Source organism: Sceloporus undulatus, chromosome 6, assembly GCF_019175285.1.
Source record: "Sceloporus undulatus isolate JIND9_A2432 ecotype Alabama chromosome 6, SceUnd_v1.1, whole genome shotgun sequence".
NCBI classification, from domain to species: Eukaryota; Metazoa; Chordata; class Lepidosauria; order Squamata; family Phrynosomatidae; genus Sceloporus; species Sceloporus undulatus.
In genome coordinates this window covers 96,327,522-96,388,469 of record NC_056527.1, presented here as the reverse complement: position 1 = coordinate 96,388,469, position 60,948 = coordinate 96,327,522, and the positions used below count along the sequence as shown (strand labels likewise).

At 41.7% G+C, this 60,948-nt stretch overlaps 2 protein-coding genes across 2 annotated transcripts; both read left to right on the top strand.

Annotated features, from left to right (window-relative positions):
* The first annotated feature begins 1,942 nt into the window (after positions 1-1,942).
* Positions 1,943-15,087, top strand: CEL (carboxyl ester lipase). Its single transcript, XM_042475945.1, has 10 exons — positions 1,943-2,033; positions 3,061-3,183; positions 5,126-5,323; positions 6,009-6,139; positions 7,059-7,166; positions 8,226-8,343; positions 9,259-9,445; positions 10,919-11,122; positions 12,358-12,555; positions 14,855-15,087. The coding sequence occupies exons 2-10, from the start codon at positions 3,096-3,098 to the stop codon at positions 15,048-15,050; spliced, it is 1,428 nt and encodes a 475-aa protein (XP_042331879.1). The 5' UTR covers positions 1,943-2,033; positions 3,061-3,095; the 3' UTR covers positions 15,051-15,087.
* Positions 15,088-18,771: 3,684 nt separating this feature from the next.
* TMEM101 (transmembrane protein 101) lies at positions 18,772-24,024 on the top strand. The gene is made up of 4 exons (XM_042471065.1): positions 18,772-18,941; positions 19,973-20,153; positions 21,485-21,631; positions 23,009-24,024. Exons 1-4 carry the CDS (start codon positions 18,790-18,792, stop codon positions 23,315-23,317), a joined length of 789 nt encoding a protein of 262 aa, XP_042326999.1. The 5' UTR covers positions 18,772-18,789; the 3' UTR covers positions 23,318-24,024.
* Positions 24,025-60,948: the final 36,924 nt, after the last annotated feature.

Below are 60,948 nucleotides of genomic sequence, written 5' to 3'. Positions count from 1 at the left end.
TTCAGGTTCCAGGCTTGTCTTGCCAGGGGATGTGGTGTGATGCGGCAGTTAAAGAGGTCAAAGCGATTTTAGGCTGCATCAATAGAAGTATAGTGTTTAGTTCAAGGGAAGTAATAGTGCCACTCTATTCTGCTTTGGTCAGACCCCACCTGGAACACTGTGTCCAGTTCTGGGCACTACAGTTCAAAAAGGATGTTGACAAATTGGAGCGTGTCCATAGCATGGCGACCAAAACAGTGAAGGGGCGGGAAACCGTGCCTTATGAGGAAAGACGTAGGGAGCTGGGTATGTTTAGCCTGGAAAAGATCATAGCCCTGTTTAAGTATTTGAAGGGGTTTCACATTGAAGATGGAGCAAGCTTGTTTTCTGCTGCTCCAGAGACTAGAACACAGAACAATGGATGCAAGCTATAGGAAAAGCGATTCCACCTCAACACTAGGAGAAACTTCCTGACAGTAAGAGCTGTTCAACAGTGGAACACACTCCCTCAGAGTGTGGTGGAGTCTCCTTCTTTAGAGGTCTTTAAGCAGAGTCTGGATGGTCATCTGTCACTTTGATTGTGATTTCCTGCATGGCAAGGGTTGGACTGGATGGCCCTCTGGTCTCCTCCAACTCTATGATTCTATGAGTGCCTGCATTGCATTGTCCTCATGCAGATCCATAGACCAGTGATCCAGCAAGCTCAGTATTACCAGATAGTGGAGAAACTGTGGCTGGACAGATGTTTCTACACTACAGCTTCCATCCAAGGCCACTGGTCATGCTGATGGAATCTGGAGGGGTTGGAGGTTCGCTACCCAAAGTCTCTACTGACTGACTGGAAGCCCATTTCGAGACCTTCAGGGAAAAGTCTTTCCTATATAATCCACCCTGTACATTCAGGTCCTCTGGGGGACATTTAATTTAATTGGCCAGAACTATACTGGCAATTTTCATCCAGAGGACATTTTCATTGACATTTTCATTGGCCTCCCCTAGACTGTGGAATGACCTGCTGGGAGAGATTCAACAGCTAAACATACTGTTGGGATTTGGATTTAAAGTATTAAAGACCCACTTCTTCTGGCCAATTGATTATATCCTGTTGATTTTAAACTATGCGATTGCTCTTTTGCACTTTTATTTGAATTTATCCTTATTGCAGTGTAAATGCAGTTACAGTATTTTAAACTGCTAGTTGGCAAGCCTTTATCTCCCCATTTTTAAAACCAGTGTAGCTTGTTATATGTGTTATTTTATTTTATGTGTCATTTTATTTTTTATTTCCTGGTCTTTGACTGTAATAAAATTATTGAATTGGATTTTACACTATGAATTTTAAACTGGTATATTTTAAGTTTTATGTTGAATGCTTTTCATGTGTCCTATGTTTATGTGTTTTAACTTAATGCATTAAAATGGTTTGATGTGTTTTCTTCTATGCTATATCCTACCTCGAACCTTGGTAGGTATGAAAACAATTTATTATTATCATTATCATTATTCACAGCCTTTTCAAAGATGCTTCCAAACATGCAATGCATGTAGATCACTGCTAAGCTGCAGCCTTCCTAGCTGCCCAGAGACTTAGAGGTGGACTGCTTCTGAATGGCCCAGTATGGCAAAGCTTAGGCATGTAGTGACAATAGAGGGGGCCTGGTTTCTCAAGAGGGTTAATGATGCCCCTTCCTTCTTCTTTCTCTCTACACAGCACTGTGGAAAACCTGCTGGATGACATAAAATCCTGCTGATACTTTTTAGTAGTGTGGAGTAAGCTTGTCAAAGTGTTTATTTGCTTCTTTTGTTGACCCCTCTAAAATCTGGTTGCAACAGTAAGATTTTTTTTTTTTTTTGCAAAGAAGATAACAGACACTTTTTTTTCCTTTTTGTGACATGAATGTAGCTGGGAATTGTAAACACGGAAGGAGGCTTTGTGGAAGGCGTCAACAAAAAGTTGGGCCTTTTTGGAGACTATGTGGATATCTTCAAAGGAATCCCTTTTGCAGCACCTACAAAGACCCTAGAAGACCCCCAGCCACATCCTGGCTGGCCAGGTAAAAGAGCTTTTATTTTCTCAGCAAAACAGAAGGTTTAGGGCATTGTTTGGGATAGTCCTGATTAATCTTCTGTGTTCCAACGTGTTCAGCTGCTTTTAAAATACAGTTGGCCCTTCTTATACACGGATTTTTAATACACAGATTCAAGCATCCTTGGTTTGAAAATGTTCAAAAAAAGTATAAATTTCAAATATCAAACCTTGATTTTCCATTTTTTATAAGGGACACCATTTTGCTATGTCTTTATATTTAATGGGACTTGAGCATCCACGGATTTTGTTATACACGGGGGATCTTGTAACCAAACCCCAGCATATAACAAGGGTCCACTGTATCCCACTTTCTTTCTCTTCCCACTGTCTTCTTCTGTCTTCAGCTTACTTCAGAATCCTCACAATAACCCTATGAGGTTGCCCTATTGTTGATGTTTACCCTGTTGCAGTGGGGTGAAGGTAAAATTGAGCAATAATGACTATAGCTCAGGGGCAGAATACAGTCAGACCTCCGTATCTGCGGGCTTGCCATCCGTGGATATGAGCATCCGTGGATGGCAAGCCCCATTGTCCCCAATGGCCACATGTGCTCACAGCTGCGCTAGCACATCAAGCCGTCATTAAGGTGAACATTCTGTCTTTCCATCCAAAAACAATCAACCAAACTAACAACCTCTTGTAAATACAATGTTTTTCAGATGTCCGGGTGATTCTGTTCTTAAATTATCCTTTACTCACTGATGAGGCAAAGTGTTAAGTTTTATTCCTTAACCTGTAAATGTGTGCTTCATGCATGCTATACTAGCATCTCCGTGAATATTTTATATGAATATGTATATGCACTTTTCTAAGGCTACATCTGCGCTGCAGAAATAATGTAGTTTGACATCACTTTAACTGCTATGGTTCAATGCTGTGGAATCTTGAGTATTGTAGTTTTGTGTGATATTTTGCCTTCTTTGTCAGACAGCTCTTGTGCCACAACAAAGTACGACGATCCTTTGTGTTACCCTCATGGTTTTATCTCTCAGGCACACTGCAGGCAAAGGAGTATAAGAAACGTTGCATGCAGTCCACTCTCAGGCAGACAGATGTTCGTGGTAGTGAGGATTGCCTTTACCTGAACATTTGGGTTCCCCAAGAGAAGAAATCTGGTAAGCCAAGATGAATGTAGGACAATATGGGGCTCACCTAGATTTAACCAGTAGCGCTTCTGTCTTGTGTTTGTGAATATAGTGTGTGCTACATGCTGAGGAGTGTAATGGTGTGTGCGTGCAAAATGAGGCCATGCCCCTTAAACAAAAATTCTGTCTCTGAATAAAAATTTCTTTCTGTCTCCCAGTTATTAGCACTTAATACGTCACATAAAACTGAGAAAGAGATTTTATGCATTCAAAAAAAAGAGACAAAGGCTGAGTTACCAAGAGAATGTGAACACAGCAAATGTAAGAGCTTTAGGCGCATATGATTTTCAGTATCTCACTATAATGCTTAACATTTGAGGACTGAAGGGAAAATTCATCAGGAGTGCAGAATTGTTATTTGGGTGAGCAATGTCCTCTTTTTGCTTCCCTGCCGTAGTTACAACCCTGGAGATACTACGATTCACACTCGTTCTCCTGGGCACTGGGATAGCTTCAGGTGTTCCCTATTCATACTCACATCTGCTGTGTTTTTCTTGGAGTTGCTGTCACCCTGTGAACATATAGGAGCTATCTCTCTCTGCGTGTGTGTGTGCATGTCACACTTGCCTGTGGAGAGACATCATCTTTTAAAAGAGAAGCCCAATCACCACCAAGACCGTCCATGAGTTCTGAAGTGAGAACAGACTGTAGTGACAGGGAGAGGATAAATGAGGGCATTGCACGCCCCAAATAAGAAATATACCCTCTATTGAAATTATCCTTTAGTACCCAGATTTATAGCATTGCAACCGAGCATTTAGAAATACAGTTTAGCAACACAAAGAAAAGGATATGGGTATACACTATGATTGTGGAGACCAGGGTTCAAATCTTTGCTTGGTCATGGAAACCCACTATATGACCCAGGGCAAGTCATACACTCTCCCTCTGAACCAATTTTGCAAAATAAAATAAAATGAAATGAAAAAACAACCCAAGATAGGGTCACATTAGTGACTCGGTAACTACTTGAAGGTACAAAACAACAACAATCCTGCAAGACACCAAGAGTAACACTTCAACACTGTACATGTACAAGGAAGCCTTTCCCGGCATGGATGCTCTATAGGCTGCTGGGCTCACATTTAGTACATTTACTGCTGTGTGTAAAAATTCTTTCTCAGTCAGTATTGTGTATTTGGTTTGCACACTATTGTATGCTAAACTGTGCTTTTTTGGAAGCTTCACAACAGACTTTCTATTTAAAACTAGCTGTACCTGGCCATGCGTTGCTCTGGCTCAATCTGGTTAAATGGAAAAGAAAGAAAAGAGAAAACACACGTTTCTAAAATATTTAATTTCACACTGCTTGTGGGCATAAAATAGTTTTTGTTGTTCCATTGCCTGTGTAGATATAGAGATTGTCTGTTTGCTGATTCTACAACATGCAACATGTAATTGCCCATGTGAGAAGCAATCCGTGTCTAGATGTAAACTACACAAGTCTAAAGATTAGCCCTGAGTTTTGTTGATGGTGATTGCAAACGCCAATTGAATTGGGAATTACAATCTCTTAAATTGAAATGGCATATCCGTTGGGGTGTGTTGCTGTTACATCCAACAGATGGTGCTGTTTTTTAAAAAAACATATTTTACCTGTCACAGGTATATAAAAGGTATATATTAGGTATATAAAAACATGCGTGTATTCGAATGGAACATTGTGTCAAAGTTTCAAAGCAATCAATGAAGAACTTTCAGAGATTTAAAATTTTGAACAAACGAACATTTACATTTTTATTTATATAGATGTATCAATTGGAGGTTATTTTTGTCAGGAGCTGTGCAAACTGTTTTAGTCTTGCCACATTCTACAGTGAAAAGGATTTTTTTCTGCGCTTGGTCTTTTGCATCTGTTTGCTTTCTTCCTCATACATCTACTTTCTCCACTCCAAACTCTATTCTGGTCCAGTCTCCACCAACTTGCCAGTGATGATCTGGATTTATGGAGGAGCTTTCCTCTGGGGAGGTGGCCAGGGTGCCAACTTCTTTGAGAACTACCTCTATGACGGAGAGGAGATCGCTACCCGTGGGAAGGTCATCGTGGTCACCTTTAACTATCGTGTTGGACCCCTGGGTTTCCTCAGTACGGGAGATGCCAGTCTTCCAGGTAAAAAGGTGCCCATTGAAGGGCTCCCTTCCTATGATCAGCATTAAAAATGTACTATACAAGGGTATCTGCATCCTCCTCAGACATGGAACTGGTTGTATTTATAATTTTGTAATCACAGTGCATGCAGCAGATAACTGCCCACCAGATCATGTAATAATAATCTATTTCAACCCAAGGGCTGTTCAAGTTGATGTAGAAATCACCTATCATTCCTTTGGAGGGTGGGGAAGAAGATTTATATCAAATTCCAGCACCAACATTTCAATCTATGCATGTGATATTATATACATATAATTATATTTGACCTTGTATTTCTGGTACTAAGCCTTCCAGATAAGAAGCCTCATAAACACAGAGGTGTACAATGATTTTGGTAATGCATAAATTCATTTTAATCAGTTTGTAAATCAAAAGGCAAATGTTTTAATCAACTACAGATTTAATCAACTACAGATTGATTAAATGGTCTGTTTAATCAACAGATTTATCTGTTTAATCAACAGATATTTTATCTGTTAGTAGTTAATATATAGTTAATTTATTAAGTTGTTAATTCACTATTCATTAACTACTAATACATAGATTAACTATTTATCTGTTAGCACTGTTAATCTACAGACAGCCTTGGGACTTGCTTGTCTTAAATCAATCTCTTTCTTTCCCCACCCCATCCCTTCTCAAGGCAATTATGGTCTTAAAGACCAGCACATGGCCATTGCTTGGGTCAAGAGAAACATCAAAAACTTTGGAGGAGACCCTGACAACATCACAATCTTTGGAGAGTCTGCTGGGGCTGTTAGTGTCTCCTTACAGGTATGTGGCATTTTGATGGTTCCTTGGTAGGTTTAAGTTGGGCATTAGTGATGAGGGAATAGCCTCCCTTCAGCCGATGTGTTTGATCCAGTTGTGGATCAAACAAGACATTTTAAAAATTATTGGTACACCCTCCAAAAAAATAAAAACAAAAAACAACCCTCCTCTACATCCAAAGTTCATGTTATTAAAATTAACTTTTCCATTTTCCCTGCTGTTAATAGTGGAGATAGACAAAATATTTGAAGAATGGTAAACACACACACATAGAGACCCATGTTTTTCAAAGTTGAGAAACCCTGACAAAATCCTGGATTGATGAGAATCTTCACATTTCAGGACTTACTTTGCACAATATTTGCAAGTGGTTATTTTGCACAGAAAACAGCATTTTTCTGTGCAGAAAACATCTTTTTCTTCACACAAAATAATATTCCTTTGTGGAAATATTATTTTCTCCACAGAAAATTATGCTTTCTACACAAAACAATCACATGTGAATTGGGTGGAGAATGCGCTCCAAATTGTATCTCAGGTCTGAAAATAGCATGGCTTTCAAAGACATTTTTGCAATGGGGAAAAACTTAAAATTACTTGTTGCTTCTTTCCAGAAGAAAATTAGTGAAGAATTATATCTCTTGTAGATAGTGGTACGAATATTTGAAGTAGATGGCTATATTTCAGGGGTGATTTATTTGCAGATTGTCTACACTGGCAGCAGGTTGGACTACATAGACCTTGGGATCCCTTCAAACTCTACGATCCTAAAATGTGATCATTGGTAGTTTTGTATGACTGAACAGTGGTGGTGTTTTGAAATACTGTAGTGCACATCATTTTGACTCATATGATATCTCTGTGCTGAAGAAAAGTCAGTACATTTATCCTCTTGTGTTTCCCCATGTTTCTTGCCCTCTAGATACTATCACCATACAACAAAGGATTGATCAAACGGGCTATCAGTCAGAGCGGAGTTAGTCTCTGCCCATGGGCAGTTCAGAAAGATCCTCTCTTCTGGGCTACCAAGGTAAAAAGAGTTATCATAGTTGGCAGCAACATTAGAATTATATGTCCATCTCTACTGTTGATGTTTTGTGCCTTCAAATTCCTGATTTCTGGTGACCCTAAGGCAAACATATCATGGGGGCTTCTTGTCAGAGCAAGTTTGCCATTCCTTTGGGGCTGATAGAGTGTGACTTCCATGGCCAAGCAGGGATCCCACCCTTGCTCTTCCAGAGTCCTAGTCCAACACTCAGACCACTGCACCACACAGGCTCTCACCTGTCTCTGTATCATCCCCTTTATTTGTGACATTTATCTTATGTCCAGTACCAAACACAAGAGAGAGGTCTCAATAAACCTGGAGACTCACAAGGTTTACAGAAAGCAAGCATGCAAGCAAGCAAACTAATTTCAGGAAAAACTCTAAGGAAGGAGGACAGCTAAATGATATGAAGTCTGGCCCTAGAGTCCCCAGTCACAAGCCTTCCATCAAATTCAGTTACACTAGTGACAAAACAAGCCAAAGCAGCCCTTTCAATGAGACCTCAGACTTACAGAATTCTGTGGAAGGATTCATGTCAGGCTCCTTTGCTATTGCCTTTATCCTTCTTTTGGATAAAGAATGTAAACATATTAATCTTTAAACCAAGTTTTTCCTTTCCATTGTCTCCCCACAGAGTGCTTTCCTATGAAATGTATCAGATTTCATATTTTTAATTGTTTTTATGATCTTGATTAGGGCCTGTCTTGAAAGACCTATGTTGAAAGATGGTGCTTGCTCAGAATTGGCACTTGCATTGTTGTCATTCTGGCACTGAGTTAAAACATGGCTATTTACAAAATCCTTTGGGACCTAGCTGCTTTTATACGAATCCACATGTATGCCTGATTTTGAATTGTTTTAAATTACTGTAACTGTATTTATTCTGTCTTCTTTTAACCTGTTCAACTGTTTACTATGTTTGCAGCTTTTAAAAAATCATTGATTTTTATTGTACCACCCTGAGATACTTAGATAGCGGGTTGGGACAGAAATATTTTCGTACATAAATAAAAAATTAAATACACAAATGGTGTCTTACAGGTAGCACAGAATGTGGGCTGCCCCACAGACAACACCACCACCATGGCAAACTGCCTGAAGGTCACTGATCCTGCAGCTCTGACCCTCGGCTACCACCTCGATGTCATCAACCTCCGCTGTAAGAAGGGCATTGAGTCGGGAGAGTAAATGGGTGTGGGGTGAGGTCACAGAGGCCCACAGATCCCCAAGGAAGAATGGCCACACGTGTCCCTGTTTTTATCTGCTAAATGTCAGGGGAAGGGATATGGTGTTGGCACATGATTCCCAGTCAAGGGCAGCTGTTTACAACACAAAGCTTGCATAGGACCTACAAGGAGGTGGTGAGTCTATTAATGGTTTCAGTTTCAAAGAAAGCAGAATCTTTTCCTATTCCATATTGGCTTTATAATTTAAGAACAAAAACAAAGCATAAGTGTCGAATCCAAAAGGGAGGAGTAACTAATAAAATAGAAGTAAGGATCAAAATTCAAAATGACCTTACTAGATTAGAAAGCTGGGCCAAAACTAACAAAATGAATTTCAACAGGGAGAAGTGTAAAGTACTACACTTAGGCAGAACAAGTGAAATGCATAGATATAGGATGGGGGGGGGGGAACACCTGGCTTAATGAGACAACATGTGAAAGGGAACTAGGAGTCCTAGTAGACCACAAGTTGAACATGAGTCAACAGTGTGATGTGGCAGCTAAAAAGGCCAATGCAGCTATAGAAGTATAGTGTCTAGATCAAGGGGGTTGGACTGGATGGCCCTTGTGGTCTCTTCCACCTCTACAATTCTGATTCTGTGCTTCTGAAGGGTGTTCGAGTCTATGACTCTTGGAAGGTCTGCTTCTAAGAGGAAGACAGGTCCCTCAAACATGCAATTTCAATGTGGTCATTTTATTTAGAAAGCTGTTTTATATACACTGTACATTGGCCTCTATATATCATGAGGACTAGGAAATTCACTGTTGTAGTTTGCCACTTCCCTCTCATAAGATGCTCTCTCATTCTTGCCCTAAATGCTCTGATGGTTTCCTCTCATCCCCTGCAGATCCCCTTGTCCATTATCTTGCTTTCTCCCCTGTGGTGGATGGTGATTTCCTCCCAGATGTGCCAGAGAATCTCTTTGCCAATGCTGCCGACATCGACTACATTGCTGGGGTGAATAATATGGATGCACACTTCTTTGCCTCCCTCGACATGCCTGCTCTTAACCGTCCGCTTGTGAAGATCACAGCGTAAGTAGGGGTGCCAGGATTGATGAAGTGTGGGAGGGGAGGAAGGAAGAGAAGGGATAGTGGTCTCAGCCCAAAATGGTATCTATGCTTTCCAGTCCTGCTTCCTCTGAGACTAGGGTTGAACATGCTTGTTTTTCATTTCTATTAAATGGCTAGTGTATCAGTTTACAAGGTTTGTGTTGATGGGGTTGTTTATAGCAGGGATGTATTGACTGTGAAAGCCAGTGTGGTGTAGTGGTTTGTGCATTGGACTACAACCCTGGAGACTAGGATTTGAATCCCTGCTTGACCATGGAAATTCATTGAGTAACCTTGGGCAAGTCACACTCCCTCAGCCACAGAGGAAGGCAAAGGCACACCCCCTCTGAACAAATCTTGCCAAGAAAACCCTCTGATACTTTCACCTTAGGGTTGTCATAAGTCAGAAACATGAAGACACACAACAACAAAGTGACAGTGAGGGCAAATGAGAGGGTCTAGGGACCAAGGCCAGGATTCTCTGAGGTCCACACCAGGCCTTTAAGGAGAATCTGGAAGGAACTAAGAGGTCACTTACAGTTTGAAAAGACTAGTTTGCAACATTGGGAATTTATGTCATCATAAATTGATTTAGGATTGCATTAAGGTGAATGGCAGCACTATTCAAAGTTTGTATCCTCAGGAGAGGATTGGAGGCTTAGCTATGCCACTGGGACCAGCAAGCAGAGCAGCAGTGTAGCCATTTCATAAAGGTCCCAATGCATAGTTGTCCTGCTGTGCCATTGTCTTGTTGCAGAACAGGTCCCATTGCACAGTAGCTCCAGTTGTGCAATGGGATATCTTGCCAGAGGCCCCCAATGCTCATTGTCTCAGGTCACTAGACGAATTATGTATTATGTCAGTGACTTAGCTAAGTCATTGTAAAGTTATGCATCGTATTTGCTGACAAAGGATTTCAGCCTGTCTTGAGGAAAAACATATTTTTCTGTTAGAGCCAGCAGTGTGGGGCAGATATTTTTTATAGAAAAAGGGTAGGAATCATGCAGCCTCAAGATGGTGTTGGATTACAACTCCCAACGACCCTCAATATCAGCATAGCCAACTGTGAGGATTTCTGGGATCTTCAGTCCAAACAGTAGCTATAAGATCAGACTTTACCCACCCCTGTCTACAGGACAATTGCTGCTGCCCATAATATACTGCTGCCTTAGCATTGCCATAAGTCAGAAGTGATTTGAAGGCACACAACAACAAAATAAGGTTCAATGGGTAACTCTGGGTTTTACTCATGATCTTTCAGATAACTCATCCTGTACGGTTATTGTGAATATAAGGAAGGTAGTGTGAGCGGAACTAGAAGCCCCTTGGACAAATAGGAGATTTAAAAAACAAAACCTGGGCTACATGATTTTGTATTTAACACCAGCAGAAACTGACACTAGAAAAAAACAACCTCATCTGATTTTTTTTTTTTTTGTTCTTTCTCTTTTATAGGGAAGAAGTATATAATATTGTTCGGGGGCTGACTCTGGTAAAGGGGGAAGAGGGAGCAAAACAGACCTTCTCCCTGTATACTCAGATGTGGACAGACAATGTGAACCAAGAAGTCATGAAAAGAACTGTGATCGATCTGGAGACAGACTACGTCTTTCTGATTCCCACCCAGCAGACCCTTGCTTTACATTCCCTACATGCCAAGTGAGTTTTTAGGGGAGAGATCAGGTACAAAGAGCTGTTCGTCCTCCATAAACTTGATCTTCCAGAGAGGATTGTGACAGATCAATTGCAGACTTATATACCCTAAAGTCATATAAGGTTCCTTTTAATGTTTTGTTCTAGGACAAGAATGTGCAAATGTGGCCAAGACATTTTTGGCCTGCAACTCCCATTAGTTCTCACAATCTACTGGGTGATTATGGGAGATGAAGGGCCAAATGATTCTTATGCCTCTTCTAGAAATTTCCCATCTTCAAATTTGTTGCATGGGTCACATAAAACATCCTTCTCCCATTCACATGGTGACCAGCCCAGATGATGCAGGGACCAAATGATGGTTTTGGTGTGAACTATCCAGATGATGTGAAGTTGAAGGTTTTCACAGCCGGCATCCATAGTTTCTTGTCGGTTTTTGGGGCTATGAGGCTGTGTTCTAGAAGAGTTTATTCCTGATGTTTCACCAGCAACTGTGGTGGAACATCAGAAATAAACTCTTCTAGAACACAGCCTAGCCCCAAAAAGCCCACAAAAGACTATCCATTTGACTGCTTTAGTACTAAACCCAAAGTATAAAACTTTTTTTAAAAATCATCTTTTGCTCAGGATACTCCCAAAAGTTCCAGAGCCCTCCATTTCAACACTAGGCAGGTGTTTACAACACACACTGCTGATGCCAGCCACTACCACTGGTGCAAGTTGCTCACTCTTAGGTCAGAAGGTACGCAGCCATGCGATTGATGCTAGGGGCCTTGTTCTGACCTCAGACTCACGCCGGTGGTGGTGGAGCTAGTTGACATAGTGAGACACACGTGCAAAAATCTGCCATGTGTTGCAATGGAGTGTCCAAGATAATGAGGGGACATCAGGATAGCTCTGGGACCAGAATACTCCAAGCTACTTGTAGCCTGTGCAGACCTGGCCTAAGTGCTGCTTCCAGACTTTTCCATCTATTCTTACTACTTGAAAAGTATGAAAACAACAGTGGGATGAGGGGAATAAGATGACAATTAAGTGTTTAGCTACTGGGGTGGGGAGAGAGAAACAAAATGAGGGCATTGCCCATTTCAAATGCTCCCCCCTGTGAAATTTTCCTTCAGTCCCAAACTTTCTAGCATTTCTTACAGAATGGGATGAAGAAGAGGAATTGAGGGTAGGGTGTCTGTGTGGAGTTCTTGGGAGTTCTGCTCACATATAATCTTTGTCTCTTCTGGGTCCAGGAGTGGCAAGACCTACAGCTATGTGTTCTCCCAGCCATCTCGACTGTTGGCCTACCCCAGCTGGGTCGGGGCAGACCATGCTGATGACATTCAGTACGTCTTTGGGAAACCTTTTGCCACACCCTTGGGATACCGGCCCCAGGACAGAACTGTTTCCAAGGCCATGATTGCTTACTGGACAAACTTTGCCCGGACAGGGTAAGAAGCCTTCTGGATACTTATGGCAGTTATCTGCTGGCAGTAACCCTTCTATTTTGTTTAGGACTTGGGATGCTTGTTCCAGTCCCTCCAATGCTTTTTCTACTTAGGGGAAAAATAGATTCAAGGTTATGAACAAATGGGAGACCCATTCACACTACAGAATTAGAGTGCTATTATTCCATTTTATTCCATTATTCCATGGTTCTTGCCTATGGAATCCTTGTATTTGCAGCTTTTGCTGTTGTTGTGTGCCTTCAAGTTATTTCCGACTTATGGTGACTCTAAGGTAACCCTATCACAGCATTTTCTTGGCAAGTTTCTTCAGAAGGGGTTTACCATTGCCATCTTCTGAGGCTGAAAGGGACATTTAGGATTCTCAGCCAGTGTGCTGCAGTCCCTCATCAAAGTACAAACCCCAGGATTACATAGGATAAAGTCATGGCAGTTAAAGTGAAATAATAGTGTTATCACTATGCAGTGTGAATGCGCCATGAGTATTTCCTTGTTCTGTCAAGAATTAACGTTGAAGGGCGAATCTCTCCCTTGTGTCATTGGCACTCACATTTGGAAGGGCTGGTTTAAGCAGAGTCAGCCCTGATTATTACTTGGAATACTGGGTGCTGTAGGCTGTATTTTCGAGGAAGGAACTGGCAAAACCATCTCTGAGTATTTTTTGCCAGGAGAATGCTATGAAATAAATGAGATTGCCATTATCGACAGGTGATTTGAGGGCACATACTTTACACAGCATAAATTCAGTATGTCAAGGCACTAGATCCCATCTGATCTTGGAATGTAGGTCAGGCCTAGTTAGTACTTGGATTGGAGACCACCAGGGAATTCCAGACCAGATACTGTGAGCTATATCCAGAAGAAGGCAATGGCAAACCTCCCTTGAGCAACTCTATCATAGGATTACTGTAAATCAGAGTTGATTTGAAGGCACAGAACAACAAACAGCTCTCCCCAGTGTGTCTTTTCATCACCACCATGTTCTCTCAGTAGGATGCTGTGACATGAGCCATGAGGGAAAGATCTGTTGCCCTGTTTGAGTAGCACTTACATTAATTGAGAGCTGCAGGGGCTCACATCTACATTTGCAGTGGAAGCCCTTTTCCCTCCACTCTGATGTCTGTTTGGGGAGATTGCTGTGGTGAGAAAACAGAGACTTCTCTGTACCTTCTGAAGGCTGTTCTTACTGAGAAGAACATCTTGGAAGAAAAACGAGACCCCTCAGATGTGGTACTCAAAATCTCTGAAGCGGGAGGGAAGCTGCAAATAGCAATTTAATTCAGCTCCCTAAATCAAAGGGTGAGAGAACATTTCCCCCAATGATAAGCTATCTAGCCTCCTCTGAGAGACCTCCACCAAGGAGTTGGTTTCCCCAGGTAAAGGATTCTACTGTGAAAGTGCTCTTGCTATCAGTATGTCCAGCCCAATAAAACAGATAAACAAATAACCAACTTTCTGTAACTTCACTTTTTAGACCTACGACCTTATCGCAGCCTAACGGGACGCAGCATGGAGGCAGGGATTATCACATTGTAAATTGCCGCCAAACCACCAGGCACCAGCATCCCGTGTCCCAGCCATACTTCTCCATCCCGTTTTAAAATCTGGGGAGCTTTCATTTTCAAAAAGGGGCTGGTGGGGCATGACTGGAACATGGAATGCTGGAGCCCGGCATTTTGACGGCAATTTACAATGCGATAACCCCGCTTCCATGCTGTGTCCCGGCTGCAGCCTGTTAGGCTGCTGCCAAGTTAAAAGGTATTGTGATAAGGTCACTGGTCCTGCCTTTGGAGGTATAAATATTTCCCCCCCTCTTGTATGTGACAGGCCTGTTAAGAGAACTATTATGTCTCCTCCTGTGCTCATATCACTTTTTTATCCAGGCTTCTTGTTATGTGCCTTTAAGTCATTTCCAACTTATGGTGACCCTAAGGTGAACCATGGGGTTTTCTTGGCAACATTTGTTTAGAGGAGGTTGTCATTCCTTTCCCCTGAGGTTGAGAGCCTGTGAACTGCCCAAGGATTTCATGGCTTAGTTGGGAATCAAACAGCTGAAAACATGCAAAAAGAGCCACAGTCCAACATTAAAACCAGTATGCCATTCTGGCTGTCCTGGCCTAATTGCACCAGATTCTTTTCACCTTCCTTCTTTAGATTTACTTTCCATTATCAGCAGCAGAGCTTCACCCCCTGAACCTTTTCTGGTTTATATTTTCAGTGTTGTCTGAGGACATAGACAAGCATGAACTGATATTGAGTGTATATGCTTTTCTTCCTCTCCTAGTGACCCAAACAAAGGGGAATCATCAGTACCAATTGGCTGGGTTGCCTATGATACTCAGCAGGGCTACTACCTGGAGATCAACAAGGACATCAACTATGATTCAGTAAAACACGGCCTGCGCAGTCAATTCGTTCAGTTCTGGAGCACGTCTTACCTCAAGCTTCCAGATGTCGTCGTTACCATGGACCTAAAGTAGAAACAGTGTCCAGAAGTCAGACACTGAATAAACTGAAGTTGACTCTTGCATGTATACCGATACTGGTGGTTGTCTGTTTGTCCTCTTTTGCTTTTCTTGCATTAGCTTTTCACTTCAAACTTCTGGCAAGAGCACTCGTTTGCCATACAATGGCAATGCAAGGGTGCCCTCTGTCATGCTGTCTCCTCTCCCTTCTTTCTTATCACATGAGCCCTGTTCTCATCACAATCACCTTATCAATGAAATTGGAATTATACCAGTATTATAGCCATCACTGCATATCTTTGCAATTGTGCAACTGCCACCATTGTGCTTTCTTCCAGACGAGGGGGAAGGGAGACTGGGAGAGAAGAGGAGACGCTGGCACCACATGATTGCCAATAAATAAATAAATAAATAAAAATATTGCAACTGTCCCAGCAGCAACATTTTGCACCTGAGAACTAGTGTGATTGTGAGCTCACTGATGGGTTTCTCTTATCAGTGAAAAGGGGATGCCCTAACTATGCTTTGAGTACATAGCAGCTATGGGTCAGAAGCGATGTTGCGCAATGAGTATCGTCAAAGCTGCATTTTTCTTGGTCTAATCTTGGTTTAAAAGCTGTGTGTAGTAATCTCCCATGAATGACCTCCATACTAAATGTACTACATATGGGATGCTTATCCAACCATACAAACCAATATCAATACATTGTTATTTTAATTAAAAGGATAATCACATTGTTATATACTATGGATGCAGACAGTGCAGCCAACAGGCTGTATGCAGCACCCCTGGCTATTGCACACTCCCTCAACGTTTCATAGAATTGAGACATGTGTAGCCAAAGCAACATTGGAGTGTGGTCAAGTTATTAATGAAGAAGGAGACACACGTTAGGAGAGGCTGCCACAGTTTGCTTTTACTCGAGTCTACTGGGAAATGCAAAATTCCACTCTCTACTCTTTCACCTGCTGAGTGCAAGCGACCTTTGCACTGGAATTTGGTTTGCAAAAAGTGAAGTAAGAGGAGGACAAAGCTGGGAGGAGGAGAGAGAAATTAGGACATTTTAAAAGCAGTTGAAAAAGTGGAATGACAGAAAATTAATTGGGACTGTTCCTGCTGAATCAGGAAGGTTGGAGGATGTGACTGATGTCACTTCACTGCTGCTTCCAGGAACCAGTTGCAATTTTCACAGTTTGGGGAAATGATACAAGAAGGGCCCAGCTGCCATATTTTTGGTGCTCTAAATGGATTTTTAGTGTGTATTGTGGCTTATTACAATTTCCTTGGACACCCCAATCCAAGGAAGCGGTCTCTGTCCTAAACCTGTGTCTGATGGACTGGATGAAGGCAAACAAATTGTAACTTAATTCAAGCATTACAGAAGTCCTTCTGGTCAGTTAAAAGATAGACCAAGGAACAGGAATTCAGCCTGTATTAGATGGAGTTACACTCCCCCTGAAGATACAAGTTTGCAGTTAATTCTCGGACTCAGCTTTGAACCTAGAAGCCCAGGTTGCTCCAGTGGCCAGGAGTACTCTTGCACATTTAAAGCTTTTGTGCTAACTGTGCCAGTTCCCTGAGATGCCAAATCTGGTACTGGAGATATATGGTTTAGTGACATCCTCTTTGGACTACTGTAATGTGCCATTGCATCGTCATAAATCTGAAATGACTTGAAGGCGCACAACAGATGCAACATACTCTACTTGTGGCTGCTTTTGAAGACTGTTCTGAAACTTCAACTAATACAAAGAGCTGCAGCCAGAGTTACAGGCACCATGCTGCTCCACAGTTAAAACATCTACACTGACTTATGGAGTTTGTTTCCAAGCACAGTTGCTGGCTGTGACACATAAAGCCCTATATGGCTCAGATCTAGGGTCTCTGGCAGACTGTATCTCCTTATATGAGCCTGCCTGGCTCCTTTGATCATTAGGAGGACCCTTCTTGCAGTCCTACCACTGTCAGAAACACATTTGGTGGGGACATGGAAAAGGTCTCTCTTTATGGCTGCACTGAGACCCTGGAACTCCCTTCCCAGGGAGGCCAGAATGGCTCTTTCCCAGTTGCCCTTTTGTCAGCATGTAAAGTACTTTTTATTCCACCAGCCTTTTAAAACAGATGTTTTTAAATGAGCAGGCTATAGGTTCTGTATTGTTTAAAACTGAACTGTTTATAAATTGAATTTTTATATGTTACATTGCATTTTATCTTTTTAAGTATAGGTTACAATTGCTGTAATTACTGTGAATACTTTAATTCTCTTTTAATGTTTACTTTTTGCATATTTTCAGCTGTTTGTTGCTGTGTGCCTCCAAGTCATTTTGGACTTAAGGGTTTTCTTGGCAGGTTTCTTCAGAGGGGTTTTGCCATTGCCATCCTCAGGAGCTGAGAATGGGTGACTTGCCCAAGGCCACCCAGTGGGTTTTTATGCTCTAGCAGGGAATCCAATCCTGATTTACAGAGGCATAGTTGAATGCTGAAACCACCGCATTGTGCTGGCACTATTGTTCTTTCTTGAATTGTAAGCTGCCTTGAGTCACAAATTTGGTAGAAAGGTAGATGATGATGATACCCCTCCTATTAGTTACACCTTTCCTTTTCTGCCCCTTCTTAACCCTTTGCCATCAGATCCAGGATGGGAAGAGAGGACTTCCACATTCAGTGATCTTGAGATGCTGAGAAAGAGAAAGAGGGAAAGTGAGACATGGCTTCCAGAGGCAGGGCCTGGTATTGCATAACCTTAGGCCTCCACCCTCCCTTCTGTTTTGGCATTGAGCCTGACCATTGCTGAATGAAGCAGAAAGGAATTTCATTCACAAAATGGAGGCACAGGAACTAACTCCGTAGGTAGCGCAGAAGGAACAGAGGGAGGGTTCCAGGTTATAGAGCTTCCACTCTCTTCTCATAGGACAATTGACATCAGCACACGCAGGTTGGTAACCAGAGAGCCAAGCTTTGGCTCACAGCCCAGAGACATACTCTGCAGGAACCCTTAGAGAGGCTGCACGCAGGCTGCAAACAACATCATTCCCATCTAGGTTTGCCATATTCCAGTCCCTCATATCCAGGCATCTAATTTACTTATTAAGAAAATGGTCATCATTATGCATATTATTAATTAGTCTCCTGATTATGCAAGTTCTATACATCATCAATCATTGCACTTTTTCTACCATTATGTTTCAACCTCAGTACCAGTAACAAGCTAACAACTCCTTTTATTTTTTATTTTCTAATGTCTTATTTATTTATTAAATTATAAATTATTATTATATTATTATTGTAATTATTATAAATAATTATCTATTATCTCCTAATGTCTGCCTAATTCCCCAAATGTCTGGCCAAAACTCACTAAATCCCCCCCATATCTCACCAAATACTTATTTCAACTCTCAAAATTACCATTAAAACCAATCACCAAAATCCCACCAAAGGCTCTGAAAAGTCCCCGTTTTCGTGTGAAAGTCACCACATTGGCAACACTATCAATGCCTTCCCTTAAACTGCAAATCCCAGAATGCAACAGGAGGCAGTCAAAGTGGGACAGCAGCACTATAAGAATCTCCTCAGAAGCTGGGAATTAAGGAGAAGTGCGACAAGTAAAGCGGAACCTTGCATTGGCTGGAGTCTGTTTCTACCCGGAGTCTTTTCGGAGGAGGACCTCAAGGGGGAGTGACGCGGCGAAGGACTCCTGGCGTCTCTAATGGGGGATAGTGGGCCATGCCCTTACTTCCGCCCTAAAAGAAAATGGCGGCGGGCAGCACGGGTTCCGGGCGGCAGCGGCGGCGCGGTGCGCTGCGGCTGTTGATGCGGGTCGGGTCGGTGCTGCTCACCCGCTTCCCTTTCTGGCACTGCCTCAGCAGCCTCCTCCTCAACGCAGAGCGCGCCGAGGCCCGGAGGTGAGAGGGAGCAGAGCCTGCGATGGTGGCGGAGGGCGCCTCTGAGCATGTGCAGAAAGCTTCTCCCCAAACACTCCCACTCTGGTTCTTTTCAGGGGAAAGGAGCCAGTGTAGGGGAGTGGTTGGACTATGGGACTACTACGACGCCACACTGCGGAAATAATCTGGTTTGACACCGCTTTGACTGCCCTGGCTCAATGCTAGGGGATTCTGGGAACTGTAGTTTTGTGAGATACGTAGCCTCCTCTGCCAGAGAGCTCTAAGGCCACAATAAACTACAGTTCCCTGGATTCACTAGCACTGAGCCAGGGGCAGTTAAAGCGGTCTCAAAACGGATTATTTTCTGCAGTGTGTTTTGGGCTTGCATTCTTATATGCCACTTTTTCTGGTCTGGCCTCCTCCTGTTGCATTCTGGGGTTTGTAGTTCAGTGAGGCCTAAGAGCTCTCTGGCTGAGAATTCTGAATGCGCCTCTCTAAACTGCAAATCCCAGGATGACTGCAGGTGTTTTGTGTTACAACTCCCATCATGCCTGGCCTTTGGTCATGTTGGGTAGAGTTTTATGGTAGCTGAAAGGGAAAATGTCTGGAGCACCAAATGTTTTCCTCCTCTGCTCTGTGACTGTTTTCCCTTTCTGTGGTTTGATATTGGGTCTCCGGTGCTTTTAAAACGTTGAATTTGGAACTCAAGACAATACTTTTTCATCCCCTACAATTAAGAGTCCATACAGAAAGGCCAAAATAAAGCTACTTTGGAAATGTGCTGTTTAAATGATGCATGTGTCCTAAGAGACCAGAAGCCGTGCCAAAGCATCATTTAAACAGCATGCCTCCAAAGTGACCCGAAGCAGCTTTATTTTGGCCTTTCTGTAGGGGCCCTAACTCTGTATCCAGGCAGGATGACAGATTTTGAGAAGCAGGCGGAATAAAAAATGCAACACACGCCAAAAAAGCAAGCCCATCTCTTTTTATGCTGTGATCATTTTTCTGAGTATCCTTGTAGATTAACTTTTTGCATTTATTCCATTGCCCAGGAAACCAGATATCCAGGTCCCATTTCTCTACTTTGACATGGGTGCTGCAGTTCTGTGTGCCAGTTTCATGTCCTTTGGGGTGAAACGACGGTGGTTTGCCCTGGGGGCTGCCTTACAGTTGGCCATCAGCACATATGCGGCTTATATTGGAGGCTACGCTCACTACGGAGATTGGCTGAAGGTGAGAACATGCTGGCCTTACTGGTCCTCAAAGCCTGTCATAGGCCTGTACTAGAAAGGGAAGGAGTTGTAGCAGCGTGGCAGAACATACATGCCAAATGCCCCAGGTTTCATCCCCAGCATTTCAATTGTTTTAAAAAAGGAACTGGGAGCAGTTGATGGGAAAGACTTCTGCTTGAGACTGAACAGTTGCTGGCTGTCTGAGTAGGACTTCAGGCTTGTGGGATACCCTTTTCGTAACTAGAACATTTATATGCCCCAATGGCACAAAGTCTTAAAGCTCACAGTAAAAGAATTCTGATCACAGGAAATTGTCTTGAGTATTGGAACTGAATTCAATACATTCCTTCTACATGTAAATCTATGTCTGATATCCCCAAGCTCTGTTCATTTCAGCAATATAATCTAAAGCAGGAATTGGTTGGGTGTGAGTGTTGTCTGACTGCTGCTGCTGCTAAATGAAAGCCAAAAAATTCTTGCCAGTCAGATACTACTAATCCAGGTGATAGAGCCTTTCTTTGTCCTGGAGCACATCCCTGACCTCTCTCTAGATACCTTGATTTTACTAGTAGTCACATTTGCATCCTAGGTTCTGACTCGGTTTAACCTGACCCATTCTGGTAGTTGATCATGTCCAGACATACAGATCTGTTTCCTCAATAAGTTAAGACCTCCATTAACCTTGTGCTGCCTGTTCTAGCCTCACAGCACTACTTTCCTATTCCACATGTTAAGGTTAATTCAAGAAGTCTCCTGTCCCCATTGTGTCCAAATCATGGTTTAACATCTTGACCTATTCTGAATTTGGTGATCATAGTTTTACAATTCAGAGGTAATGGGAAACGATGGTTGATGGAAAACAGCAATTAATGAAAGAGTTCTTAGACTAATCTAAGTGCTGGGGAGAAAAGGAACAGTGTACAAATGGAGTGTTTGCACATAAGGCTTGTGCCAAATAAGTTGTGTTTTGTATGCCTGAACTGTGCCACTAGCTTTCATGTATTAAAAGCAGTGACAAAGTAGAATAGAGAAATGTTCTTTCTTCTTAGCAGCGATGTTGGTGTGAAAAATGAAGAATTGGTCACTGGAGAACATGGATGGGCTAGAAGCCAAGACTTTAATTGCATTTGCTAATCTGAATTGGAATAGATCCACTGAATCAATTTCATGTAAATCTTATTGGTTCAATGCATTCACACCACCTAGGAATTTAGATCCCAATGTTAACCATCCATATAATGCAAAATACCAGCTTTCCTGGGTTTAATGTATTCAATACAATTTGTTTACTTCTCATTATTTTTTTCTTTCTGTTTTGTGGCCCCCATACAGGTTAGGATGTATTCACGAACAATAGCCATAATTGGTGGTCTCTTGGTCTTGGCAAGTGGTGCTGGAGAGATCTACCGCCAGAAACCCCGAAACAGATCACTACAGTCCACTGGGCAGGTTTTCATTGGCATCTACCTCATTTGTGTGGTACGTTCTGTTAAGATTCCCAAATGGTCCTTGTTGTATTTCCACCAACAAGGCTGGCTGCTACTGGAGCTTTAACAAAACAGCACTGAGTCTGGTTGTGGGTATGCTGGTTTGATTGGAAGACCAGAAATCAACTGGATGAAACTCTCAAAGAAACATGCAAAGAAAATACACTGGTTCAAGGAAGAGGAGCCTGTGGCCCTCTGGATATTTTGGATTTCATCTTCCAGAAGTCCTAGCCAGGATAGTATTGGATGATGGGAATTGCAGTATGAAACATCAAGAAGGGCAAGGTTTTCTCTCCCCTTTGTATAATTTAAAACAGATTATTTTGTTCATCTATTGGGGTTCTGTGCCCTCTTCCTGGTCTTCAAGTTTACACGATTACTCATGAATGTACAGTTGGCCCTCCATATTCGCAGTCTTGAGATTTGCGGTTTTGATTATTCGCGATCTCATTGTGAGCCCCACCCACCTCCTTCCTTTTTTGGGACAGCTGTTCTCCCAGCTAGCGCGGCCTTGCTTCTGCTGAGGCAAGGGCTCGCCGGCATGAAAAAGGCCGTGCTGGCAGAGGCCTTGCCTCCATAAGGAAGGGAGGGAGGGAGGGAGGGGGAATACTCAAAGTTCCCATTGTCCCCAATGGGAGCACACCATTGGGGACAATGGAAACTTGAATATTCGCGAAATTTCAAATTTGCGGGGGTCCCCAGAACGGAAACCCCACAAATTCGGAGAGATGACTGTACTAATTGCAGACAGCTTCTTTTGCCATTGTATTTGCTTCTCTTCGATACCAGTAAGTTGTCCAGTTATAAAGAGCTTAGCTGTAGAGCAAAGGAACATCCCAGGTTTAGCAGCAGCATTCATTTTCTCCCTTTCTCCCCCTACTGTGTTGAGCAGAAGTCTTCACTTAACACTTCTTGATCCGAACAGGTTGTGGTACCTTCACTGGGATGACTTGGCTTTTAAAAATAAAGCTTGGCGCCAGTATCTGTATTCATTTGGTACTGGCTGGTCAGCTTGCTAGACCCTGTGATAGGACTGTCTTATGGTCTCCATAATTCAGAAATGACTTTAAAGCATGGGAGAACAACAACTTGGCTCTTCACTTACTGTGGCAGAAGGATCTTTTAATGCATTGTGTAGTCCTGTCTTTTTACTGTGTTTTAAACAATTGTAATTTAGTGGTTTTAATAGTACTGTTGATTTAATGCCCTTTTTAAAAGCCTTCTGTTTCAAACATGTATTAGCTGTAGTTTGTTTTTTAAATTTGATGTGAGTCATCTTGTGTTCCATACTGGGAGAAATGTGGGAAATCAGTGGAATAAGCTCCACTCTTTTGCATCTACCTTTTCATGTGTCTTCCTTTCTTTTCAGGCCTACTCTCTTCAGCACAGCAAGGAAGACCGCCAGGCCTATCTCAGCGGCATCCCTGGTGGGGAAATTGCCTTGCAGCTTCTCTTTGTGCTTTATGGTGTCCTTGCGCTCTCTTTCCTCTCTGGCTACTACATCACCACAGCTGCCCAGATCCTGTCAGTCATTCTCCCTCTTGTCATTCTCTTCATCGACGGCAACTTGGGTTATTGGCATGATTCCCGACGAGTGGAATTCTGGAACCAAATGAAGCTGATTGGACAGAACGTTGGGATCTTTGGGGCCTCCATAATTTTGGCCACAGATGGTTGAGAATAGAAACTGTGAGACTTGATTGATTTAGGGTTTTGGAAGAAGAGAATTTCAGGGAAGGAACTTGGATATATATATTTTTAAATGGCTTATTTATTTTTTCCTGGGGTTTTTTTTTTACCACTTAAAAATTCTTAGTCACTTCCCATTGGCAGCTAAATGAACTAGTGGGTTTCTTCAAAAACCTGTGTAACTCCAATATACTCATTCTCTCTTGCTCTCTTTTTTGTTTTTAAATTATCACAGGCAGTTCTGCCAGCCTCCTGCTTCTCAGCCACGTAGAGAGCAAATTGTTTAAAGGACTAGATTACATTGATAAAGGTTTAGGGCTTTGGCCTCCTGCAGATGGGAAAAAGTGAATGTATGCTTCCCATCCATTCATTATATAAAAGATCACTGGACAAAAGTAACTGGCACTGCTGTTACCTAGTGTGCTGCTGTGGTAAAACCACCAATGTAGGTTAGATAGCCAAAGACACAGAGGTCTGACTAGAGATGTAAAATTTACAATTATGAAGCCATGGGAAAAGATGTGGTTTTTGGCGGGGAAAAAATGGAGATTTTTGGGAAAATGTAAAAATTGCAATATTAACATCCCCTTTGCAGATTGAAAGTAATTTTTCCTGCTTGGAACATAAAATTCTTTATATATGACTTTGGCATAACATTGTCATGCTTCATGTATAATAAAACACTGAACTTTTTTTTTAAAAAAATACTTTTTACTACAAATGGAACTATAACTTCTTGAACTGCAAGGAACAGCTGAACTATACAGAAACACTTTGGTTTTTTCAAGTTTGAGGAGCAGTTCCTCCCCCCAAAAATTCAGTGCCCACCCAAACCCCAAACAAATCAGAAAAAAGCATCAACATTGATAAAATAGAGAAAATTACTTTGTTTCCACTAGTTTATGATAGTATCAAACAGACATAATGCACTATTTCCATAAAAAAGATAGAGAGAAAAAGAAACCAGGAATTGTAATACTATTGTACATAGTCTTACATAAAAGTCTTCTTCCCAAGTGGTTTTTAGAAATGATTTTGGGAACAGTTTGTCTTAACCATTTTATTTATTACTCTGAAAGAAGTATTGAATTTTTTTACAATCTTCTTGGGCATTCCATCTCAGACCTCAGAACAGTATCCTTGAACAAAAACTACAAAGGAAGATTGGAAAGAGAAATAGCAGAATTGGAATACTGTATAACAACAAGCTCCATCAACAGAGTGTGAGCAGAGAAAATGGTTTCCGGGCACATTACACACATTAGTTAACCCCCAGCCTCATGAGGGCTCTTTTGGCCAGTTTATCACATATCTTTTCTGGTTCCCAGCCAGCAGCATATTACACTCATCTCCATAGCCACAAGTTTTGCAGTTCTGTTGCTGTTTTCACACACAGCCTGCTAATATAGATCTGTTCCTGGACCTTCCACTCCATGCATCTGAGGAAGTAGACTCAAGTGTATGAAAGCTCTTGCTACCAGCTTTTTTCTTTCAGTTAAACTCAAAGGTGCTATAAGATCCCTTTGCATACTTTATATGTGAAGGACCAAGATCTTTGTATCCACAGATTCAACCATCCACAGCTTGAAAATATTTCCCTCTACCAAATTCAAGAAGCAAATCTTGATTTTGCCATTTTATATCAGGGACACAATTTTACTACCCTACTGCATACAATAAGGCTTGAGCATCCACTGATTTGGGTATCTAGTGTCCTGGAACCAAATCCCAGCACATTCCAAGAGCCCACTGTATATGGCAAATAATTTGTCCTTGTGATGGGGCTTTACAGCTAGAGATGCTTGAGATAACAACAGAGAAATAGCCTTCAAGGCATTTTTCCATCTACAGCCCATTCATGGACTCTGTCAGGCAGAGAACTCATATTTCCAATTTGTTTTTCTGCAAAACCATTTCCTTTCATGTTGGTAAAATAATTCTTGGTGCATTATTATTTCTTAGCTCAAATTTCAGTCATCCCTCCATATCCACAGATTCTGCATCCATGGATTCAACCACCCATGGCTTGAAAATAAAATTCAAAAAGCAAATCTTGGGTCAGAGGTTTCCCAGCAGACAGTGAGCACTAATCAAGCAGACATTAATCCTCTTGTGCAGACCCTCACACCCTAAGGACTCATTAGCAACAAACAGCATACATGCAAATCACTCTTGCCTTTCTAGGTCACACAATATATATAGCCGAGTCCTTTCCAGGCAGACATTCTCTGAAGATGCCAGCCACAGATGCTGGTGAAAGGTCAGGAAGAAATTCTGCTAGAACATGGCCACATAGCCTGAAACCCCCCCCCCCCAAAAAAAAACCACCAACTATGTAGTTGATGATGCTCTGAATGGGTTGACACAGGGACCTGTTTTGCAGCAATCTGCTGCCTTCTGTATTTTTCATTTGGGGAAAAATACGTTAATGTGTTGTTACTGGCTTTTCTTTTTCACCATGGCTTAACGCATTCATAGAAGAACGGCCCAGTGGCATCACTTCAGATGTGCCATCTAAAGCCAGCAATGCATTCCTGTCTGCTTTATGCTGCTAAGCATGGCCCTTGGAGTGCAATGCGGTGGCCGAGAATTGACACCAGGTGGCTCCCTCCTCTCATCTTTAGCTGTTTTTCAAACTCAATTTATGTCTAGATAATGAGAAAATTGAAATAGTTAAAGAATTCCCATATCTAGGATCAAACATTGACCAGAATGCAGACTGCAATTAAGAAATAAGAAGAAGACTAGGAATGGGAAGGACAGCTATGAAAGAACTTGAAAAAATATGGAAGAGCAAATACATACAAATGAGCACAAAAGTCAGGATTATTCAGGTCATTGTATTCCCAATTGCAATGTATGGATGTGAGAGCTGGACAGTGAAGGAAGCAGACACAAAGAAAATAAACTCATTTGAGATGTGGTGCCAGAGAAGAGTAGAATCCAAATTCTACTTAAGTGCTGTGTAAGGGGACGGTCCTTATTTTGTATAAGTGCAAATACGTGTTTGTCTTTAACATGCTCCAAAATATTAAGCATTATCAGAGCATGCCTAAGAGAGAATCATATTCCAGATAGTTGGTGCTGGTGCCACATCAAATGTCTTGCTTCAAACCAATGTGGAACAGACTTCAGGTAAGTGTGGCACCACTAGGTGGATCTCTTCAGACTTTCTCAAAAACCAATGAGTCTATAAAGAAGAAGGTGGTTGTCATAACTAGAACTTGAATTATAACTTCATGCATTGGTCTTGAAGCAGAGGCTGGAGACGTAGGGGACAGAAGCTGAACAGGCACCAGTTCTAGATTTTCTGCATCTGATGGGTTAGATGAAATTGCCAATGAGGACCACTCCACCACTATGCTTCTATGACTGATGTGTGACAAGGAGGGATACCCCTAGCATTCACTGAAAACCTGCAAAGCCACTTTTGAAGATCCAGAGGAAAAGGGCTGCTTCCTTGTAACAGTTATGTATTTGCCTGCTAAAGGAGGAAGCATACAACTTAGGGAAAACTCCTTTTTGAACTACACGTCTCAGAATTCCTTAGCTGGCAAAGTGAGCGGCCCTGCTGCCTTGGGTTTCTGGGAGCTGTAATCCAAAAACAACTTCTCCAAGTGCTGTGGCCAGCATTTCCATGTTGACTTGACAGGAGGTAAGGTTCTCCAATGCCCCTGCCATAGCTAGGAAGGAAACCTGCTTGCTCTGTGCCTTGAAGTCATTTCTGGCTCATGGTGACTTTAAGGTATCGTTTCACAGGGTTTTCTTGGCAAGATTTAATCAGAGGGGATTTACCTTTGTCTTCCTCAAGGCTGAGAGCATGTGACTCACTCAAAGTCACCCATGGCCGAGCAGGGATTCGAACCCTAGTCTCCCAGTGCCCTTATCCAACATTCAAATCACTACACCACACTGACTCTCTCAGCAAGGACACATTGGCTACTAATTAATGTTTTGGGCTAGTTAAAAAAATGATTTCTACCAAGTAACAGATCACTCCCTTCCTTTTTACCAGATGTTCTGTATGTCTTGGGCCTCTGTAAGATTATCTATCTATCTATCTATCTATCTATCTATCTATCTATCTATCTATCTATCTATCTATCTATCTATCTATCATCTCCAGGTGTGATTTCAGAATATACTCACATTTCTCTGACTTAGGTAAAATTTCATCGATTGAATTCTCTTCATAAAACTGTCTGAATGTTGTGAAATTCAGCTATCTCCTCTTAGGAATCAAACCAGCCTTAAGGAATAATATTGTCTTACTGCTTCCAGGTCTAGCATTCATTATGGTGTAGGTTTTCATGGTATCTTGCATTTTGTATTGCTCTAAATGAAATTGCTCTCCTGGTAAATGTCCAAAGCTTTCAAAAGGTGCAGTAACTTTGGTGGTTGATGTGAGTTGGGTGGAGGGAGTGAAAATGGGAGAAGCTTCTTTTTCTTCTTTTATTTCTGTTACTGCCACAGAACAAATTGATGGTGTTACTAGTGTGGAAACAATGAGTAATCCAGGACAAAACCCAAGGCAGCATGTCCTCTGTGTCCAGAACAAAGCGGTCCTTTTTTAAAATGGCTGTTGAGGTAAGCAATAGACAATGGCTCCTGCTGTATTCTGGCTAGCCTGACCTTGTGCCATCTTTCATTTCTGACAAGCCCCTTTCACTGTTTTTGTGTGACAGTTTGTGTATGTGTGCGTTTATCATCCAGTTCCTTCTGCAGATTTTACTGTCTTGAGTACCAAATAACTTGGACACTATGCTCCTTGAAGTGAGGCAGAGAGGGAGACGAGATGCTATTTTGGCTTGGAAGGAAGAGGTTTTCTATGGCTGTCTGTATGCTGAGAGGGAAGAAATAAATTTTAGTCCTGCCATAGGCACTACACAATTAATAATAATAATAATAATAATTAATAATAATAATAATAATTTTTTTTAAATTTTCCCACCTCTCCCTGCAGATCGAGGCAGGATCACAGCATAAAAAAAACACACATGTTACAACATATTAAATAAAATTACAATATCACAATATTCCTACACTTACTAAAAACTAGCTTGTCATTTATTTTCCGTCTTATTATAGTCTTTCAGGGTTGTCATAATAGGTCAGGTGGGTAGGCCCGCTAGAAGAGATCTGTCTTAAGTGCTCTCTTGAAAGCTTCCAAGGTGGTAATAAGACGGATCTCTTCCAGTTGGGGGCCACGACCATAAATGCCTTGTGGGAAATTGTTGTTAGTCTTCCTTTTGGATAGTCAAGTAAATTCTTCCCTGATGTTCTGAGAGTGCGGGGAGGATTGTGTAGGGAGAGGCGTTCCCTCAAGTAACTGAGGCCCAAGCCATGTGGGGCTTTAAAGGTGATAACCAACAGCTCTCCATCTCCACAGATTCAACCATACATGGCTCAAAAGTACCCCCCCCCCCCCCAATTCTAAAAAGCAAATCATGAATTTGCCATTTTATTTAAGGGACACCACTTTGCTACACCATTGCATTTAATAGGACTTGAGTATCCATGGATTTTGGAGCCCACTGGGATCCTGGGACCAAATTCCAGCGGATACCAAAGGCCCACTGTATAGCATTATTATTCTACTTGTCTCGCTTTTACGAACATCATCAATCCCAACGTTAGTGAAAATGGGACAGCTGGGATTCTGCTAATCAATCTTTCAAGGGCTGTAATTTTATTTGTAAGTTCTCTGAAGCGGTGGCAGCTTCCTCCTGCTCCTCTGGAAATGGAAGGTGACTTTGCTATCTACCGGATGCTCTTTGTGGGTTCCCCCCCACCTCTTTTAAACTTAACTACACATGCAGGTGAAATCTATGCATCATTAATTCAGATTAGGTCTCCTATTGAACAGCTCCCCTGACAGTGTTTTGGACCTACAAAAATGACATTCATTCCTCTTTCCATCTCCCAGCTCCCAGTAAATGTATAGTACTTTAACTTGTTCCTGTCCCCAGTACCAGCAAGGTACTTTTGTGCTTCTTTCATCTTTTGCAAACAAGAACTAATAATTTCAAATTCACCATGAGATTTGGAGAGTTTTTCACCATTTTCCTGACATCTGAGACTTTTGTGCAAACAGTATATTTTGTGCAAACACATTGTTTCTTGCTCAAATAAATTGGTAGGGAATAATGGGGGCGGGGGACCCCAAATTGAGAAGAATTTTTCTTTAGTCAATGGTGTATCTTGATGTGTTGAGGACAAGAAAATTTGTGAGTCTTCATTACATCCCTTTTTGATACAGTTTCTTTTGGACCAGGGAGAGGGGAACAGAGATGGATTAAAACTCTATTTTAATATAGTTATATATTTATAATTATTTTGACCCTGGGCAAAAATTTCAGCATCCAGACCAAATTCAGCTTCAGAGAAATTATTGGGGCTAAATTCTACCAATGACTGGGACCAAAGGCAAGGAAAAGCTGTCCAGGAACTGCCTGTATTTTGACCTAAGGGAAGGCATTTCAGTTTTTTTAGAATAGACGAAAATTACTACAAAAGTTGGGAAATCATAAAACAAGGGCATCATAGAAAAGAGGATACTGCCTCTTGGAAAATCCCAAAAGTCAAAAATCCATATTCAGGACCTGAGATTCCCCAGCCCTAGAATTGAGGGGATGGGTGGGCTCTAGTTACATTTCACTTCTGCAGCAGAGTGTGATACCATATTCGTGTCACCCACTGCATCCTGAAGAGCACCTGTTATCAGCTTCGGCTGATTCGCCAGCTGCGCCCATACCTGGCCCAGAGGGACCTAGAAACTGTTGTACATGCTCTGGTAACTTCGAGACTGGATTTCTGCATGGGGCAACCCTTATACCAAACTCGGAAGCTGCAAATAGTGCAAAATATGGCAGCCCGGCTGGTCACTGGTGCGTCCAGGACCAGCCATATAACACCAGTTTTAAAAGATCTTCATTGGCTGCCCATTCGCTTCCGAGCTCAATATAAGGTGTTGGTAATTACCTATAAAGCCCTAAATGGCTTGGGCCCAGGATACCTGAAGGACCGCCTCTCCCCATACATTCCGCCTCGCACTCTCAGAACGTCTGGGCAGCAGCTACTGAAGGTGCCTAGGGCTAGGTTGGCCTCCACTACTCGGAGGTCGTTCTCCATAGCTGCCCCAGCCCTTTGGAATGCGCTGCCCACAGAGCTCCGCTCGTCCACCACCCTGGCCCAATTTAGGAAGGACCTCAAAACCTTCCTATTCCAACAGGCATTCCCCGAGTAAATATCCTGTGGGCCTCCCTCCTCTCTTTCGTGGCCAAGAGGTTGGGCTTTGGGGCTTTACTGTTGGGTTGTTTTAAATATGTTTTTATTGGAATTGTTTGTATTTTAATTATGTTGTGAGCCGCCCTGATCGGAGGAAGGGCGGCATATAAATAAAAATTTTATTATTATTATTTATTTATTTAAAATACATTTGATTAGCTGAGAAGAATCAGGAGGAGAATTGCAGTTGGCTTTTTTGATGAAATAAGCATGTACTTCAGTACTGAATTGATCTGGAGTGTTTAGTCTGCAAGGAACCTAGGTGGTGTACGTGTAGACATTTGTGAAATAGGGAGTTGCTAGGATGGAAGAAACAAACTCTTTTGCTGCTAATCATGTCTGAGGAGGTTGTACTGCTCTTGGAAGGTATGCACATGCAACTGGGGATTGTGTGAAATACAGTGTGCCATATTATACAGAAGACGCACCTCTATTTGAAGAGCTGTACTGTCCAAGGGCTTTGTCCACACTGGTGAAAAATGCTGCACTCACACATAATAGGAAAACTGTATGCCAGATACCTTTCCGCCAGATTAACCCCTTTCTTAAATCAAAATAACATTATTTCCAATGCTCAAGCAGCCTTTAGGGATAATCACTCTATGAGCGACCATTGTCTGGTATTGGCTTACCTTGTGGAGAAACATTCAAGACCATTGCATGGCAGTCTTCATGATGTTACGCTACTTCTGGGAAGGATCCGCGGTTTTCATCCCTTAACCTGACTTTGCTCCAAAGTAAGCAAAATCAAGGAAAACCCTGGGATTCCCTAGAGTGCCTCTGGTTCATTTGGTCATGTGGATTGCTAGATCAGGTCCAGTTCAGCCAATCCAGTTGTCCACGTGCCAGGAACCAAACCATTGATTTTACTGTGTGTTGAGCAGTGCAGAGAGGGTACAGTACAGAGATCCCTTGTAGAGCTACTGCTGACGCTTCCTTGCCAGCCACACAGCTCCCTGTAAATGCCTGCCTGGCACACTACTGCTTCTGCTGAGGTCAGAACGGGGCACCCCAGTGAACAACAAGGAGGGGGCAGAGCAACCTCCTTTTGTTGGTCACATGGTGAGGTGCCCCGTTCTGATTTCAGCAGAAGCACCAGTGCATAGGGCAGACTCTCACAGGGAGCTCTTGCCTGTGAGGAAGCATTAGCGGCATCAAGGGAAACAGGCCAGCAGGGCTGATGTGGTGTTAGTCTGGCTGTCCCATGTGCACAACAATGTGGCACCACTCCAGATCCAACCTAGTATGTCTGCTCACAGTTGTGGTCAGTCTAGGTCCATTCCAAGGCATAATGCTCCAGACTGACCCTGGATTAAGCCACTAGTGTAGAAACATGTTCCATGGACAGCTCTTCCCTCCAAAAGAGAGGAAAGGCCAGTGAGCTCAAGAGGACCAACAGGTCAATGTTGCCTCTCCAGCACCTAAGCCAATTGCTCATTTTGCCTTGAATTAAAGCTAGCCTTGTATGAATATAAAATAGTATGAGTGAGCTTTATATGCAGCTATGTGTTGTTTGTTCTTCCTTAGGAGGTGTTAATGGCCATCTTACTTGTGAGTTGTTTACAGAATCCATGGGGGATGATGGCTCAAGTCCCACCCCAGTGGGACAAGGAATCAATACTGGATTTTAGGACTTTATCACATGTGGCTTTTAAACCACCATAAAAGTTGAATAATAGTGCCTTTGGTGATACCTATCACATGATGCTATCTCCCTTTCATTGCTGCCTTGTCTTCCATTTGTTGTTAGCCCACACCTTGCCATTGATGGGGAACACCCATCAATAAACTCCCAATTGTGCTAGTTATCATGTGCAATAAATTATCTTATTGCAGTTTCAGGATTGTGTAGTCAAATGATGTCAATAGCTCTTCCTCTCCTCTGTTCCCCCCTTCCCTTCGCTATTCCAAAACAGCTGGCCTTTATTTTTTCAAAGGGGAAGAATGAAAGGACCGAAGGATGACAGTTATCATGGAGGGAGGGCTCTCTTTCTTCAGGCTAGCCCTGGTGGAGCTGGGCCTGCCTGTTCACTCCCTCACAGGCTGAAGGATATCTTATACATGATATCTGCAAATCTTCATTTAAACCCCCCGGTGTTAAAGTTTTAAGTTTCAAAATCCATTCTACTTTTTTTTTCTTCTGTAAGCAATTCATCCACTGTGAATATGTGCTTTCAAGTTTTTTGTTCTGGAACCGCGGGGTTCAAAACCATGGAGTTAGCATAACTCCAGAATTGCATTAAACACACACATGCAAAAGGCACACTGGGTGTTATTACCCAGTCATGATGAATATGGAGGTGGTGGGATAAAAACCATTAGCCTGAATTTTGACAGCACTATCTCAAGTGCTGAACTTATTTTTGGGATAGGATTTAGCATCTTGGGGAGCTCCTCTGTAGGTAAGGCTACAAGTGGATTCATCATCCCACTGGCACAGAAACTAACAGCTGCCATTGTTGATGGTAAGAGGAAGCTTGTGTTTCAGTTGTTCCCCTATGAGGTGTCCTCATTGCTATTTAGTGGCTTAGTAATTTGTTCTCAACTACTGGCAGAGGATGGTTGTTAAGCAATCAGTTCAAGCAAAGAGCAATGAACACTAGAATATGATGATGCCAGGTTCTTCCCCTAGCATCTGGTTCTTGGACATGGAAGGAAACTCAAGCTCTCTCTGCAGCATTTGGGCGCTAGTCATTGTTGGCCCAGCCACCTGGAACAGTCTGGATGGCGTCTATGTTCTCTGGAGGTTCTCACCTTCACTCTTCTGTATAACACCACCTGTCACACCATTACCAAAGATCCATTAACACTAATACATATTTGTTTAGGGTTGCATCAGCTCTCCATTATGATACCTGCAGGTGTGCCTTTGTAATGTAGATGCCTGGAAGGCTGAAAAAGATCCAGACCACACATTGGATGAAGGGAAATGGATCCCCCCCAGCAGCTGTAAGTTTGAGACATCACTGGTCATAATTAATCAGGAAATCAGATTTTTATTTTGGCTGTCTGCAGGAGCCAGCTCCATTTTATTCCACGGTTTCTACAATCAGGTTGGTACATGTGCGCACTGGGTGTAGGGATGCAACCCTCCAAAATCTCACAGATGAAAACAGGGACACATGGGGCTAAACAACATCAGAGCATGGTTAAGATGGCAGAAGGTGTTGATGAGGAAGAACACACAAACTAGGAAAGGCTTTAGCTGTTTGCCTGAGCCTACTGAGAAAAGCAAGGTTCTTATTTTTATTTTTATAACAATTAATAAAATCTATTTAAAAAAAGCAAAAAAGAAAAGCAAGGTTCTCCTTCCTCTTCTCTTATTTTCTCCCTTTTCTGAATTAACTGAACACAAAGTATTTTTGTACTTTAATCTTAATGGTAGCAGTTGAAGCTGAGTAAAGAGCAAAGTGGAACAAGAAGAAAGGAACTGAGACACTTTAAAAATGGCTGGAAAAGTGGGATGACAGAGGATTAATTGGGATGGTCCCTGCCATATTGTCACAGCTGCAGGGTATGGTGATGTGGATATCTCAGTAGAAGAATGAAAGAAGACAAAGTCCCATATGCTGTGTGATAGTTGAAAAAACCTTTTTCTTACGAAGACCAATGCATTTTGGTCTTATCACCAATTAGCCTTCTTCAGGGGCTAATTGGTGATAATTCAAAATTTCCAGAGTTGCAGTCTGCACTCTCTAGCAAAGTGACTAATACTTCTAATACTTAGAAGGTCCATTTTGCTAGGGAGTGTAGACTGCAACTCCAGAAATTTCTGAGAGTCCCTAAAGAAAATAAATAAAAATGGAATTATATCAGTTTGCATGTCTTCATAATCATACGACCGACTGACATTGCACTCTTTCTGATTCCCCCTTATCCACATCACCCTGCCCTATGCCTTATCCAGCATGTCTTTTGGCGGGTTTAAAATTTGATTTTAATTTTTATTTATTTAAACCTTTTTGACACAATTCCTGAGCTCTGATACTGCAACTGAATTTTAAAAAGAAGAAAAAGAGGAAGAAAAGAAATAGAAATAATAATAATAAAGGGAATCAAGCTTTTTTGGGAATAGTGAGGAGGAGGGGAAATAGAGGGAGAAGAGGATACATTTACCCCACATGATTGCCAATCTTGCAACTGCCCCAGCAGCAATTTTTCACACCTGAGGACTAGTACAATTGGGAGTTCATTGACAGGTTTCCCCTGCCAATGAAAAGGGATTTTCTAACTATGCTTTGAGGATACAGCAGCTATAGATTGGAGGAATCGTATTGCAATAAGTATCACCAAAGCTGCTTTTTTCTGGATCTAATCACAGTTGAAAAGCCACATGTAGTAATCTCCCAAGTACTGTGACAAAAGGATCAGCTAAGAAAAAGAAGTGATATGGTAATATTACCCTTCAAATACAGAATGGTTGTCATGATGGGTGGGCAATTTGATACTGAAGAAGGCAAGATAACCTCCAGTGCCCTGGAGGGCAAGACTAATGGCAGTGGCAGTTGGTGGCTCTGATGCTACAGTGATGAACCACTTTGCTTGAGGTCTTCAAGCAGTGGCTGAATAGTGATTGAATAGCCCTCTATCAGGGATGCTGTAGGTCTGGATTGTCTTCATCTAGTCAGATATTCTTCTCACTTTATACCTCTAGATGTTTTGGACCAGTTCCCAGAAGTTCAAAAGACAGAAATCCTGGGAGTTGAAGCCCTAAATTTCTGGAAGATCAGAGTTTGAGAGCTACTGCTTTAGTTATACATTCCCTTGAACTACAGCATTAGAACTTTTTGGCAGAGAAACCTAAGTGTTTTTGTTGTTGTTGTTTGCCTTCAAGTTCCTTCCAACTTATGATGAACCTAAGGTGAACTTATCATGGGGTTGGTGTTGGGGCTGAATGTGTGTTTCTTGCCCAAGGTCACTGAGTGGGTTCCACAGCTGATCTGGTCCAAGTCCTATAACTGTTAAAGAGGTAGCAAAGCAATATAATTGTGGTAGCTTGAATACACCCCTGAGCAGGATGAATGTGCAACGTAACAAAATTTCTCAGTTTGTGTGATGCAATGGAGCTGACTTATCTCATACTCAGACTTATCATTGTAAATATCAGGGTTTTCCTGAAGTTTAAGCAGACTGCTAATCTTTGGACCTCCCTGCTTTTCCTGTGGAGAATCTAGTTCAGTTCACTGGTTTATCTGTTACCAGCTGCTTCTCTACAAGGTCCATTAGGCACTGTGCTTGTTTTTCAGTATCTGGTGCCATGTGGCCTGACTTATGTGAAGTGATTTATGAGGGACTAGCTGCTAGGTGGGCACTTCTGGCTCCTACAAGGGATGTTGTTGATCATGAGAAACTTTTGGGCTTCACACTCATTTTTCTAAGTACCAGGGATGGATCAATCTAGTTTGTTTCCAGTCCATGCAACTTCCCCATTTTGTTCGGTCATGCAAGGCTGCACTAGGGTTGTTGTCTCTTTCACTAGGGATTGTGAAGCTGCTGTCTCAGAGGGCTCTGGGAAGACATCACTGAGCAGCTGGAGGACAGAACTGTGGGAAATACATGTGTAGCAATATCATTCCCTGTGCAGAAAATCCTGGGTTTTATTTTTTTGGTGGTGGGGGGGAGTTGTTGCACAGAATAAGTCCTGAATTCTAAGTCCCAGGATGTGCATGCAGAAGATTCATAAGCAAAGTGCAGCCCTCAAGATATTGCTTGCCTATAGTTCCCAGCAACCCCAGCTAACATGTGTAATGGCTAGGAATCTTGGGAGTTGTAGTCCAGCAAATCTTACACTATGTGCATGCCTCCAAAAGTTTGTAGAGCAGGGCTGGGGAACTCTTGGACTTCCAGGTGTTTTGAACTGCAACTCCCACAATCTCTTATTATTGGCCATGCTGGCTGGGTTATCTGGGAGTTGATGTCCCAAACATCTGGAGATACAAGAGTGCCCCCACACCTGTGGTAATGTGTGATCTTAAATATGTCTACTCGGATGTAGGTCCTTTATTCATTTATTTATTTATGGTATTTCTGTGTCACATCCCAGTCCACAAGGGCTCAGTGGGGCTTACTCTCAGGCACATGAGCATAGGACTGTAGGTCTTCCACAGGCAAGGCAGACGTCATATCTGAAAAGTAAGGGTATGCCAGGTGTAGTGATGGGAGGCTGACCTCGTTCCCCCCAAGCAATTGTGTGTAGAACCAGATAATGCATTTTTTCATAAAAACAGCTAACAATATCTTTCATACAAAGGGATTCTCTAGACTGTGTGCTGTAGTTTGGGAGGAGAAGAATAAATGGTTTATTATTTACATGCAGCAGAACTTAAGGCCCGTCACCAAACAGAAGCAAGATATGGTTCCAGACGACAATGGTGTAGCAGGTGTTCCTAATGATCAGGGCAAATTAATCATATTTGTTCTGTTTGTTCTTTTGTGTATGGCAGAAAACGAGATGTTAATTTGGCAAAGGCTTAACGCACTCCCACCTGCCAGTTCTGTACTCCAAAGGCCTGACTGCAACTCATGCTAGCTCCCCCCCCCCCACACTCACCACTGGGCTTGGGATATGACATTAAAAATCACCTATGGGATAGCTGTAGAGAGCTGTAGAGGGTTAAGTATAATCTCTCCAGAAGGATTACCTCTCTCCTCTGCCCTAGTATTTGCAGGAAAATGCCAGAGCTTGGGGAAATGGCCAGGCTTGCTAAAGGATGCTGGGACTTTTGGTTCATGAAAGTAATTTTTCCCCAAGCTCAGAATTATAAAAGAAATCCAAAACAAGAACCTCTGTCTTTTCTAGCAGCATCTAGTTTGGCATTCAGAATTCAAGGACAAGAAAAACCTGAGGCTATTTTCAGTGCTCCAGTGATGCCAGGGCTCACAGGGTCAAAGCACTGAAGGCATTGCTATTAGAAAGGACCACAGTGTTATCCACCTCTCCACTTTCTGGCTTTTCTTTCCCCTTCGAAAAGGATACCCAGTTAAGACTCATTAGCTTTACAAAAGGCCCATCCCAAAACTGGCTAGTTAATGTGGATCAAAATGGCTGTTTGCATTTTTGTGCTCTCCTTGTAGTGGGTACGGTTATGGGAACTGTCATAATTAACAATTGGACTTCAAAACTGCCACTACATTGAATATTGTTCAATATGCTTGTTACTATCCCGTAACAATGCAGTTTGAACTCAATCCAACCCAACCCAACCTTTCTATGTCGGGGCAGTGACAGTAAAGGAAGGCTTTCCTTGGGTTCATGGAACAACCCATGCTGTTGTCTAACAGACAGTAGACACACTTGCCAACCTCAAAATGTCCTTTGGAGTCACATACAACTTTGCTCTAATTAAAATAAAGCAAAACCTGGGGGGAATGACAGAATTAAAATGTTTGAAAGATTAAAAATAATAAAATTATTGAAATATTAAAGTATTTTGCTTTGTAAATCTGAGTTTCTAAATAAAATACACACAGTGCAAGAGAGATGCCTGGGTTGAGTGTTGGGGGCATGCAATCTTTTTTTCAGGGCAAGGGGGATAGCAAAGTTTTCTCTATCAGAAGATGATGCTCCTTACATTCAATCTGGTTTTGCACACACTCATTTCCCACATTCAGTTTGCTTTCAATTATCATTTCAACAAATAGAAAGCAAATCCAGTGATTTGTTGAGTTCCAATGATACTTCATAGAAGGCACAAAGTCAGATTTCTAAACTGAGATTTATTTTTGGATTTCAGCTTTAACAGGTGGTCTCCACATCCCTCTGGACTTAAAATGGTCTGCTTCAAAATCAGGACCGGCTACCAACACTTGTGTACAAGTGATCCAGACTCTTTTAGTGATGTTGTGTCAAATTATATTTTTACCATCATTATAATATTTAAATGGCCTTTAAATTAATGTTTTGGTATGATCGTCCAGTTGTCTTTTTTAAATTTTTGAAGTGGTGTGTGCATTGGACTATGACTGGAGACCAGGTTTTGAATCCCTGCCCAGCCATGGAAACCCCCTGGATAACCATGGGTAAGTCACATACTCTCAGCCTCAGAGGAAGGCCAAGGCAAACCACCGCTGAACAAATCTTACCAGAAGAAGAAGGAGGGGGAGGAGGAGGGAATGAACCCATAATAGGCTTGACTTAGGGTTGCAATAAATTGAAAATGACATAGAAGCACACAACAACAAAATTCTCCATTGTTTTTACTGTATTTTCTTTTAACTAATATTGTCAGCTACCTTAGGGGCCATATTGGGAAAACAATGGGATTAAAAAAATGAAATAAAGCAAAATAGGTGCATATCTCCTTTGGTACCATGCTACCTACACAAGGGTTGTGAAGATGCAGCGGCAGAATAACCCAAGGTTCTGTGTGTGTCATCAGTCTTTAAGATGTGCCCTCAAGCCATCTTTCAATTTATGGTGACACCATGAATTTTATAGGGTTAGGCAAGAAATATTCAGAGGGGGTTTGCGATTGCCTTCTCCTGAAACAGCACCTAGTATTATCTGACAGTGTCTCTTCCAGGTGAAAACCAGGTCTGACCCTTCTTAGCTTCCAAGATCAGATGGGATCTGGTACCTTCAGGGTATGTAGACCTCCAATGAAGTGTGTACCATATAGCAAAGGGAACAAACACCTCATCTAGTGGCATCAGAAACTTGAGAATAGATGCCTCAAACAGCTCCTTTCTCATTTCTTTGTCTTTGGGCTTTAGCCAGGAAGAATTTCCATGCCATAGGAGATCCATCTTCTGACCTTTGGAAAATTGCTTTCAATTGCTTTCCTAGCAAATGGGATGGAAACTTGCCTTTTTGCTCATCTCAGGATGAAGACCAAGAGCACGCCTGATGAGCCCCTTCCACAAGCTGTTCTGAGTGCAACGTTTTAGACCATGTTTTGACATTTGGAGGTTGTTCCAAATGACATAACCCATGCTGTGTGCATTAACTGGAGTGCCAGTAGCTAAATGGGCCTCTCTCTGGCTTTTCTGTTTACTCAGACCAATCTGAAATCCGTCTGTACGCAAACAATTCACTCTCTTGTAGTTCCTTCACCCCACCTGACTTGATAGAACAGGAGGAGAGAAATCCTGCCTGGTCCCACAACAGGAGAGGAAGAGGAAAGGTTCACATAGTGTCCCCCATAGAGAAGAAGACAGAGTTATGAGACAAAATCAGGCCTCATGAAGGAAAAATTCCCTAAGACATTGCTGGTAGGACCAGTGAACACTGTAATTTTTTTACCATTATTGCATCAAAGTCCAGAAAGTATTTAGTTTCTGTCACACTTAACAATTTTTAAAATTAAGTGCTTACATTCCTATTTCTCACACTTAAGTAAAATACTTCTTTGTTGCTTTAAAATATCTGAATACAGCAGCATAAGGCACAGTGTAACTCAGCCTTTGAACTATGGCTGCATCTACACTGCAGAATTAATGCAGTTGGACACTGCTTTAACTGCTATAGCTCAGTGCTATGGAAGTCTGGGATTTCTAGTTTTGTGAGATATTTAACCTTCTCTGTCAGAGAGCTCTGCTGCCAGAACAAACTACAAATCTCAGGATTTCATAGGATGAAGCCATGACAACTGAAGAGGTCAAACTGCATTATTTCTGACTGTGTGGCAGCAGCCTGTGTGTTATTTCTTCTTCACCATTTTGGGGCCTTTCCCAGAACAAAATCCTGAGGTTTGTAATTTGTGGAGGCACCAGAGTTCTTTGCCTGAAAATTTTAAACATCTTTCCCTAAACTGAATTCCATAGGATTCCATAGGATGTTGCCATGATGATTAAAATAGAATCACAGCACTATAACTGTATTGTGAAAGAATCCAAAGTGAGGCCATGCTGTCTGTAAGTCTGAAAGTAAGTAACCAGTTACAGCGACACTGCCAAAAGAGTGATACTGGGCCCATTCACACTACACAGTTATAGCATTGTATTCTACTTTAACTGTCATAGCAACTTGCTATAGAATCCTGGGATTTGTAGTTTGGTGAAACACTAAAAATTCTCCAACTAAGAATTCTAAATCTGTGTGGCGTTGGGTTCCCTTGAATTGACTTCGACACATGGTGACTTTGTGAATGGGACATGTCCAAAGACACCTGATCCTCAACTGCTCTGCTCAGGTCCTCCAGGTTCAGGGCTGTGCTTTTCTTGGTTGAATCTATCCATCTCATATGCACTCTTCCTCTCTTTCTACTGTCCTACATTTTTTCCTAGCCTTATTGTTTCAGGCCCGTGACCTCTTTGATTGAGCCCAACAATGCCTACCATTACCTTTCTTATAATCAATGAATTTTCAATGATTCATGCCTTCTCATGATGTGGCCAAAGTATAACAGCCTCAATTTGGTCATCTTGGCTTGTAGGGAGAGTTCAGGCTTGATTTGCTCCAGGACACATTTATTTGCCTTTCTAGCAGTCCATGGTATCTGTACACGTCTTCTCCAGAATCAAATACTGTAAGTTGATTCCCCTTCTGTCCTCTTTCTTCACTGTCCAACTCTTGCATCTATACATGGTGATGAAAAATACTATAGCTTGGACGATCCTACCTACAGTGTTCAGTCTTATGTCTTTGCACTTTGTCTAGGTTTTTTTCATAGCTGCCCTTCCTAGTCCTAGTCTTCTAATTTCTTGACTGTAGCCTCCATTTTGATCAATGATTGTTACTAAATGCTCCTTCCTAAACTTCCAGTCCTAGGATTCCACAGGACAGAACCATGGCAGTTAAAATGGAATCATAGCACTACAGCTGTTTAGTATGAATGGACCATTACCGCTTACTAAGTTAGAACTGTAATAAAACCAGTGCAATCTTCATTATTGGAGAAAGGAATCAGTTACAAACAATTTGTTCATGTAACAGATGGCTGATCTCTTTGAACTTTGGTGCTCAAGGATGACAACGGGAAGTAGAATGCATTTGTCATGGATCTTACTTTAGGAGGTCAGGCTTCTGTTTGAAGGTTCTCTCTCTCTGAAGCATTGAAAGTCAGGTGCAATTTAACCCTCATAATTTGTGTTTCCAGGAAAACCTTTGTTGGCAGCAAGGGGAATCTCACGTGCAGTGAGTTCTTTGGAAGAAGAGGGTTATAAAATCATTATACATGAATAATTTAAAAATGAAGCTCACAACAGAAAAATCCTTGAGTTCCTCAGAGAAAGGTGAGGTTCAAGACAAATATATTTTCTTTGAAGCAAGCAGGGCATGATTGTGTTGGCCTCCTCTAATCTGGTGCCCTCCAGTTCTTATGGCCCATGCCAACATACGCCTTCCCCAAAGACAGGAAAGCTGGTAGAAAAGGTTGAATGTGTTTTGTTAATTGCTGAAGTTAAAAGATTCAATTACATTTACTTTGGAAAGGGGAAAAATAACTATTAAGTTTATGTTAAACTGCCATTTAAATTTCAGTTAAATGCACTTCAAGCCCTAGCAGAATGAAGCAGAACAATGCCATCCCTGGTGTTACCCTCCCAATTCCCTGTTCTTTGAGTTGGGAGAGAAGGAAACAGCTGCATGAATGTTTGAAAACTGTTCAGCATCCTGTTCAGTTTTTAGGATGTTGCAAGTCAAACGTACGATATTGTAAATACTGCAATTCACATTTATAGTTATGACACCATTGCAAGGACTGCAGATGTTCCCGTGCCAATGCACCAGCTGAAGGAGTTCCAACTGAGGCACTGGAGAGGAGGCCTCTGAAAAATGACACATCTAGAGCCCTCCTGCCAGTGAGGCATGATGCAAAAAACAGTTGTGTCAGACAGAGAATTAATTAAATTAGTCTCAGAGCCTTGGAACTCCTGCAGTTAATGTGACTGCTTGGCTTCTAAGGAAATTTTGTGGAAGAGTGGGGTGTGTGAAATTGAGAGATGGATCTACAATGACAAAACTACATCGTCATAGCTATGTCCGATCATGCAAGATCCTGACTTCTATTTCACATCCACCTTACCAAAACCATTCTCTTGCATTCCCTTTCTCCCTCCCTTATAATCTCACCTTCTTACCTTCTTCCTTAGTTTATATCTTGCCTTTTTCTCAACAAGGGACCCAGCAAAAGTTCCATGGTTAAGGGCTTCAAAATTCAGTTTTCTGGAAGCAGTGATGTGCCACTAGGTAGCGTCTACTGTAAAGTACTGGAGGATCAGCTACGATTAACACTTGTGACCTTTTGGAACTGCTGTCGAGTAACTACCCTTAAATTATTGTCACCTAAACACTAACTTTCCATTCATGCAGAACTAACAAACAAGGAGAAATAGTTTTGGAAAAAAAATCCAAGTGAATTAGTTTTTTTTATAAAGAACCAGTGAAGAAAGGTAAACTCTGTTGATTCTTTAGCGTTATATCTCATTTAATTAATTATGTAATCAATAATTTAATTTTAGGATTAATGTTATGCTGAACTTCCAACTTAAAACAATAAACTTAATTGAAAGGTAAAGGGTGAGACTTCAGATCACCTGTTGACTTATAGTGACTGCATGGTGACTAGTTTTCATAACTAGAGATGGTTTGTTATTTCTTTCCTCTGAAATTAAGGCTACAGAGAGCCATTGTGGTGTAATGGTTTGAGCACAGGACTATAACTGGAGATTAAGGTTTGATTCCCTGCTTGGCAATGGAAACTCACCTTGACGGGTCATGTACTCTCAGACTCAGAAAACTCTGTGATAGTTCATTTTAGAGGCTCTATAACAACACAACAGCAACAGCAACAGCAACAACCTGGTACTCTAGCAATTTCTCTTACAAATACTATCCAGGCCTGATGCTGCTTTGCTTCCAAGATTAGATGGCATCTGTTGCCTTCAGGGTATTTAAGCAACAAATTTAATTAAGTTGCCCCTTTTCCTGAGAAAATTTCTAACTTGATCAATAAGTTAATTGATTTTAATTATCACGTACCCTCCCTGGCTGTTTTTTCCAATGTCAGTAGAGTGAGGAATTTGAATGGTAGGACTGGAATACAGATGTATCCATGCATGTATAGGGCCTTCTGCACTTACTTGGATTGAATTGCTATGCCAACTGGGCAATGTATGTATGCATGTATATACCTCTTCTCTTATCTTTGATGAGCTCACATTGGCTTGAATGCCCTCATCCACACCATTTTATCTTCACAACACCACTCTGATGTAGATGACATAGAAAGTATATATATTTTTAAAAATATAGGCTGCCATCCTGTTCAGTATTTTATGAAGCATACGATTTCATAAAATTTAGAATTAATGTTATGGTTTTTATATTATTAAAATCACTGAAGGTGTCCCCTAAAATCTTGTCAACAGTGCATCCCCGAGAACAGAAGGATTTCCAAGGCACTGCAGAGTCAAGCAGTGTGATGATGCCTCCATCCCTCTCCTGGTGGTGACACATTTTGTGACAGGCAGCGGCAGGGACCCTGTCACAAAACATTTCACTACCAGGAGAGGAATGCAGACCTCATTGCCTACTGCCCTGCTTTCTAGCACTTTGGAAATTCTTCTGGGGGGGGGGGGCTATGCTGCTGAAAAGATAGATTTTTGAAGGTAGCATCAGGAAACTAAGGAGGATCCTAAGGTGTATCCATCACAAGGTTTTCTGGGGCTGAGTGTGTGTGACTCACCCAAGATCACCCAGTGAGTTTCCATGGCTGAACAGGAGAATCGAATCCTGATCCAGAGTTGCAATCCAATGCTCAAACCACTACACCATGCTGGCTCTGGCGATACTCTAATCATTAGAAACTCCTGCCTTAACAAAACTGATGAATGGTCACCACATTGCTTCAAATCTATCAAATGTGATTTCTTCTCTAGCTGTCTTTAGTTGGTCAGCATTTGGACCAAAGCATTTGGACCAACTTCAGCATTTGGACCACAGCCTCAACCAAAAAGATAACAAACCAGGTGAGAGAGTTTTACTCACAGGTTTTTCAGTTGCTGAATGGGGACTTGAACCTTGATCTCCTGAATTCCAGTCTAGTGCTCCAACCTGTTCAGCCCTAGTATAAGTTATCTGCATGTTTTGATATCCCCTTCCCAGTTTTGCACACTTGATGTTCAGCTGTTATGTTTTGATATGCTGATGCTATTTGCTAGAGCAGAAATGGTAAATATAATCTTCTGTCTACAAAAGGAAATGGATTATAGCAAACCCAGTGACTCTGGCTAGATTGACCATCATGACCGTACTTCCATTAAGGCAAAAATATTACATTGCTGTCTTGTCTCCTTTCTTGAGCAAAAGTCTTATGGCCTTAGCCATGAACATGGTCTCCAACTGTTTCTCCTACCCTGGAGGGGACAAAGCCCTGGCAAAGATTGTGAGATGTAGCCCCCTCCTGCTCCGCCAGGGGCACTGGAAGTGAAGCCCACCCTGGGAGAGCTTCCTGAGTCACAGCGAGGAAGAGGAGGAGGAAGCCAGCAGGGTGTTCATGGTGGACGGAGGCTGGATGCGGGCCATCACTTCCAATTAAAGGAGACCTACTCACAGTCATCATGGAAGAGTTCCTTTCTCTCCTCTTCATTGGCATATTAAAAGTACAGGCATGAACTGGGTCACGAACCAAAGGTGAAAAGTTCCTGTTGCTAATACTCTTTTTAGAAATCAGTTTATCATGCGTCCTGCTCTGTGCTGAAAGGGTACTACAATTAGTAAATCAATGTTGTGTTACCAAACTAAAGGATGAGTAAATTGCTCATTAATCTCACCTCAGCCCTGCATGGTAGATTGGTTTTCCTGGAGCTTGAAAGTAACTAGTGAAAATATTGTCCCAACTTTAGTCAACAAAGTAACTAATTATTATTAGCCTTTAAAAACCTAATAAAGCCAAGTAAAATGTTGATATGCTGATGGCATAACTATCCTCCTTTTCACCAGTGGGGTCCCACTGGACAAGATGACCTGACTCTCTTTTGCATTTCTGTTATCTCCCCCAAATCCTGCCCTGATCAAGCCGGGCAATGCTTTGTTGCACATCACTAGTCACCTAGCAGTGTATAAAAGGATGAGGGTGGCAATTTACTGGATATTGCTAGCAATTTAAGCAACAAGATAGGCATGACTTGGTGAGGGCCAGGTATCTACTTCCTCCAGTATCTCCCCATCCCTTGCCTCTTGTCCCCTGTGCATGCATTTAGAAGAGTTAATGTGTCTATGGAAAACCATTGGCAGGGATATGAAGGGTGAATTGGCACCTTTGTGTACACAGAAAAGACAAGGGGGCCCATTTAATTGACTCATTCCACTCAGCCTTATCTTGTTCAAACACACATTTGTCCTCCAATCGATTAGTAGAGGGGGTTCTGGGGCAAACAGCCTCCTGTCTTTCATACAACGATTACACTGATTGCTAATTGACCTCCTGATGTCAAAGACAGCAGTGGCTTTTTTTGGTTGTTTGTTTTTGGTGTGATCTGACATTTTAAAATTTGAGAACACCCACACACCACAACCATGCCTGATCACTTATTCTATGCATGGTCCTGCTAGGACTTTTTAGATTCCAAACTCTGTGCTCCAGACGAGTACACTTGGTTGCCTTTAGGCAATGAAAGCTTCCATGTCAGTGGAATGGTGAATCCCACTGACAAAGAATCCATCAGCTGCTACTGATCAAGAGCCTCTTCTTATCTACTTTTTTCATGCCCACAGAATGTGCCTCTGTTTCCCAACCTACTCTTGGATAGTGAGGCACCCAGAGTAGCATCACAGTCAAGCTCAAGCCAAGAGCGGATCAGCTGCAGGAGATACACCTCTCTCTGTGGTTGCACCATCTCCTTCACCCCAGCAGTCTGTAGGATGCAACAGGTATCCTGCAGTAAAATGTATTATTTCCCAGTGGTAGCCTGTAGAGGTTGAGCCTTCCTTATCCAGAAATCCCAAACCCAAAACTTTTCTCATGGGTGGCTGGGATAGTGACACCTTTGCTTTCTGATGGTTCAGTGTACACAAACCTTGTTTTATGCACAAAATTATTAAAATCATTATATTAAATTTCCTTCAGGCTATGTCTATAAGGTGTATATGAAATATAAATGAACTTTGCATTTAGACTTGTGTCCCATATCCCATATATGTCATTATGCATGTATATGCAAACATAGGTATTCCAAAATCAAAGAAAAATCTGAAATCCTAAACACTTCTGGTCCAAAGTATTTCAGATAAGGGAGACTCAATATGTACTACCCTAGGGACCACTGGATTGCACTCTAACTGCCATTAAAAATGTCTGCCATTTGAAATTTCCAAGACTTTCAAAGGTCTATCCACACTGCAGCATTACTGCAATTTGATACCACTTGGTTCTGTCCTATACAACTCTGAGATTTGTAGTTTGGTGAACAGCTTAGCATTCTTTAGTGCACTCCCCTGTACTGCAGCATTGACGCTCCCTAGCAGAGAATTCAAAGTAAACTGCAGGATTCCTTACGATGGAGCCATGGTAAGATGGTATCAAACTGCTGTTAATGTGTAGTTTGGATATAACCCCAAGTTAGCAGCATGTTGAGATCATTTCTTAGGATGTTCAGATGAGAGACCTGAGAATCTGTAGCACTGTTACTCAAAATCCATGGCAAGTGGACGTGTCCTGTATGTACAGTTGGATGGATGTTGGTGGAGTGCCACCAATAGCAGGGAATGGAATTGAGTCTGCTGGGCACAAGGCCAACATCAGCGGTGAGGAGACTCTGGGCAAAATGCCATCAGTAGGATCCCTAGGTGGTCTGCACTCATCCTCCTACAATGAAATGCTTTCTGTTGCAGTTGCCAACTCACCTGTTATTCTTGGTAAGTCCACAGGGCAGCCCACCTGGGGATCCCACTGATGGCACTTTGCCCATGGTCTCCTCACAGCTGATGTTGGCCTTGTGCCCAGCAGACTCAGTTCCATTCCCTGCCATTCATGGCACTCCATCCCATCAACACCCATTCCACTGTACAGAACATTTCCACTTCCCACAGATGTTATTCAGTAAATATAGATCTACACCAGAGACGTTTGTTGTCAGGACTAAATGGCAAGCATTAGCAAAGCCTAATTAAATCACAAACAATTTAAAATTATTGGTGGACAATTTTCTCACTTGTTACAAAGGTCAAACGATCTTGCCCCTTTGGTTCTCATAACTTTCTCCCTCCTTAATTCTTCTGCCTGTGTTCCAGGGGAATTGGGAGGTCTTCAGTATGGCATAACACACTAACCCCAGCTGCATTTCACAATTCTATATTACCAGTTAAACTATTGCAGGCAAGGTGCATGATGCAATTCCTGTGACAGTGACATAGAAACATCAAAATTTGTCTTAGACTGAATGAGACCATTAGCTTACTTTGCTCAATACTGTGTTGGTGCAGTATTTTCCAGTTGTACCTGGCTATACCAGAGGCTGAGTTTGGGACTCTCTTCATACAAGGTTTGTGCTGTACCATTGATGCTGAGGAGGATGGGACAATTGCCCAGGGATACGTGATGTTCGGTGTATTCTTTCTTCTCCTTTCTGTTACACTCAAAGTCATCACTTCTTTATCATCAATTCAGAACCCGTTTCTGGCAATTAATTACTGGAAAACAGACCTCCCATCCTCTTTATTGATTTGGAATGAGTTAGTCTTTAATGACTTCTTGGAAGGAATTTTAAAAAACAACATTGATTTTGTTATAACAAATAAACTTTTCATTTCCTCTTTCTTCACCAAATCCCCCCACCCCAAATCTTGTTAGGACCTAATCCCTAACAAGTGTGTTTATAATGGAAGCCTTAAGTCTCTTATTTATTTTAAAGTACACATCCTTGACAAATTAACTGAGATAAATTGTGGTATCAACTAATAGTCTTTTGGGGAGAATATTAATGTTTAATCTAAGGCATTATACAGATATTCATGTATAATATGAATATTCGGTCTGTGTTCTGGATTAACGTGCAAAATGTACAACACCTATTGGTTATTTGAATATCAGTTAGCCTTCAGAGAGAAAATAGCAATGCCATCTGTTCTCCAGGATCTGTAGAGCAGGGATAATCTTGAACTTTGGTCCCATAGGTGTTGTGGACCAACCTGGCCCATTGTCAGGATTCTGGGAACTGAAATCCAAAACATCTGAAAGACTGCGTTTGAGAACCAACGTAACTTGAATGCAATTTACTGAACAACAATGATGAGTATATACAAGCACTGGAATGTGTGTGCTAGATCAGGCTGAAGAACTATCTAGTCCAGCTCTCTATTTCCCAGAGTGATCTTGGAAGTTTGCAAACAGGGCAAGAGTGCCAGCACAGCCTTCTACTCAAGTTCCTGAGCAAACAGCATTCAGAGACCCCAGGGAGTGGAGGTAAAATATAGCAGTAGGTACTTTAGTCAATGTGGTGTAGTGATTTGAGTGTTGTACTATGACTCTGGAGAACAGAGTTCAAATCCTGGTTCAGCCATGAAACCCACTGAGGGGCCTTGAGCAAGTCATAAACTCTTAGCTTCAGGGGAAGGCAATGGCGAACCTCCTCTGAACAAATCTTGCGAAAAAGCCCTCATGATAGCTTCACCTTAGGGTCGCCATAAGTCAGAAATCTTAGAGGCACACAGCAACAATAAGGTTTAAAAGCAGTTGAAAAAATGGGACAACAAAGGATTAGTCGGAACTGTTCTTGCCAAATCAGGAAAGTATGCTCTGATTCTTGTTGTTGCTAACTGCCCTCAAGTCAATCCTCACTCAAGGCAACTCAGATATTCTATTCCGATACCCATCAGTCCAACCAGCCTGGCCAAAGGTGAATTGTATTGCTTTAACTAATTTTTATTTGTTCATCACCTCAAGAGCCATTGTGGGTTGGGAGGTGATACAGAAATACTTTAAAGTTTAAATAAATAAATATAATAAATAGTCGAACAATGGGATCCCTCATCCCTTCTCTCACAATTATATCTTTGGTGCTAGCTTTGAAAAATAAAATAAGTAAATCATATTTATGCTAGTGCTCATGCCTATAAACACATGCACTTAAGTGCCAATAGGCACATTACAAGAAGTTGTTCCAGGTTTCACTTGCAGATTTTTATTCTTAGCATTGGTTTGCCCATTTTTCTTTTTAACTGTGATTGTCTTGGACTACTGATGCCAATAGTGTTGAAGTGAGATGCAGCAAGTGCCATATATTTGAAAAAAAATAAGTAAAATGATTCTTTTTACTTCTCAAGGTGATCCTGGAAGAAGCCAGAGAACAACAGTTGGCTCTGGGTTTGCCTGTCGCACAGTTAATCCCAGGCCAGTTTTTAAGAGCCTTATTTTTGTATGTGTTGGGGCATCCTTCCCAGCACAGCCAACCACTTGGAAGCTTTTAGAGTCTGACAAAAGAGACAGGAACAGGGGAACTTGTTTGTCTTATGAAGGACAAAAGCAGAGAGTTAACTCTGAGCCAGTCTCAAAATGAGAGTGTTGCTGCTGGAGAAAAAGGTACCTCTCTGAGCTGTAACTGGTGAAAATAGATAGAAGTTCCTGTGAAAAGTGGTTTAATCCTACTTTTCTGATACTAAAGATCCTTTACTTTTACTGATGGTTAGTATGGTTTGTTGTTGTTATCTGCCTGCAAATCAACTCCAGGTTATGGTGATCCTATATTATGGTTTTCTTGGCAAGATTTATTATTCAGAGAGGGTTTGCCATTGCCTTCCTTTTAGGCTGACATCCAGTGGGTTCCAGTGTCTGAATGGAGATTCAAACCCTAGTCTCCCTGGGTCCTCATCCAACAATGAACCTGTCACACCATTCTGGGTTGTTGATATCTCACCACCCCTTTAAGAGATATTGTGCCTTTAGTGGTTGTGTAGGAGAAGAAATTTCAGCAGGTTTTGCTTGTCACATAACTCTTTCCCATACAAACCATTAAATATGCAGGAGCCCTCTCCAGTTTTCAGTCTGGTAATCCAAATCCCAAAGCCTTTTAGAGAGGATGCAAAGGTCCCAACTTAAAGTTTTCCTGGAGACATAGGAAGGTGTAGAAATCTTCTTCTGAATTCTTAGACAGGGTTTCTCCAGTAATTGGATCTGATGGATTCACAAACCTTCCAGTCACCAACCAAGCCCCAATGAGGAGTGAAATTTAGACCACCTTTGGACCAGCTTTTTCTAGTTCTCTGACTTCTTCTATGTGAGCTTATTGCAAACAGCAGTAAAACTTGAAAGCCTTGTTATCAGCTCATTTATCCATCAGCATAAGAAAGGTTTGCTGGTCACTCTGGCAGATGTTGCCTTTGCACCTGCTCAAGAAAATGAAAAATTAAAAAAAAGGTCCTGGAGCTAATTCTCCAGTATTTTCCTATCACCATCCTCAAAACACTCCTGAGATTTCAAGTTAGAGAACAGCTTGGAACCCAGTTCACACTTTCCATTAGTTCCGACCCCTTTGATAGTCAAGACTCATTCCCTTCCCTTACTTGTGAAACAGATGAGGAACAGCACACCTGGTACCCTGGACAAAAGACAAAAGGACACTGAAGATGATGATTTCTATCCTGCCTTTTCCCCAGACTGGGACCCAAAGCATCTTACAAGTATTTAAAAAATTGTTAAAAATCCACACGATACAAAAGTTGAAACACAACTAACAATCCGAAAAAAATTAAAACTATGTTAAAGCATATATCATCAAACATACAGAACACACTATCACAACAATTAATAATATCCATTGCACTGTGTAAAATGGGCCTTAAACCCTCAGTTCTAAGGACGCCTCAATTCTGTGCCTTTGAACATGTGCAAAAGCCAAGGAGGCTAGCAGGTGGAAGAAGTGGTCTATCTCTTGTTGAAAAAGGAAGTATCACAATAGACAAGGTGTAGCCCTTCCACAATGTTTGTATATCACTGTTAAAGGCAGAATTCAAAGACACAACTGTTTTTGAATATCCGTATGCAAAGGAATCATGTAGCACTTTGAGACTGTATGAAAGAAGTTATAGCATAAGCTTTCGTAGACTTGGTCTACCTTCTCAGATGCATGGGTAAGGGTTCACTCCATAAATTTAAAAAAGTAGACTGAGGCTACATCTACAGTTACACTGAAGAAATAATGCAGTTTGACATTATTATAACTGCCATGGCTCGATGCTATGAAATTCTGAGATTTGTAGTTTTGTGAGACAGAATGTCAGAGAGCTCTGGTGCCACAACAGATGACAAATCGGAGGATTCCATAGCATTGCACCTTGGCAATTAAAGTGCTTTCAAGCTGCATTATTTCTGCCGTGCAGATGCAGCCCTAGTCTACAAAAGCTTAGGCTACAACTTCTATGGCAAAGATAGAGGAGTTTCCTTTCCTTGCCAGCCAAAGACCAACATCCTGCTTTGTGTCTGGTCACCCCAACCTGACATGGTTTGTGGGTTTCCTGGATATAAACCAAACAGCAAGGGATCTGTGCCGTGCTCTGTCTGTTCCTCTTTGCTGTGTTTTTGTCCTTCAGTTTGGGAAGCAGGGAGGGCAGAGTGAGAAATGTGATACCAGGAAAGCAGAGAGAATGAGAGAGAGAGGAGTCCCATTGGGAGCGGGGGAGGCGAGCAGAAACTAGAGCCAAGCAACGCTCTGATTGTCTGCCATTATTCCCCGGCCCCTGGCCTGTGTTCCTCTACTTGGGGAATAAGCCTGATTGTTGGTTGCTTTCAATTCACTAACCACCTGCTATTACCGACACACCTGAGCGAGTAAATGGGCTCCCCACATTCGGGGCTTATTACTCAGAAAAGGTTCTGCAACTGAGAAGGCAGACTCCATTGTGCCAGGCAGAGAGAGAGATTTGAGAGAGAGCACCGACTGAAGCTCCAAAAGGTGACACACTCAGATCCACACAGGGATAGTCAGCTGCTGGTCTTGTTTACATAATGCGGCATCCGGTGGTATATCTACCCAGTGGCATCACTAGGGTTGGCATCACCCAGTGCAGTAACTCATCATGTCACACACACACACCGTGGACCTTCTCCCATCCCACACCATACAGAATCCTTAGTAATGTTTTTTGTAGCAACGTTACTCATACCGCATAATTCCTCTATTTCACTGAATACAATGGCCATAAACTAGCAAAATTAAAATTATCCCTTCAAATTACAATATCATACATACAGCCTAAATGTATTTACATGGACATACTTTCATCTGGTTAAAGAAAAAATTTGGTAAGATGTGGTGTTTTTAAATATAATTTTTAACATCTAGACTTTCTCTTTGTTCTCCCACTGAGCCTCACCCCACTCACCCCATTTCTTCAATGTTTTAAAGGGATGCAAGTGAACACCAGAGCCCATTTCTACCCAAAGGCTGTTGTTTGGGGAGCAGTGGTGTCACCCTCCACTTAGGGTGTCACCTGTTGCGGTCCACACTCCCTGCACCACCCCCAGTGATGCCCCTATATCTACCATTGGACTGGGAAAGGCATTGCTCCTGAGTCCCCATCGAATGGGGATCTTCTGTTACCACCTGTCCTGCCATCACGTTTTAGCCTGAGAGATAAAATGGTGGCCACTGCTGTATTCAGCAAGGCTATTGTTTTTTTTACTTCTTTTCCTTGGGAATCTGGGCAATAACCTATGCCACTCTAGGTGGCATCCCTAGGTGGGGGGAGGGGGAGGGATGACACAACTGTTCCCCAAATCCTTTTGGCAGAGACAAGCAAACCCCCTCTGAACAAATCTTGCCAAAGAAACCCCATGTAGGGTCACAACAAATGGGAAACAACTTGAAGGCACAAAACAACAATGCCATAAATGGAAGTCTGAGAAATAGATAAAAGTGTTCCATCTCTAGTATCTGTTGGTCCTAATCCTCTCTCACATTGCCATCCCCTTTTCCTTGTGTGTACTGTCTTAATTAATTTGTAAGCCTGAGGGCAGGGAACTGTTTTGTTGTTCTTCTACTTGTAAAGTGACATGCACAATGATGGTGCTATATACACAAAGGCTGATTACTACTACTACTACTTTTATTTTATTTATGAGTAGGTGTTAAGGAATGTGATAGATAGTAGTTTATAGACAGTAGTGTATCTCACAAGCAGAATACTGAGCATTCATAAGGAGAAGGTGAGCAACAACCAGTCCCACCCATTCTCCACACAAATAGTCTGTCAGGAAAATATAGCCAGCTTAGATGCCAGTCACAGATGCTGGCAAAACATTAGGAAGAAACTCTTCTAGAACATGGCCACATAGCCCGAAAAACCCACAAAAAACTATATATGAAATAGGTTTATTTACAAATAATAAAGCTTTCATAATATCTCATAGTGAGAGTCTCTGTGGCACTTTTCACACATGGAAGAGAGAGGCAGAACTGCAAACTACAAAAACGGAGGAGAAGCAAACTCAGATTAACAGATGCAAGGCGAAAGTGCATGCAGCCAATAGGTTCCACAAACTGGAAATGATATTACATGCTGCACTTAAATTGAGCCAGTGTGGTGTAGTGGTTTGAGTGTTGGACTATGATTCTGGAGACTAGGTCTCAAATCCCGGCTCAGCCATTTAAATACACTGAGCAAGTCATAGTCTCTCAGCCTCAGAGGATGGCAATGTCAAACCTCCTCTGAACAAATCTGGCCTTGAAATCTTTGATAGATTTGAGTTAGGGTTGCCATAAACTGGAAACAAGGTGAAGGCACACAGCAGCAGCTGGTGGAAGGAACAGCCAGCAAAGAACAATATGTAAGAATGGTGTCAAGGAAGGGTACCTGACTATGTAGGCTTCTGATAGAATATAAAGAAGAGAAAGAGTGCTTTCCTCCCATCACAGTCTGTTCCACTACTTTTTCAAATGCTTAACCTCCTACCTCAGTAACCAGATCAGACTTCTGTGCCTCCAGGGTTTGTGAATGATTCCAGCTGGGAAGCTTATGCATGACACATCAGAGCTGGATAATAACACCACTGCCAAGTAGCTAACTCTATTAATATTTAAAGTGAAATTCTTGTCGGGTGAAGAGATCAGCTAGGCTATGGAGATGCGGAAATATTTCAGTCACAATTTTGCTATATTTCTGTGCATTTGAACCAATCTTTGACCCAATCTTTGGTTCAAATTGGGTTGTTAGACTTTGATTTTACTTCTCACGTGGGAGATCACATTAGACTTCCTTCTCACAGGGGAAATTGATATCTAAAGTCACCTCTCCTTTCTTGCAGACTTGCGGTCAGCAGTCTTGAATATTCATGGATAGGCGACCTCTGTTATTTTCAATAGGGCATGTCGCTGTGGTGCGCACCCAATTCAAGCCCAGGGGGCTTGAATATAGGCGACTCTCCAATTTTGCAGGAGATTCCAGAATGGATTCCCCTTGAAAATGGAGGGCCAACAGTATTTGTATTCCTTTGCATTAAAAGTTGTGCATCTTGAGGCATGCTTTTTAAATAGATGGTATGCATTTTCCTCATTGATTCAAGCATGTTTGTTTCTATTTATCAGTGGCACTTCTTCTTAGCCGTTTGCACTTCTAAAACGCATGCATAGAATTGTGCATATTTTATTTGTCCAAAATACATCATAAAACTTGAAAATGTGGGAATTTCAGAGGCAGGGTGCCCTACAAATGGTTTAATCTGTATCTGGCCTAATTTCCCCCAACCCCCTGAAAGCTTTTTTTTACTTTTTGTAAATTATTTTCAGTAAATTGCTGCTGTCTTTATATCCTCCCCCCCCCTCAATTGTCATGACCTTTCAATTAACATTCTCTGATCGCTGCACTTATTTTACATTTTCCCCAGTCAACCATTATGTGTAACTACTTTTCCATTTACATTCTGTTCTCATTTCACACTGCTGAGTCTGCCTGTTTTTCTCATTTGTCAGTAAATTCATCTGTCTAATTCATTTTTGTGTGTGTGAACTACAACTAACTGATTGGATTGGGTTCAAGAGAGCTAAAATAGAACATATGTCTGCTGTTTTTCCTTTTCGGTTTTGTGCCAGACATATGGACTTTGGGGATGGTAGACACCTGGAAAGTTATTTTTAAAAATTAACTATGCCAACAAGTTAAAGTTAATGACCATGATTCTGTATCATCTACGTATCTACCGTAGTTACGTAGCTAAGTGGTGTTTCCCAAAGTCCCCTCTGTATCCTCACTTACAGATTTTAAAGACTTGCTAGAAGCTGCTGGCCTGTAGTAAAAATGGAAACCTTTCTTCTCATTCACCATGTTGTCACTTCAGCATCTTCAAAGGAGGCTGAAGTGGCAGAACAAGCCAATATTTGAACTAGCAAATACTCCTCCTCTGCTAACCCTTTAACTAGAAAAGTAACTAAGGATGTATGTACATTGTTGAAATAATGCACTTCGACATCATTTTAACTGTCGTCGTGCCATCCAATGGGACCCTGGGATTTGTAATTTTACATCATTTTTAGCCTTCTCTGCAATGTGTGCTGGTGCTTCATTAAATTACACATCCCAAGGTTCCACAGGATGGAGCCATGGCTGTCAAAGTGGAGTCAAAACTGCATCATTTCTACTGTGTAGATGCACCCTAAGAAGTGACAAATTCAGGGGTAGACATGTTGGCCATGCAGCAAAGTACAAATCCTAAATCCATAACAATACAAAACAAACACACACACAAACAAAAAAGAATGATAACTTTACTAGACCAATTAAAAAGCACAAAATACAGCATGCAAGGTTTTGAAGCTTCACTGTCTTCTTCATTAGACAATGAAGTTAATACATTATACCGGAGAAGAAAAATGAGAATGTTAGAGTTATAGGCCTATGGGTATATTTTGTCCCAGCTGTTACTTCTGTTGTAAAGGGGATATCTATTCAAGCAGAGACCACCCCCTTTTGGGTACCAGGGGCAAAGAGCAATAAAACAGAGGCAATAAAGTTTCAAATTAATTAGTATCAGTAAAGTAACTTCCATTGAGATCCAGGCAATCTCTTCCCCGTGTCCCTTAGCAGTTAGGCAGAGAATGTTGAATTGCTCAGGAGGTATGTACCCCCTGGAAAAACCTTTAGGTGCTGCACAGGCTTGATAAAGATATTAGTATTTTATGGATTTAAGAAGTTACAGTTATACTCAGTGGTGGTTGGTAACTTCCATGTCAATGCACTGGTCAATCTATTACAGGGTTTAATCCAAATTTTAAAGTAGCTATCTAAGGTGCTGAATCAGTTTTGGAGTTTGGGGTAAAATCCAGGATGGATTTATTAGCCACTTCGAAATATTCCTTGCCTATGAAAACCTTATGAAATGCATGGGGTCTCCATAAGCCAACAGGCAACTTTAAGGGACATACACAAATACAGAAACTTTCCACTTGTGGATTCCCCTCCTTCCCAATTGTAAAGACAAACCACTCCTGATTCATTTTGCTCTTTGTTAATTAAATTTAAGGTATTTCATAGTTATGTGTGCATATAAATGCAGACAGATAGATAAATATAGGTATTGCAATAGTTTAATTATGTTTCAATGCTCTCTTTTTTGTATGCCTTTAATTGCACGGTTCTTTTAAATTATGAGCTGCCTTGAATTCCAATTTTGGGGGAAATCAGGATATTAATAATAATAATAATTATTATTATAATAGATATAAACCAGTCTTGCAAATCATAATAAACAATATCTAACAGCATGATTTAAGACCTTAAATTACAACTAATTATTTTGTAGTTCATGTCTAGTTTGATGGAAAGGGAAGAAATCTCTATGGAAGTGTCCTTTCAAAAGGAGCTGGTCTAGAATTTTTTTCAGGTTGTCAAATCTAATGAATGAATGTGTTAATGTTTTAATAAAGTCATCATCTTCATTCCTCCTTATTTATTTTCCTCCCACTTTATATATCATAATTCTGAAATTTTTGTGGCTTTAATGGTGGGCGATAAGTTTTTAGATAGACAGAATGGGTGTTTGCAGGATGTTCTTCTCATCTTGATTCACTGAAGGCACTGCCTTGTCCCATCCATCAGAGCAATTTTGAGAAACTGTTGACATGGGAGATTATAGCAGTTCTCCATCTTCCTGACACTAGAGGAACCATTAGACCAGATGGGGACTGAGGTCAGCAACAGGTTATATGTCTGCAACTAAGTGGGCATTTTATTTATTTCAGTGGAGAGGGGGGTATTGGGGAATGGATTTTTCAGGGCCATTTTGAGCAGTAAGCGATATTCATGATAGGATTTGTCAGATGGGACCTTGCCATCTCTCCAGATCATGTGTCTTACCTACAATACTGGCTTTCAATCTCTCATGGACAGCTTGGACCATCGTCTGACTTTGAGAGGAGAAAAAGAATCCCTGAGGACTTGATAAGAGGGAGATCAATACTGGATGATGTCTTCTTAAAATGACAGGGGAGGAAATGAAAGGAGAATGGGATTGTGTACGACCTTCAGGCCAATCCATCTCTTCAAAGATTTGCTTCACACATGTGGCCTGTGTTGAATTACGGTCCAGTAAATCTCCATGACTCCAGGTGTATCCTAATAGGAAATCTTAGGAAGAAAATGGAAGTGGGCAAATTTAGAAACTTATTTGTAGAAGTGGGGAGGAATCAACTGGCAAAATTTCAAAAGGATCTACTGTGATCTCCATATGAGCAGTTGGTATTACAGACTCTCTAACTGTTCCAGTTTGGCAGGGACAGTCCCAATTCATCTTCTGTCATATCACTTTTTCAACTGATTTTCAAATGTTTGCTTCTCCTCCTCATTTTCCTGCTTTGTCCTCATATCACTTCAGTTGCTGCAAACTGAGCTCAAGGTGCAAAACTTATTTGGGAGAGGAAAGGAAAAGTCAGACTCTTGCCCTTCCCAGTAGGCTCAGGCAAAAGTAAACTGCTCCCATCTCTCCTAGTTTGCCTGTTCTTCCTCATTAATAGCTTCTGCTCACTTAATCACATTCTGATGTTGCTTGGACACAATGTGCTTGGTTGTTTGTGCTGAAGAGGAAATTTTTCTGGGGGCCCTTTCACCGTACACAATAATAGCATTGTGGCACCACTTCAACTGTCATGGTTGAATCCTGTGGTATCTTGGGGTTTGTAGTTGTAGAGTTCTTTGAATGAGAATTCTAAGTGCTGCTTTCGAAACTGCAAATTCCAGGAGTCCATAGGATGGAACCTGGGCAGTTCAAGTGGAAATATAGGGCTATAATAATGTAGTGTGAAAGGGCTTCAGATATTGCATGTGTGACAAGCAACACCTTCTGAATTTCCCTACTCTGGAGAGTAGGGTTCGAATTTCCAACAAAGGAGAAAATAATTGTTTCCTGGGAATTGCAGATAAGTAGATAATGTACAAGTTTCTCTAGAAGAACATAGCCCTAAATCCAATGGTTAGTCCTGTGGTATAATTGTTTGAGTGTTGGACTATGCGTCTGGAGACCAGGGCACAATTCCAAGCTCAGCCATGAAATCCACTGGGCAAGTCACACTCTCTCAGCCTCAGAGGATGGCAATGGCAAATTCCCTCTGAAGAAACTTGCCATATGATAGGTTCATCTTAGGGTTGTCATAAATTGGCAATGATTTGAAGGCAAACAACACCATGCACAACTATTAAGGGTGCAGGAGATCTTTCCTATATTTCCTTGGCAACACCTGCTCCCTGCATTATAGATAGTTGGAGATACTTCTGTCTGATGGCTGTTGTATTTATTTGCTCTGTAGCATCCTGTCTGGCACTGATTTCAAATGAATGACTGTTCTTTTGGTGGAAGAGACTTTAAAAGATGCACATGTTGTGTAATAGGGCTTATTCACAGAGATGAGGAAATCTGTCACTTTTACTTCGACCAGCATGTTACATGTAACCAGGTTCCATTATTCATCTTTGAACCAGCTGGGGTTTTCAAACACTCTTCAAAGGCAGCCCCACATAATGTATGTTACATCCAAATGGTATATAATGAAGGCACGTGTCACTGTGGCCAAATATGACATCCCAAGGAACAGGTTGTTAGTATACTAGTATGTATTTGTGCTAATGAGTTCTAGCCAAGGCTGAAACCTGAGCATCTTAAGTCCAGGAGTACAATCAATTTGAGAATCTGTGATTTCAGTGGGAATGTAGCCCCATCCAGCACAGATTCAATTCCTATTCCCAATCTGCCTTTCAACTGGCTAGGAGCACCTCTCTCTTGTCTGAATCTGCCCCTGCCCAGATCCTGGAGGAGGTCATCCATTAAGGTGACCAAAGCTGTTTCCAACTCTCAACTGGGCCTGAAACCAGATTAAAATTAATCTAGATAATCTGTCCTGTCCACGAGTTCCTGAAGCTGAAAGGCTAAACCATGCTCCACTACTTTGTCCATTAATAGAGTACTGGAGACTGGACAGTGGCTATGCAATAGAGTGGGATTCTGGGAGAACTATTAAATAGGAAAAGTACAATAACATTCAACATCCACACAACAGCATACCTTTATTGGATATATTGATTTACATAGGCGTGGTACAGACGGTCCCAAAGCACCATGCCGCCGCTGATTCTAGGGGTAGGGACCGTGCACCAGCCGCATGGTCCCTAACCCTAGTATGTGCGGGCGGCGTCCTGATGGCAGCCTCCCATCCACACAGGGGCCACAATTTTTACTTAAAGGACACTTCTTTATGTAACGCGACATAACCAGAGCACCAGGGGAAAAAATGGGTTCTTTTAACTCGGGAGGAATGTCGTGCTGTCTAGTGGCTGCGGCATCTCTCCGGAGTTAAGATGGCGCCTGCAGACCACCATTTTCAGGCGGTTTGTACTGCGCCTCAGATATTCCTCTGTAGCATCTTGCCTGAAAACAATTATAACCTCTTAACAAAATGTATGCCTATGACTACAACATCCTGATTTTGATTTCTTTCTCCTGTTTGATTTTTAACACCTTTGAGTGATGAAGAGGCTTGCATCATGTATTTTGTGCATCTTCACTGGCCAATAGAGGTATTGCTGTTGTGTCGATTTTAGATGCTATTGAATTTTTCAATGGGAGTGTGCAAGCTGCTTCTTTTAGGCAGGCCAGTACCCTGTCTTGCTGAAAGGAGATATTAATTAGTCCTGTTGCCCACACACTTTTTGCTCACATGTTATTTATTTTTTAAATCTTCAGTTATTCCTAAAACTTACAGATAATTAAAACCACAAAAACAAAGCTAGCTGGATAAAAACATTTGTATATCAGGGGGAGAACAGCATAACATTAGGACACATGGGGGAAAGCTTGTCAGAAAAGAAAGGTCTTAAGTTTCTTCCTAAAAAGATCTAGGGAGGTGACAGAGCAGAGCTAGTCAGGAAGGGAGTTCCAGATTTGCGGGGCCGAGGTAGAAAATGCCCTTTGTGAGGACGAG

Excerpts from the sequence above, each read along its gene's own strand:
- CEL (XM_042475945.1), top strand. The coding sequence starts at position 3,096 with ATGCAGTCCACTCTCAGGCAGACAGATGTTCGTGGTAGTGAGGATTGC. Across the intron at positions 3,184-5,125 it reads TCCCCAAGAGAAGAAATCTG|TCTCCACCAACTTGCCAGTG; the intron begins GTAAGCCAAGAT and ends ATTCTGGTCCAG. Across the intron at positions 12,556-14,854 it reads ACAAACTTTGCCCGGACAGG|TGACCCAAACAAAGGGGAAT; the intron begins GTAAGAAGCCTT and ends TTCCTCTCCTAG.
- TMEM101 (XM_042471065.1), top strand. The coding sequence starts at position 18,790 with ATGGCGGCGGGCAGCACGGGTTCCGGGCGGCAGCGGCGGCGCGGTGCG. Across the intron at positions 18,942-19,972 it reads GAGCGCGCCGAGGCCCGGAG|GAAACCAGATATCCAGGTCC; the intron begins GTGAGAGGGAGC and ends TCCATTGCCCAG. Across the intron at positions 20,154-21,484 it reads ACTACGGAGATTGGCTGAAG|GTTAGGATGTATTCACGAAC; the intron begins GTGAGAACATGC and ends GCCCCCATACAG.